Consider the following 72089-nt stretch of genomic DNA (forward strand, 5'->3'; position numbering starts at 1 on the left):
ATAAAGGAGCTGGAGCAGCGTCACTGCTTCCTCCTGTATTATAGAAAATAAAGGAGCTGGAGCAGCGTCACTGCTTCCTCCAGTATTATAGAAAATAAAGGAGCTGGAGCAGCGTCACTGCTTCCTCCTGTATTATACAAAATAAAGGAGCTGGAGAAGTGTCACTGTTTCCTCCTGTATTATAGAAAATAAAGGAGATTGAGCAGCGTCACTGCTTCCTCCTATATTATAGAAAAAAAAGGAGCTGGAGCAGCGTAACTGCTTCCTCCTGTATTATAGAAAATAAAGGAGCTGGAGCAACGTCACTGCTTCCTCCAGTATTATAGAAAATAAAGGAGCTGGAGCAGCGTCACTGCTCCCTCCTGTATTATAGAAAATAAAGGAGCTGGAGCAGCATCTCTGCTTCCTCCGGTATTATAGAAAATAAAGGAGCTGGAGCAGCGTCACTGCTTCCTCCTGTATTACACAAAATAAAGGAGCTGGATCAGTGTCACTGCTTCCTCATGTATTATAGAAAATAAATGAGCTGGAGCAGCGTCACTGCTAACTCCTGTATTATAGAAAATAAAGGAGCTGGAGCAGCGTCACTGCTTCCTCCTGGATGATAGAAAATAAAGGAGCTGGAGCAGCGTCACTGCTTACTCCTGTATTATAGAAAATAAAGGAGCTGGAGCAGCATCTCTGCTTCCTCCTGTATTATAGAAAATAAAGGAGCTGGAGCAGTGTCACTGCTTCCTCCTGTATTACAGAAAATAAAGGAGCTGGAGCAGTGTCACTGCTTCCTCCTGTATTATACAAAATAAAGGAGCTGGAGCAGTGTCACTGCTTCCTCTTGTATTAGAGAAAATAAAGGAGCTGGAGCATTGTCTCTGCTTCCTCCTGTATTATAGAAAATAAAGGAGCTGGAGCAGCGTCACTGCTTCCTCCTGTTTTATAGAAAATAAAGGAGCTGGAGCAGCGTCACTGCTTCCTCCTGTATTATAGAAAATAAAGGAGCTGGAACAGCGTCACTGCTTCCTCCTGTATTATAGAAAATAAAGGACCTGGAGCAGCGTCTCTGCTTCCTCCGGTATTATAGAAAATAAAGGAGCTGGATCAGAGTCACTGCTTCCTCCTGTATTATACAAAATACAGCAGCTGGATCAGTGTAACTGCTTCCTCCTGTATTATAGAAAATAAAGGAGCTGGAGCAGCGTCACTGCTTCCTCCTGTATTATAGAAAATAAAGGAGCTGGATCAGTGTCACTGCTTCCTCCTGTATTATAGAAAATAAAGGAGCTGGAGCAGCGTCACTGCTACCTCCTGTATTATTAAAAATACAGCAGCTGGAGCAGCGTCTCTGCTTCGTCCTGTATTATAGAAAATAAAGGAGCTGGAGCAGTGTCACTGCTTCCTCCTGTATTATACAAAATAAAGGAGCTGGAGCAGTGTCACTGATTCCTCTGGTATTAGAGAAAATAAAGGAGCTGGAGCATTGTCTCTGCTTCCTCCTGTATTAAAGAAAATGAAGGAGTTGGAGAAGCGTCACTGCTTCCTCCTGTATTATACAAAATAAAGGAGATGGAGCCGCATCACTGCTTCCCCCTGAATTATAGAAAATAAAGGAGCTGGAGCAGTGTCTCTGCTTCCTCCTGTATTATACAAAATAAAGGAGCTGGAGCAGCGTCACTGCTTCCTCCTGTATTATAGAAAGTAAAGGAGCTGGAGCAGCATCTCTGCTTCCTCCTGTATTATAGAAAATAAAGGAGCAGGAGCAGCGTCACTGCTTCCTTCTGTATTATAGAAAATAAAGGAGCTGGAGCAGCGTCTCTGCTTCATCCTGTATTATACAAAATAAAGGAGATGGAGCAGCGTCACTGCTTCCTCCTGTATTATAGAAAATAAAAGAGATGGAGCAGCGTCACTGCTTCCTCCTGTATTATAGAAAATAAAGGAGATGGAGCCGCATCACTGCTTCCCCCTGAATTATAGAAAATAAAGGAGCTGGAGCAGCGTCACTGCTTCTACCTGTATTATACAAAATAAAGGAGCAGGAGCAGCGTCACTGCTTCCTCCTGTATTATAGAAAATAAAGGAAATGGAGCAGCGTCACTGCTTCCTTCTGTATTATAGAAAATAAAGGAGCTGGAGCAGTGTCACCGCTTCCTCCTGTATTATACAAAATAAAGGAGCTGGAGCAGCGTCACTGCTTCCTCCTGTATTATAGAAAATAAAGGAGCTGGAGCAGCGTCTCTGCTTCCTCCTGTATTATAGAAAATAAAGGAGCTGGAGCAGCGTCACTGCTTCCTCCTGTATTATAGAAAATAAAGGAGCCGGAGCAGCGTCACTGCTTCCTCCTGTATTATAGAAAATAAAGGAGCTGGAGCAGCGTCTCTGCTTCCTCCTGTATTATAGAAAATACAGCAGCTGGAGCAGCGTCACTGCTTCCCCCTGTATTATAGAAAATAAAGGAGCTGGAGCAGCGTCACTGCTTCCTCCTGTATTATAGAAAATAAAGGAGCTGGAGCAGCGTCACTGCTTCCTCCTGTATTATAGAAAATAAAGGAGCTGGAGCAGCGTAACTGCTTCCTCCTGTATTATACAAAATAAAGGAGCTGGAGCAGCCTCACTGCTTCCTCCTGTATTATAGAAAATAAAGGAGCTGGAGCAGCGTCTCTGCTTCCTCCTGTATTATAGAAAATACAGCAGCTGGAGCAGCGTCACTGCTTCCTCCTGTATTATAGAAAATAAAGGAGCTGGAGCAGCGTCACTGCTTCCTCCAGTATTATAGAAAATAAAGGAGCTGGAGCAGCGTCACTGCTTCCTCCTGTATTATACAAAATAAAGGAGCTGGAGCAGTGTCACTGCTTCCTCCTGTATTATAGAAACTAAATGAGTTCGAGCAGCGTCACTGTTTCCCCCTGTATTATAGAAAATAAAGGAGCTGGAGCAGCGTCACTGCTTCCTCCTGTATTATAGAAAATAAAGGAGCTGGAGCAGCGTCACTGCTTCCTCCTGTATTATAGTAAATAAAGGAGCTGGAGCAGCGTCACTGCTTCCTCCTGTCTTTTACAAAATAAAGGAGCTGGAGCCGCATCACTGCTTCCCCCTGAATTATAGAAAATAAAGGAGCTGGAGCAGCATCTCTGCTTACTCCTGATTTATAGAAAATAAAGGACCTGGAGCAGCGTCACTGCTTCCTCCTGTATTATAGAAAATAAAGGAGCTGGAGCAGCGTCACTGCTTCCTCCTGTATTATAGAAAATAAAGGAGCTGGAGCAGCGTCACTGCTTCCTCCTGTATTATAGAAAATAAAGGAGCTGGAGCAGCGTCACTGCTTCCTCCAGTATTATAGAAAATAAAGGAGCTGGAGCAGCGTCACTGCTTCCTCCTGTATTATAGAAAATAAAGGAGCTGGAGCAGCGTCACTGCTTCCTCCTGTATTATAGAAAATAAAGGAGCTGGAGCAGCGTCACTGCTTCCTCCAGTATTATAGAAAATAAAGGAGCTGGAGCAGCGTCACTGCTTCCTCCTGTATTATACAAAATAAAGGAGCTGGAGAAGTGTCACTGTTTCCTCCTGTATTATAGAAAATAAAGGAGATTGAGCAGCGTCACTGCTTCCTCCTATATTATAGAAAAAAAAGGAGCTGGAGCAGCGTCACTGCTTCCTCCTGTATTATAGAAAATAAAGGAGCTGGAGCAACGTCACTGCTTCCTCCTGTATTATAGAAAATAAAGGAGCTGGAGCAGCGTCACTGCTCCCTCCTGTATTATAGAAAATAAAGGAGCTGGAGCAGCATCTCTGCTTCCTCCGGTATTATAGAAAATAAAGGAGCTGGAGCAGCGTCACTGCTTCCTCCTGTATTATACAAAATAAAGGAGCTGGATCAGTGTCACTGCTTCCTCATGTATTATAGAAAATAAATGAGCTGGAGCAGCGTCACTGCTTCCTCCTGTATTATAGAAAATAAAGGAGCTGGAGCAGCGTCACTGCTTACTCCTGTATTATAGAAAATAAAGGAGCTGGAGCAGCGTCACTGCTTCCTCCTGTATTATAGAAAATAAAGGAGCTGGAGCAGCGTCACTGCTTCCTCCTGTATTATAGAAAATAAAGGAGCTGGAGCAGCGTAATTGCTTCCTCCTGTATTATAGAAAATAAAGGAGCTGGAGCAGCGTCACTGCTTCCTCCTGTATTATAGAAAATAACGGAGCTGGAGCAGCGTCACTGCTTACTCCTGTATTATAGAAAATAAAGGAGCTGGAGCAGCGTCTCTGCTTCCTCCTGTATTATAGAAAATAAAGGAGCTGGAGCAGCGTCTCTGCTTCCTCCTGTCTTATAGAAAATAAAGGAGCTGGAGCAGCGTCTCTGCTTCCTCCTGTATTATAGAATTTAATGAAGCTGGAGCAGCGTCACTGCTTCCTCCTGTATTATAGAAAATAACGGAGCTGGAGCAGTGTCACTGCTTCCTCCTGTATTATACAAAATAAAGGAGCTGGAGCAGTGTCACTGCTTCCTCTTGTATTATAGAAAATAAAGGAGCTGGAGCAGCGTCACTGCTTCCTCTGTATTACAGAAAATAAAGGATCTGAAACAGTGTCACTGCTTCCTCTTGTATTATACAAAATAAAGGAGCTGGAGCAGTGTCACTGCTTCCTCTTGTATGAGAGAAAATAAAGGAGCTGGAGCATTGTCTCTGCTTCCTCCTGTGTTAAAGAAAATGAAGGAGTTGGAGCAGCGTCACTGCTTCCTCCTGTATTATACAAAATAAAGGAGATGGAGCCGCATCACTGCTTCCCCCTGAATTATAGAAAATAAAGGAGCTGGAGCAGCATCTCTGCTTCCTCCTGTATTATAGAAAATAAAGGAGCTGGAGCAGCGTCACTGCTTCCTCCTGTATTACAGAAAATAAAGGAGCTGGAGCAGTGTCACTGCTTCCTCCTGTATTATACAAAATAAAGGAGCTGGAGCAGTGTCACTGCTTCCTCTTGTATTTCAGAAAATAAAGGAGCTGGAGCAGCGTCACTGCTTCCTCCTGTATTATAGAAAATAAAGGAGCTGGAGCAGCGTCACTGCTTCCTCCTGTATTATAGAAAATAAAGGACCTGGAGCAGCGTCTCTGCTTCCTCCGGTATTATAGAAAATAAAGGAGCTGGATCAGAGTCACTGCTTCCTCCTGTGTTATACAAAATACAGCAGCTGGAGCAGCGTCACTGCTTCCTCCAGTATTATAGAAAATAAAGGAGCTGGAGCAGCGTCACTGCTTCCTCCTGTATTATAGAAAATAAAGGAGCTGGATCAGTGTCACTGCTTCCTCCTGTATTATAGAAAATAAAGGAGCTGGAGCAGCGTCACTGCTACCTCCTGTATTATAGAAAATACAGCAGCTGGAGCAGCGTCTCTGCTTCGTCCTGTATTATAGAAAATAAAGGAGCTGGAGCAGTGTCACTGCTTCCTCTTGTATTAGAGAAAATAAAGGAGCTGGAGCATTGTCTCTGCTTCCTCCTGTATTAAAGAAAATGAAGGAGTTGGAGCAGCGTCACTGCTTCCTCCTGTATTATACAAAATAAAGGAGATGGAGCCGCATCACTGCTTCCCCCTGAATTATAGAAAATAAAGGAGCTGGAGCAGTGTCTCTGCTTCCTCCTGTATTATAGAAAATAAAGGAGCTGGAGCAGCGTCACTGCTTCCTCCTGTATTATAGAAAATAAAGGAGCTGGAGCAGCATCTCTGCTTCCTCCTGTATTATAGAAAATAAAGGAGCAGGAGCAGCGTGACTGCTTCCTTCTGTATTATAGAAAATAAAGGACCTGGAGCAGCGTCACTGCTTACTCCTGTATTATAGAATTTAATGAAGCTGGAGCAGCGTCACTGCTTCCTCCTGTATTATAGAAAATAAAGGAGCTGGAGCAGTGTCACTGCTTCCTCCTGTATTATACAAAATAAAGGAGCTGGAGCAGTGTCACTGCTTCCTCTTGTATTATAGAAAATAAAGGAGCTGGAGCAGCGTCACTGCTTCCTCTGTATTACAGAAAATAAAGGATCTGAAACAGTGTCACTGCTTCCTCTTGTATTATACAAAATAAAGGAGCTGGAGCAGTGTCACTGCTTCCTCTTGTATGAGAGAAAATAAAGGAGCTGGAGCATTGTCTCTGCTTCCTCCTGTGTTAAAGAAAATGAAGGAGTTGGAGCAGCGTCACTGCTTCCTCCTGTATTATACAAAATAAAGGAGATGGAGCCGCATCACTGCTTCCCCCTGAATTATAGAAAATAAAGGAGCTGGAGCAGCATCTCTGCTTCCTCCTGTATTATAGAAAATAAAGGAGCTGGAGCAGCGTCACTGCTTCCTCCTGTATTACAGAAAATAAAGGAGCTGGAGCAGTGTCACTGCTTCCTCCTGTATTATACAAAATAAAGGAGCTGGAGCAGTGTCACTGCTTCCTCTTGTATTTCAGAAAATAAAGGAGCTGGAGCAGCGTCACTGCTTCCTCCTGTATTATAGAAAATAAAGGAGCTGGAGCAGCGTCACTGCTTCCTCCTGTATTATAGAAAATAAAGGACCTGGAGCAGCGTCTCTGCTTCCTCCGGTATTATAGAAAATAAAGGAGCTGGATCAGAGTCACTGCTTCCTCCTGTGTTATACAAAATACAGCAGCTGGAGCAGCGTCACTGCTTCCTCCAGTATTATAGAAAATAAAGGAGCTGGAGCAGCGTCACTGCTTCCTCCTGTATTATAGAAAATAAAGGAGCTGGATCAGTGTCACTGCTTCCTCCTGTATTATAGAAAATAAAGGAGCTGGAGCAGCGTCACTGCTACCTCCTGTATTATAGAAAATACAGCAGCTGGAGCAGCGTCTCTGCTTCGTCCTGTATTATAGAAAATAAAGGAGCTGGAGCAGTGTCACTGCTTCCTCTTGTATTAGAGAAAATAAAGGAGCTGGAGCATTGTCTCTGCTTCCTCCTGTATTAAAGAAAATGAAGGAGTTGGAGCAGCGTCACTGCTTCCTCCTGTATTATACAAAATAAAGGAGATGGAGCCGCATCACTGCTTCCCCCTGAATTATAGAAAATAAAGGAGCTGGAGCAGTGTCTCTGCTTCCTCCTGTATTATAGAAAATAAAGGAGCTGGAGCAGCGTCACTGCTTCCTCCTGTATTATAGAAAATAAAGGAGCTGGAGCAGCATCTCTGCTTCCTCCTGTATTATAGAAAATAAAGGAGCAGGAGCAGCGTGACTGCTTCCTTCTGTATTATAGAAAATAAAGGACCTGGAGCAGCGTCACTGCTTCCTCCTGTATTATAGAAAATAAAGGAGCTGGAGCAGCGTCACTGCTTCCTCCTGTATTATAGAAAATAAAGGAGCTGGAGCAGCGTCACTGCTTCCTCCTGTATTATAGAAAATATAGGAGCTGGAGCAGCGTCACCGCTTCCTCCTGTATTATAGAAAAGAAAGGAGCTGGAGCAGCGTCTCTGCTTCCTCCTGTATTGTAGAAAATAAAGGAGCTGGAGCAGCGTCAATGCTTCCTCCTGTATTATAGAAAATAAAGGAGCTGGAGCTGCGTCTCTGCTTCCTCCTGTATTATAGAAAATAAAGGAGCTGGAGCAGCGTCACTGCTTCCTCCTGTATTATAGAAAATAAAGGAGCTGGATCAGCGTCACTGCTTCCTCCTGTATTATAGAAAATAAAGGAGCTGGAGCAGCGTCTCTGCTTCCTCCTGTATTATAGAAAATAATAGAGCTGGAGCAGCGTCACTGCTTCCTCCGGTATTATAGAAAATAAAGGAGCTGGTGCAGCGTCTCTGCTTCCTCCTGTATTATAGAAAATAAAGGAGCTGGAGCAGCGTCACTGCTTCCTCCTGTATTATAGAAAATATAGGAGCTGGAGCAGCGTCACTGCTTCCTCCTGTATTATAGAAAATATTGGAGCTGGAGCAGCGTCACCGCTTCCTCCTGTATTATAGAAAAGAAAGGAGCTGGAGCAGCGTCACTGCTTCCTCCTGTATTGTAGAAAATAAAGGAGCCGGAGCAGCGTCTCTGCTTCCTCCTGTATTATAGAAAATAAAGGACCTGGAGCAGCGTCACTGCTTCCTCAGTATTATACAAAATAAAGGAGCTGGAGCAGCGTCACTGCTTCCTCCTGTATTATAGAAAATAAAGGAGCTGGAGCAGCGTAATTGCTTCCTCCTGTATTATAGAAAATAAAGGAGCTGGAGCAGCGTCACTGCTTCCTCCTGTATTATAGAAAATAAAGGAGCTGGAGCAGCGTCTCTGCTTCCTCCTGTATTACAGAAAATAAAGGAGCTGGAGCAGTGTCTCTGCTTCCTCCTGTATTATTGAAAATAATGAAGCTGGAGCAGCGTCTCTGCTTCCTCCTGTATTATAGAAAATAATGAAGCTGGAGCAGCGTCTCTGCTTCCTCCTGTATTATAGAAAATAAAGGAGCTGGAGCAGTGTCACTGCTTCCTCCTGTATTATAGAAAATAAAGGAGCTGGAGCAGCGTCACTGCTTCCTCCTGTATTATAGAAAATAAAGGAGCTGGAGCAGCGTCACTGCTTCCTCCTGTATTATAGAAAATAAAGGAGCTGGAGCAGCGTCTCTGCTTCCTCCTGTATTATAGAAAATACAGCAGCTGGAGCAGCGTCACTGCTTCCTCCAGTATTATAGAAAATAAAGGAGCTGGAGCAGCGTCACTGCTTCCTCCTGTATTATAGAAAATAAAGGAGCTGGATCAGTGTCACTGCTTCCTCCTGTATTATAGAAAATAAAGGAGCTGGAGCAGCGTCACTGCTACCTCCTGTATTATAGAAAATACAGCAGCTGGAGCAGCGTCTCTGCTTCGTCCTGTATTATAGAAAATAAAGGAGCTGGAGCAGTGTCACTGCTTCCTCCTGTATTATACAAAATAAAGGAGCTGGAGCAGTGTCACTGCTTCCTCTTGTATTAGAGAAAATAAAGGAGCTGGAGCATTGTCTCTGCTTCCTCCTGTATTAAAGAAAACGAAGGAGTTGGAGCAGCGTCACTGCTTCCTCCTGTATTATACAAAATAAAGGAGATGGAGCCGCATCACTGCTTCCCCCTGAATTATAGAAAATAAAGGAGCTGGAGCAGTGTCTCTGCATCCTCCTGTATTATAGAAAATAAAGGAGCTGGAGCAGCGTCACTGCTTCCTCCTGTATTATAGAAAATAAAGGAGCTGGAGCAGCATCTCTGCTTCCTCCTGTATTATAGAAAATAAAGGAGCTGGAGCAGCGTCATTGCTTCCTCCTGTATTATACAAAATAAAGGAGCAGGAGCAGCGTCACTGCTTCCTCCTGTATTATAGAAAATAAAGGAAATGGAGCAGCGTCACTGCTTCCTTCTGTATTATAGAAAATAAAGGAGCTGGAGCAGCGTCACCGCTTCCTCCTGTATTATACAAAATAAAGGAGCTGGAGCAGCGTCACTGCTTCCTCCTGTATTATAGAAAATAAAGGAGCTGGAGCAGAGTCACTGCTTCCTCCTGTATTATAGAAAATAAAGGAGCTGGAGCAGCGTCGCTGCTTCCTCCTGTATTTTAGAAAATAAAGGAGCTGGAGCAGCGTCTCTGCTTCCTCCTGTATTATAGAAAATACAGAAGCTGGAGCAGCGTCACTGCTTCCTCCTGTATTATAGAAAATAAAGGAGCTGGAGCAGCGTCACTGCTTCCTCCTGTATTATAGAAAATAAAGGAGCTGGAGCAGCGTCACTGCTTCCTCCTGTATTATACAAAATAAAGGAGCTGGAGCAGCGTCACTGCTTCCTCCTGTATTATAGAAAATAAAGGAGCTGGAGCAGCGTCTCTGCTTCCTCCTGTATTATAGAAAATACAGCAGCTGGAGCAGCGTCACTGCTTCCTCCTGTATTATAGAAAATAAAGGAGCCGGAGCAGCGTCACTGCTTCCTCCGGTATTATAGAAAATAAAGGAGCTGGAGCAGCGTCACTGCTTACTCCTGATTTATAGAAAATAAAGGAGCTGGAGCAGCGTCACTGCTTCCTCCTGTATTATAGAAAATAAAGGAGCTGGAGCAGTGTCACTGCTTCCTCCTGTATTATCGAAAATAAAGGAGCTGGAGCAGCGTCACTGCTTCCTCCTGTATTATACAAACTAAAAGAGCTGGAGCAGCGTCACTGCTTCCTCCTGTATTATAGAAAATAAAGGAGCCGGAGCAGCGTCACTGCTTACTCCTGATTTATAGAAAATAAAGGAGCTGGAGCAGCGTCACTGCTTCCTCCTGTATTATAGAAAATAAAGGAGCTGGAGCAGTGTCACTGCTTCCTCCTGTATTATACAAAATAAAGGAGCTGGAGCAGCGTCACTGCTTCCTCCTGTATTATACAAACTGAAAGAGCTGGAGCAGTGTCACTGCTTCCTCCTGTATTATACAAAATAAAGGAGCTGGAGCAGCGTCACTGCTTCCTCCTGTAATATACAAAAAAAAGGAGCTGGAGCAGCGTCACTGCTTCCTCCTGTATTATAGAAAATAAAGGAGCTGGAGCAGCGTCACTGCTTCCTCCTGTATTATACAAAATAAAGGAGCTGGAGCAGCGTCACTGCTTCCTCCTGTATAATAGAAAATAAAGGAGATGGAGCAGCGGCACTGCTTCCTCCTGTATTATAGAAAATAAATGAGCTGGAGCAGCGTCACTGCTTCCTCTTGTATTATAGAAAATAAAGGAGCTGGAGCAGCGTCACTGCTTCCTCCTATATTATAGAAAATAAAGGAGCTGGAGCCGCATCACTGCTTCTCCCTGAATTACAGAAAATAAAGGAGCTGGAGCAGCATCTCTGCTTCCTCCTGCATTATAGAAAAGAAAGGACCTGGAGCAGCGTCACTGCTTCCTCCTGTATTATAGAAAATAAAGGAGCTGGAGCAGCGTCACTGCTTCCTCCTGTATTATAGAAAATAAAGGTTTTGGAGCAGCGTCACTGCTTCCTCCTGTATTATAGAAAATATAGGAGCTGGAGCAGCGTCACTGCTTCCTCCTGTATTATCGAAAATAAAGGAGCTGGAGCAGCGTCACTGCTTCCTCCTGTATTATAGAAAATAAAGGAGCTGGAGCAGCGTCACTGCTTCCTACTGTATTATACAAAATAAAGGAGCTGGAGCAGTGTCACTGCATCCTCCTGTATTATAGAAAATAAAGGAGATGGAGCAGCGTCACTGCTTCCTCCTGTATTATAGAAAATACAGCAGCTGGAGCATTGTCACTGCTTCCTCCTGTATTATAGAAAATAAAGGAGCTGGAGCAGCGTCACTGCTTCCTCCTGTATTATAGAAAATAAAGGAGCTGGAGCAGCATCTCTGCTTCCTCCGGTATTATAGAAAATAAAGGAGCTGGAGCAGCGTCACTGCTTCCTCCTGTATTGTACAAAATAAAGGAGTTGGATCAGTGTCACTGCTTCCTCATGTATTATAGAAAATAAATGAGCTGGAGCAGCGTCATGCTTCCTCCTGTATTATAGAAAATAAAGGAGCTGGAGCAGCGTCACTGCTTCCTCATGTATTATAGAAAATAAAGGAGCTGGAGCAGCGTCACTGCTACCTCCTGTATTATAGAAAATAAAGGAGCTGGAGCAGCGTCACTGCTTCCTCCTGTATTATAGAAAATAAAGGAGCCGGAGCAGCGTCACTGCTTCCTCCTGTATTATAGAAAAAAAAGGAGCTGGAGCAGCGTCACTGCTTACACCTGTATTCTAGAAAATAAAGGAGCTGGAGCAGCGTCACTGCTTCCTCCTGTATTATAGAAAATAAAGGAGCTGGAGCAGCGTCACTGCTTCCTCCTGTATTATAGAAAATAAAGGAGCTGGAGCAGCGTCACTGCTTACACCTGTATTCTAGAAAATAAAGGAGCTGGAGCAGCGTCACTGCTTCCTCCTGTATAATAGAAAATAAAGGAGCTGGAGCAGCGTCACTGCTTCCTCCTGTATTATAGAAAAAAAAGGAGCTGGAGCAGCGTCACTGCTTCCTCCTGTATTATAGAAAATAAAGGAGCTGGAGCAGCGTCACTGCTTCCTCCTGTATTATAGAAAATAAAGGACCTGGACCAGCGTCTCTGTTTCCTACGGTATTATAGAAAATAAAGGAGCTGGATCAGAGTCACTGCTTCCTCCTGTATTATACAAAATACAGCAGCTGGAGCAGCGTCACTGTTTCCTCCTGTATTATAGAAAATAAAGGAGCTGGAGCAGCGTCACTGCTTCCTCCGGTATTATAGAAAATAAAGGAGCTGGATCAGTGGAACTGCTTCCTCCTGTATTATAGAAAATAAAGGAGCTGGAGCAGCGTCACTGCTACCTCCTTTATTATAGAAAATACAGCAGCATGAGCAGCGTCTCTGCTTCGTCCTGTATTATAGAAAATAAAGGAGCAGGAGCAGCGTCTCTGCTTCCTCCTGTAATATAGAAAATGAAGGAGCTGGAGCAGCGTCACTGCTTCCTCCTGTATTATAGAAAATAAAGGAGCTGGAGGAGCGTCACTGCTTCCTCCTGTATTATAGAAAATAAAGGAGCTGGAGCAGCGTCACTGCTTCCTCCTGTATTATAGAAAATAAAGGAGCTGGAGCAGCGTCACTGCTTCCTCCTGTATTATAGAAAATAAAGGAGCTGGAGCAGCGTCACTGCTTCCTCCTGTATTATAGAAAATAAAGGAGCTGGAGCAGCGTCTCTGCTTCCTCCTGTATTATAGAAAATACAGCAGCTGGAGCAGCGTCACTGCTTCCTCCTGTATTATAGAAAATAAAGGAGCTGGAGCAGCGTCACTGCTTACTCCTCTATTATAGAAAATAAAGGAGCTGGAACAGCGTCACTGCTTCCTCCTGTATTATAGAAAATAAAGGAGCTAAGCAGCGTCACTGCTTCCTCCTGTATTATAGAAACTAAATGAGTTCGAGCAGCGTCACTGTTTCCCCCTGTATTATAGAAAATAAAGGAGCTGGAGCAGTGTCACTGCTTCCTCCTGTAATATACAAAAAAAAGGAGCTGGAGCAGTGTCACTGCTTCCTCCTGTATTATAGAAAATAAAGGAGCTGGAGCAGCATCTCTGCTTCCTCCTGTATTATAGAAAATAAAGGACCTGGAGCAGCGTCACTGCTTCCTCCTGTAATATAGAAAATAAAGGAGCTGGAGCAGCGTCACTGCTTCCTCCTGTATTATAGAAAATAAAGGAGCTGGAGCAGCGTCACTGCTTCCTCCTGTATTATACAAAATAAAGGAGCTGGAGCAGCGTCACTGCTTACTCCTGTATTATAGAAAATAAAGGAGCTGGAGCAGCGTCACTGCTTCCTCCTGTATTATAGAAAATAAAGGAGCTGGAGCAGCGTCACTGCTTCCTCATGTATTATAGAAAATATAGAAGCTGGAGCAGCGTCACCGCTTCCTCCTGTATTATCGAAAAGAAAGGAGCTGGAGCAGCGTCACTGCTTCCTCCTGTATTGTAGAAAATAAAGGAGCTGGAGCAGCGTCAATGCTTCCTCCTGTATTATAGAAAATAAAGGAGCTGGAGCAGCGTCTGTGCTTCCTCCTGTATTATAGAAAATAAAGGAGCTAGATCAGCGTCACTGCTTCCTCCTGTATTATAGAAAATAAAGGAGCTGGAGCAGCGTCTCTGCTTCCTCCTGTATTATAGAAAATAATAGAGCTGGAGCAGCGTCTCTGCTTCCTCCTGTATTATAGAAAATAAAGGAGCTGGTGCAGCGTCACTCCTTCCTCCTGTATTATAGAATTAAAAGGAGCTGGAGCAGCGTCACTGCTTCCTCCTGTATTATAGAAAATATAGGAGCTGGAGCAGCGTCACTGCTTCTTCCTGTATTATAGAAAATATAGGAGCTGGAGCAGCGTCACCGCTTCCTCCTGTATTATAGAAAAGAAAGGAGCTGGAGCAGCGTCTCTGCTTCCTCCTGTATTGTAGAAAATAAAGGAGCCGGAGCAGCGTCTCTGCTTCCTCCAGTATTAAAGAAAATAAAGGACCTGGAGCAGCGTCACTGCTTCCTCAGTATTATACAAAATAAAGGAGCTGGAGCAGCGTCACTGCTTCCTCCTGTATTATAGAAAATAAAAAGCTGGAGCAGCGTCTCTGCTTCCTCCTGTCTTATAGAAAATAAAGGAGCTGGAGCAGCGTCTCTGCTTCCTCCTGTATTATAGAAAATAAAGAAGCTGGAGCAGCGTCACTGCTTCCTCCTGTATTATAGAAAATAAAGGAGCTGGAGCAGTGTCACTGCTTCCTCCTGTATTATACAAAATAAAGGAGCTGGAGCAGTGTCACTGCTTCCTCTTGTATTAGAGAAAATAAAGGAGCTGGAGCAGCGTCACTGCTTCCTCCTGTATTACAGAAAATAAAGGATCTGGAGCAGTGTCACTGCTTCCTCTTGTATTATACAAAATAAAGGAGCTGGAGCAGTGTCACTGCTTCCTCTTGTATTAGAGAAAATAAAGGAGCTGGAGCATTGTCTCTGCTTCCTCATGTATTAAAGAAAATGAAGGAGTTGGAGCAGCGTCACTGCTTCCTCCTGTATTATACAAAATAAAGGAGATGGAGCCGCATCACTGCTTCCCCCTGAATTATAGAAAATAAAGGAGCTGGAGCAGCATCTCTGCTTCCTCCTGTATTATAGAAAATAAAGGAGCTGGAGCAGCGTCACTGCTTCCTCCTGTATTACAGAAAATAAAGGAGCTGGAGCAGTGTCACTGCTTCCTCCTGTATTATACAAAATAAAGGAGCTGGAGCAGTGTCACTGCTTCCTCTTGTATTAGAGAAAATAAAGGAGCTGGAGCATTGTCTCTGCTTCCTCCTGTATTATAGAAAATAAAGGAGCTGGAGCAGCGTCACTGCTTCCTCCTGTATTATAGAAAATAAAGGAGCTGGAGCAGCGTCACTGCTTCCTCCTGTATTATAGAAAATAAAGGAGCTGGAACAGCGTCACTGCTTCCTCCTGTATTATAGAAAATAAAGGACCTGGAGCAGCGTCTCTGCTTCCTCCGGTATTATAGAAAATAAAGGAGCTGGATCAGAGTCACTGCTTCCTCCTGTATTATACAAAATACAGCAGCTGGATCAGTGTAACTGCTTCCTCCTGTATTATAGAAAATAAAGGACCTGGAGCAGCGTCTCTGCTTCCTCCGGTATTATAGAAAATAAAGGAGCTGGAGCAGCGTCACTGCTTCCTCCTGTATTATAGAAAATAAAGGAGCTGGAGCAGCGTCACTGCTTCCTCCTGTATTATAGAAAATAAAGGAGCTGGATCAGTGTCACTGCTTCCTCCTGTATTATAGAAAATAAAGGAGCTGGAGCAGCGTCACTGCTACCTCCTGTATTATAGAAAATACAGCAGCTGGAGCAGCGTCTTTGCTTCGTCCTGTATTATAGAAAATAAAGGAGCTGGAGCAGTGTCACTGCTTCCTCCTGTATTATACAAAATAAAGGAGCTGGAGCAGTGTCACTGCTTCCTCTTGTATTAGAGAAAATAAAGGAGCTGGAGCAGCGTCTCTGCTTCATCCTGTATTATACAAAATAAAGGAGCTGGAGCAGCGTCACTGCTTCCTCCTGTATTATAGAAAATAAAAGAGATGGAGCAGCGTCACTGCTCCCTCCTGTATTATAGAAAATAAAGGAGATGGAGCCGCATCACTGCTTCCCCCTGAATTATAGAAAATAAAGGAGCTGGACAGCGTCACTGCTTCTACCTGTATTATACAAAATAAAGGAGCAGGAGCAGCGTCACTGCTTCCTCCTGTATTGTAGAAAATAAAGGAAATGGAGCAGCGTCACTGCTTCCTTCTGTATTATAGAAAATAAAGGAGCTGGAGCAGCGTCACTGCTTCCTCCTGTATTATAGAAAATAAAGGAGCTGGAGCAGCGTAACTGCTTCCTCCTGTATTATAAAAAATAAAGGAGCTGGAGCAGCGTCACTGCTTCCTCCTGTATTATAGAAAATAAAGGAGCTGGAGCAGCGTCTCTGCTTCCTCCTGTATTATAGAAAATACAGCAGCTGGAGCAGCGTCACTGCTTCCTCCTGTATTATAGACAATAAAGGAGCCGGAGCAGCGTCACTGCTTCCTCCTGTATTATAGAAAATAAAGGAGCTGGAGCAGCGTCACTGCTTACTCCTGTATTATAGAAAATAAAGGAGCTGGAGCAGCGTCACTGCTTCCTCCTGTATTATAGAAAATAAAGGAGCTGGAGCAGCGTCACTGCTTCCTTCTGTATTATAGAAACTAAATGAGTTCGAGCAGCGTCACTGTTTCCCCCTGTATTATAGAAAATAAAGGAGCTGGAGCAGCGTCACTGCTTCCTCCTGTAATATACAAAAAAAAGGAGCTGGAGCAGCGTCACTGCTTCCTCCTGTCTTTTACAAAATAAAGGAGCTGGAGCAGCGTCACTGCTTCCTCCTGTATAATAGAAAATAAAGGAGCTAAGCAGCGTCACTGCTTCCTCCTGTATTATAGAAAATAAAGGAGCTGGAGCCGCATCACTGCTTCCACCTGAATTATAGAAAATAAAGGAGCTGGAGCAGCATCTCTGCTTTCTCCTGCATTATAGAAAATAAAGGACCTGGAGCAGCGTCACTGCTTCCTCCTGTATTATAGAAAATAAAGGAGCTGGAGCAGCGTCACTGCTTCCTCCTGTATTATAGAAAATAAAGGTTCTGGAGCAGCGTCACTGCTTCCTCCAGTATTATAGAAAATAAAGGAGCTGGAGCAGCGTCACTGCTTCCTCCTGTATTATACAAAATAAAGGAGCTGGAGAAGTGTCACTGTTTCCTCCTGCATTATAGAAAATAAAGGAGATGGAGCAGCGTCACTGCTTCCTCCTGTATTATAGAAAAAAAAGGAGCTGGAGCAGCGTCACTGCTTCCTCCTGTATTATAGAAAATAAAGGAGCTGGAGCAACGTCACTGCTTCCTCCTGTATTATAGAAAATAAAGGAGCTGGAGCAGCGTCACTGCTTCCTCCTGTATTATAGAAAATAAAGGAGCTGGAGCAGCATCTCTGCTTCCTCCGGTATTATAGAAAATAAAGGAGCTGGAGCAGCGTCACTGCTTCCTCCTGTATTATACAAAATAAAGGAGCTGGAGCAGTGTCACTGCTTCCTCATGTATTATAGAAAATAAATGAGCTGGAGCAGCGTCACTGCTAACTCCTGTATTATAGAAAATAAAGGAGCTGGAGCAGCGTCACTGCTTCTTCCTGTATTATAGAAAATAAAGGAGCTGGAGCAGCGTCACTGCTTACTCCTGTATTATAGAAAATAAAGGAGCTGGAGCAGCGTCACTGCTTCCTCCTGTATAATAGAAAATAAAGGAGCTGGAGCAGCGTCAACGCTTCCTCCTGTATTATAGAAAAAAAAGGAGCTGGAGCAGCGTCACTGCTTCCTCCTGTATTATACAAAATAAAGGAGCTGGAGCAGCGTCACTGCTTCCTCCTGTATTATAGAAAATAAAGGACCTGGACCAGCGTCTCTGCTTCCTACGGTATTATAGAAAATAAAGGAGCTGGATCAGAGTCACTGCTTCCTCCTGTATTATACAAAATACAGCAGCTGGAGCAGCGTCACTGCTTCCTCCTGTATTATAGAAAATAAAGGAGCTGGAGCAGCGTCACTGCTTCCTCCGGTATTATAGAAAATAAAGGAGCTGGATCAGTGTAACTGCTTCCTCCTGTATTATAGAAAATAAAGGAGCTGGAGCAGCGTCACTGCTTCCTCCTGTATTATACAAAATAAAGGAGCTGGAGCAGTGTCACTGCTTCCTCCTGTATTATAGAAACTAAATGAGTTCGAGCAGCGTCACTGCTTCCTCCTGTATTATAGAAAATAAAGGAGCTGGAGCAGCGTCACTGCTTCCTCCGGTATTATAGAAAATAAAGGAGCTGGATCAGTGTAACTGCTTCCTCCTGTATTATAGAAAATAAAGGAGCTGGAGCAGCGTCACTGCTTCCTCCTGTATTATACAAAATAAAGGAGCTGGAGCAGTGTCACTGCTTCCTCCTGTATTATAGAAAATAAAGGAGCTGGAGCAGTGTCACTGCTTCCTCCTGTATTATAGAAACTAAATGAGTTCGAGCAGCGTCACTGCTTCCTCCTGTAATATACAAAAAAAAGGAGCTGGAGCAGTGTCACTGCTTCCTCCTGCATTATAGAAAATAAAGGACCTGGAGCAGCGTCACTGCTTCCTCCTGTATTATAGAAAATAAAGGAGCTGGAGCAGCGTCACTGCTTCGTCCTGTATTATAGAAAATAAAGGAGCTGGAGCAGCGTCACTGCTTCCTCCTGTATAATAGAAAATAAAGGAGCTGGAGCAGCGTCACTGCTTCCTCCTGTATTATAGAAAATAAAGGAGCTGGAGCAGCGTAACTGCTTCCTCCTGTATTATAGAAAATAAAGGAGCTGGAGCAGCGTCACTGCTTCCTCCTGTATTATAGAAAATATAGGAGCTGGAGCAGCGTCACCGCTTCCTCCTGTATTATAGAAAAGAAAGGAGCTGGAGCAGCGCCTCTGCTTCCTCCTGTATTGTAGAAAATAAAGGAGCTGGAGCAGCGTCAATGCTTCCTCCTGTATTATAGAAAATAAAGGAGCTGGAGCAGCGTCTCCGCTTCCTCCTGTATTATAGAAAATAAAGGAGCTGGAGCAGCGTCTCTGCTTCCTCCTGTATTATAGAAAATAAAGGAGCTGGATCAGCGTCACTGCTTCCTCCTGTATTATAGAAAATAAAGGAGCTGGATCAGCGTCACTGCTTCCTCCTGTATTATAGAAAATAAAGGAGCTGGAGCAGCGTCACTGCTTCGTCCTGTATTATAGAAAATATAGGAGCTGGAGCAGCGTCACTGCTTCGTCCTGTATTATAGAAAATATAGGAGCTGGAGCAGCGTCACTGCTTCATCCTGTATTATAGAAAATATAGGAGCTGGAGCAGCGTCACTGCTTCATCCTGTATTATAGAAAATAAAGGAGCTGGTGCAGCGTCACTCCTTCCTCCTGTATTATAGAAAATAAAGGAGCTGGAGCAGCGTCACTGCTTCGTCCTGTATTATAGAAAATATAGGAGCTGGAGCAGCGTCACTGCTTCCTCCTGTATTATAGAAAATATAGGAGCTGGAGCAGCGTCACCGCTTCCTCCTGTATTATAGAAAAGAAAGGAGCTGGAGCAGCGTCTCTGCTTCCTCCTGTATTGTAGAAAATAAAGGAGCCGGAGCAGCGTCTCTGCTTCCTCCAGTATTAAAGAAAATAAAGGACCTGGAGCAGCGTCACTGCTTCCTCAGTATTATACAAAATAAAGGAGCTGGAGCAGCGTCACTGCTTCCTCCTGTATTATAGAAAATAAAGGAGCTGGAGCAGCGTCACTGCTTCCTCCTGTATTATAGAAAATAAAGGAGCTGGAGCAGCGTCACTGCTTACACCTGTATTCTAGAAAATAAAGGAGCTGGAGCAGCGTCACTGCTTCCTCCTGTATAATAGAAAATAAAGGAGCTGGAGCAGCGTCACTGCTTCCTCCTGTATTATAGAAAAAAAAGGAGCTGGAGCAGCGTCACTGCTTCCTCCTGTATTATAGAAAATAAAGGAGCTGGAGCAGCGTTACTGCTTCCTCCTGTATTATAGAAAATAAAGGACCTGGACCAGCGTCTCTGTTTCCTACGGTATTATAGAAAATAAAGGAGCTGGATCAGAGTCACTGCTTCCTCCTGTATTATACAAAATACAGCAGCTGGAGCAGCGTCACTGTTTCCTCCTGTATTATAGAAAATAAAGGAGCTGGAGCAGCGTCACTGCTTCCTCCGGTATTATAGAAAATAAAGGAGCTGGATCAGTGGAACTGCTTCCTCCTGTATTATAGAAAATAAAGGAGCTGGAGCAGCGTCACTGCTACCTCCTTTATTATAGAAAATACAGCAGCATGAGCAGCGTCTCTGCTTCGTCCTGTATTATAGAAAATAAAGGAGCAGGAGCAGCGTCTCTGCTTCCTCCTGTAATATAGAAAATGAAGGAGCTGGAGCAGCGTCACTGCTTCCTCCTGTATTATAGAAAATAAAGGAGCTGGAGGAGCGTCACTGCTTCCTCCTGTATTATAGAAAATAAAGGAGCTGGAGCAGCGTCACTGCTTCCTCCTGTATTATAGAAAATAAAGGAGCTGGAGCAGCGTCACTGCTTCCTCCTGTATTATAGAAAATAAAGGAGCTGGAGCAGCGTCACTGCTTCCTCCTGTATTATAGAAAATAAAGGAGCTGGAGCAGCGTCTCTGCTTCCTCCTGTATTATAGAAAATACAGCAGCTGGAGCAGCGTCACTGCTTCCTCCTGTATTATAGAAAATAAAGGAGCTGGAGCAGCGTCACTGCTTACTCCTCTATTATAGAAAATAAAGGAGCTGGAACAGCGTCACTGCTTCCTCCTGTATTATAGAAAATAAAGGAGCTAAGCAGCGTCACTGCTTCCTCCTGTATTATAGAAACTAAATGAGTTCGAGCAGCGTCACTGTTTCCCCCTGTATTATAGAAAATAAAGGAGCTGGAGCAGTGTCACTGCTTCCTCCTGTAATATACAAAAAAAAGGAGCTGGAGCAGTGTCACTGCTTCCTCCTGTATTATAGAAAATAAAGGAGCTGGAGCAGCATCTCTGCTTCCTCCTGTATTATAGAAAATAAAGGACCTGGAGCAGCGTCACTGCTTCCTCCTGTAATATAGAAAATAAAGGAGCTGGAGCAGCGTCACTGCTTCCTCCTGTATTATAGAAAATAAAGGAGCTGGAGCAGCGTCACTGCTTCCTCCTGTATTATACAAAATAAAGGAGCTGGAGCAGCGTCACTGCTTCCTCCTGTATTATAGAAAATAAAGGAGCTGGAGCAGCGTCACTGCTTCCTCCTGTATTATAGAAAATAAAGGAGCTGGAGCAGCGTCACTGCTTCCTCATGTATTATAGAAAATATAGAAGCTGGAGCAGCGTCACCGCTTCCTCCTGTATTATCGAAAAGAAAGGAGCTGGAGCAGCGTCACTGCTTCCTCCTGTATTGTAGAAAATAAAGGAGCTGGAGCAGCGTCAATGCTTCCTCCTGTATTATAGAAAATAAAGGAGCTGGAGCAGCGTCTGTGCTTCCTCCTGTATTATAGAAAATAAAGGAGCTAGATCAGCGTCACTGCTTCCTCCTGTATTATAGAAAATAAAGGAGCTGGAGCAGCGTCTCTGCTTCCTCCTGTATTATAGAAAATAATAGAGCTGGAGCAGCGTCTCTGCTTCCTCCTGTATTATAGAAAATAAAGGAGCTGGTGCAGCGTCACTCCTTCCTCCTGTATTATAGAATTAAAAGGAGCTGGAGCAGCGTCACTGCTTCCTCCTGTATTATAGAAAATATAGGAGCTGGAGCAGCGTCACTGCTTCTTCCTGTATTATAGAAAATATAGGAGCTGGAGCAGCGTCACCGCTTCCTCCTGTATTATAGAAAAGAAAGGAGCTGGAGCAGCGTCTCTGCTTCCTCCTGTATTGTAGAAAATAAAGGAGCCGGAGCAGCGTCTCTGCTTCCTCCAGTATTAAAGAAAATAAAGGACCTGGAGCAGCGTCACTGCTTCCTCAGTATTATACAAAATAAAGGAGCTGGAGCAGCGTCACTGCTTCCTCCTGTATTATAGAAAATAAAAAGCTGGAGCAGCGTCTCTGCTTCCTCCTGTCTTATAGAAAATAAAGGAGCTGGAGCAGCGTCTCTGCTTCCTCCTGTATTATAGAAAATAAAGAAGCTGGAGCAGCGTCACTGCTTCCTCCTGTATTATAGAAAATAAAGGAGCTGGAGCAGTGTCACTGCTTCCTCCTGTATTATACAAAATAAAGGAGCTGGAGCAGTGTCACTGCTTCCTCTTGTATTAGAGAAAATAAAGGAGCTGGAGCAGCGTCACTGCTTCCTCCTGTATTACAGAAAATAAAGGATCTGGAGCAGTGTCACTGCTTCCTCTTGTATTATACAAAATAAAGGAGCTGGAGCAGTGTCACTGCTTCCTCTTGTATTAGAGAAAATAAAGGAGCTGGAGCATTGTCTCTGCTTCCTCATGTATTAAAGAAAATGAAGGAGTTGGAGCAGCGTCACTGCTTCCTCCTGTATTATACAAAATAAAGGAGATGGAGCCGCATCACTGCTTCCCCCTGAATTATAGAAAATAAAGGAGCTGGAGCAGCATCTCTGCTTCCTCCTGTATTATAGAAAATAAAGGAGCTGGAGCAGCGTCACTGCTTCCTCCTGTATTACAGAAAATAAAGGAGCTGGAGCAGTGTCACTGCTTCCTCCTGTATTATACAAAATAAAGGAGCTGGAGCAGTGTCACTGCTTCCTCTTGTATTAGAGAAAATAAAGGAGCTGGAGCATTGTCTCTGCTTCCTCCTGTATTATAGAAAATAAAGGAGCTGGAGCAGCGTCACTGCTTCCTCCTGTATTATAGAAAATAAAGGAGCTGGAGCAGCGTCACTGCTTCCTCCTGTATTATAGAAAATAAAGGAGCTGGAACAGCGTCACTGCTTCCTCCTGTATTATAGAAAATAAAGGACCTGGAGCAGCGTCTCTGCTTCCTCCGGTATTATAGAAAATAAAGGAGCTGGAGCAGCGTCACTGCTTCCTCCTGTATTATAGAAAATAAAGGAGCTGGAGCAGCGTCACTGCTTCCTCCTGTATTATAGAAAATAAAGGAGCTGGATCAGTGTCACTGCTTCCTCCTGTATTATAGAAAATAAAGGAGCTGGAGCAGCGTCACTGCTACCTCCTGTATTATAGAAAATACAGCAGCTGGAGCAGCGTCTTTGCTTCGTCCTGTATTATAGAAAATAAAGGAGCTGGAGCAGTGTCACTGCTTCCTCCTGTATTATACAAAATAAAGGAGCTGGAGCAGTGTCACTGCTTCCTCTTGTATTAGAGAAAATAAAGGAGCTGGAGCAGCGTCTCTGCTTCATCCTGTATTATACAAAATAAAGGAGCTGGAGCAGCGTCACTGCTTCCTCCTGTATTATAGAAAATAAAAGAGATGGAGCAGCGTCACTGCTCCCTCCTGTATTATAGAAAATAAAGGAGATGGAGCCGCATCACTGCTTCCCCCTGAATTATAGAAAATAAAGGAGCTGGACAGCGTCACTGCTTCTACCTGTATTATACAAAATAAAGGAGCAGGAGCAGCGTCACTGCTTCCTCCGGTATTATAGAAAATAAAGGAGCTGGAGCAGCGTCACTGCTTCCTCCTGTATTATAGAAAATAAAAAGCTGGAGCAGCGTCTCTGCTTCCTCCTGTCTTATAGAAAATAAAGGAGCTGGAGCAGCGTCTCTGCTTCCTCCTGTATTATAGAAAATAAAGAAGCTGGAGCAGCGTCACTGCTTCCTCCTGTATTATAGAAAATAAAGGAGCTGGAGCAGTGTCACTGCTTCCTCCTGTATTATACAAAATAAAGGAGCTGGAGCAGTGTCACTGCTTCCTCTTGTATTAGAGAAAATAAAGGAGCTGGAGCAGCGTCACTGCTTCCTCCTGTATTACAGAAAATAAAGGATCTGGAGCAGTGTCACTGCTTCCTCTTGTATTATACAAAATAAAGGAGCTGGAGCAGTGTCACTGCTTCCTCTTGTATTAGAGAAAATAAAGGAGCTGGAGCATTGTCTCTGCTTCCTCATGTATTAAAGAAAATGAAGGAGTTGGAGCAGCGTCACTGCTTCCTCCTGTATTATACAAAATAAAGGAGATGGAGCCGCATCACTGCTTCCCCCTGAATTATAGAAAATAAAGGAGCTGGAGCAGCATCTCTGCTTCCTCCTGTATTATAGAAAATAAAGGAGCTGGAGCAGCGTCACTGCTTCCTCCTGTATTACAGAAAATAAAGGAGCTGGAGCAGTGTCACTGCTTCCTCCTGTATTATACAAAATAAAGGAGCTGGAGCAGTGTCACTGCTTCCTCTTGTATTAGAGAAAATAAAGGAGCTGGAGCATTGTCTCTGCTTCCTCCTGTATTATAGAAAATAAAGGAGCTGGAGCAGCGTCACTGCTTCCTCCTGTATTATAGAAAATAAAGGAGCTGGAGCAGCGTCACTGCTTCCTCCTGTATTATAGAAAATAAAGGAGCTGGAACAGCGTCACTGCTTCCTCCTGTATTATAGAAAATAAAGGACCTGGAGCAGCGTCTCTGCTTCCTCCGGTATTATAGAAAATAAAGGAGCTGGATCAGAGTCACTGCTTCCTCCTGTATTATACAAAATACAGCAGCTGGATCAGTGTAACTGCTTCCTCCTGTATTATAGAAAATAAAGGACCTGGAGCAGCGTCTCTGCTTCCTCCGGTATTATAGAAAATAAAGGAGCTGGAGCAGCGTCACTGCTTCCTCCTGTATTATAGAAAATAAAGGAGCTGGAGCAGCGTCACTGCTTCCTCCTGTATTATAGAAAATAAAGGAGCTGGATCAGTGTCACTGCTTCCTCCTGTATTATAGAAAATAAAGGAGCTGGAGCAGCGTCACTGCTACCTCCTGTATTATAGAAAATACAGCAGCTGGAGCAGCGTCTTTGCTTCGTCCTGTATTATAGAAAATAAAGGAGCTGGAGCAGTGTCACTGCTTCCTCCTGTATTATACAAAATAAAGGAGCTGGAGCAGTGTCACTGCTTCCTCTTGTATTAGAGAAAATAAAGGAGCTGGAGCAGCGTCTCTGCTTCATCCTGTATTATACAAAATAAAGGAGCTGGAGCAGCGTCACTGCTTCCTCCTGTATTATAGAAAATAAAAGAGATGGAGCAGCGTCACTGCTCCCTCCTGTATTATAGAAAATAAAGGAGATGGAGCCGCATCACTGCTTCCCCCTGAATTATAGAAAATAAAGGAGCTGGACAGCGTCACTGCTTCTACCTGTATTATACAAAATAAAGGAGCAGGAGCAGCGTCACTGCTTCCTCCTGTATTGTAGAAAATAAAGGAAATGGAGCAGCGTCACTGCTTCCTTCTGTATTATAGAAAATAAAGGAGCTGGAGCAGCGTTACTGCTTCCTCCTGTATTATAGAAAATAAAGGAGCTGGAGCAGCGTAACTGCTTCCTCCTGTATTATAAAAAATAAAGGAGCTGGAGCAGCGTCACTGCTTCCTCCTGTATTATAGAAAATAAAGGAGCTGGAGCAGCGTCTCTGCTTCCTCCTGTATTATAGAAAATACAGCAGCTGGAGCAGCGTCACTGCTTCCTCCTGTATTATAGACAATAAAGGAGCCGGAGCAGCGTCACTGCTTCCTCCTGTATTATAGAAAATAAAGGAGCTGGAGCAGCGTCACTGCTTACTCCTGTATTATAGAAAATAAAGGAGCTGGAGCAGCGTCACTGCTTCCTCCTGTATTATAGAAAATAAAGGAGCTGGAGCAGCGTCACTGCTTCCTTCTGTATTATAGAAACTAAATGAGTTCGAGCAGCGTCACTGTTTCCCCCTGTATTATAGAAAATAAAGGAGCTGGAGCAGCGTCACTGCTTCCTCCTGTAATATACAAAAAAAAGGAGCTGGAGCAGCGTCACTGCTTCCTCCTGTCTTTTACAAAATAAAGGAGCTGGAGCAGCGTCACTGCTTCCTCCTGTATAATAGAAAATAAAGGAGCTAAGCAGCGTCACTGCTTCCTCCTGTATTATAGAAAATAAAGGAGCTGGAGCAGCATCACTGCTTCCACCTGAATTATAGAAAATAAAGGAGCTGGAGCAGCATCTCTGCTTTCTCCTGCATTATAGAAAATAAAGGACCTGGAGCAGCGTCACTGCTTCCTCCTGTATTATAGAAAATAAAGGAGCTGGAGCAGCGTCACTGCTTCCTCCTGTATTATAGAAAATAAAGGTTCTGGAGCAGCGTCACTGCTTCCTCCAGTATTATAGAAAATAAAGGAGCTGGAGCAGCGTCACTGCTTCCTCCTGTATTATACAAAATAAAGGAGCTGGAGAAGTGTCACTGTTTCCTCCTGCATTATAGAAAATAAAGGAGATGGAGCAGCGTCACTGCTTCCTCCTGTATTATAGAAAAAAAAGGAGCTGGAGCAGCGTCACTGCTTCCTCCTGTATTATAGAAAATAAAGGAGCTGGAGCAACGTCACTGCTTCCTCCTGTATTATAGAAAATAAAGGAGCTGGAGCAGCGTCACTGCTTCCTCCTGTATTATAGAAAATAAAGGAGCTGGAGCAGCATCTCTGCTTCCTCCGGTATTATAGAAAATAAAGGAGCTGGAGCAGCGTCACTGCTTCCTCCTGTATTATACAAAATAAAGGAGCTGGAGCAGTGTCACTGCTTCCTCATGTATTATAGAAAATAAATGAGCTGGAGCAGCGTCACTGCTAACTCCTGTATTATAGAAAATAAAGGAGCTGGAGCAGCGTCACTGCTTCTTCCTGTATTATAGAAAATAAAGGAGCTGGAGCAGCGTCACTGCTTACTCCTGTATTATAGAAAATAAAGGAGCTGGAGCAGCGTCACTGCTTCCTCCTGTATAATAGAAAATAAAGGAGCTGGAGCAGCGTCAACGCTTCCTCCTGTATTATAGAAAAAAAAGGAGCTGGAGCAGCGTCACTGCTTCCTCCTGTATTATACAAAATAAAGGAGCTGGAGCAGCGTCACTGCTTCCTCCTGTATTATAGAAAATAAAGGACCTGGACCAGCGTCTCTGCTTCCTACGGTATTATAGAAAATAAAGGAGCTGGATCAGAGTCACTGCTTCCTCCTGTATTATACAAAATACAGCAGCTGGAGCAGCGTCACTGCTTCCTCCTGTATTATAGAAAATAAAGGAGCTGGAGCAGCGTCACTGCTTCCTCCGGTATTATAGAAAATAAAGGAGCTGGATCAGTGTAACTGCTTCCTCCTGTATTATAGAAAATAAAGGAGCTGGAGCAGCGTCACTGCTTCCTCCTGTATTATACAAAATAAAGGAGCTGGAGCAGTGTCACTGCTTCCTCCTGTATTATAGAAACTAAATGAGTTCGAGCAGCGTCACTGCTTCCTCCTGTATTATAGAAAATAAAGGAGCTGGAGCAGCGTCACTGCTTCCTCCGGTATTATAGAAAATAAAGGAGCTGGATCAGTGTAACTGCTTCCTCCTGTATTATAGAAAATAAAGGAGCTGGAGCAGCGTCACTGCTTCCTCCTGTATTATACAAAATAAAGGAGCTGGAGCAGTGTCACTGCTTCCTCCTGTATTATAGAAAATAAAGGAGCTGGAGCAGTGTCACTGCTTCCTCCTGTATTATAGAAACTAAATGAGTTCGAGCAGCGTCACTGCTTCCTCCTGTAATATACAAAAAAAAGGAGCTGGAGCAGTGTCACTGCTTCCTCCTGCATTATAGAAAATAAAGGACCTGGAGCAGCGTCACTGCTTCCTCCTGTATTATAGAAAATAAAGGAGCTGGAGCAGCGTCACTGCTTCGTCCTGTATTATAGAAAATAAAGGAGCTGGAGCAGCGTCACTGCTTCCTCCTGTATAATAGAAAATAAAGGAGCTGGAGCAGCGTCACTGCTTCCTCCTGTATTATAGAAAATAAAGGAGCTGGAGCAGCGTAACTGCTTCCTCCTGTATTATAGAAAATAAAGGAGCTGGAGCAGCGTCACTGCTTCCTCCTGTATTATAGAAAATATAGGAGCTGGAGCAGCGTCACCGCTTCCTCCTGTATTATAGAAAAGAAAGGAGCTGGAGCAGCGCCTCTGCTTCCTCCTGTATTGTAGAAAATAAAGGAGCTGGAGCAGCGTCAATGCTTCCTCCTGTATTATAGAAAATAAAGGAGCTGGAGCAGCGTCTCCGCTTCCTCCTGTATTATAGAAAATAAAGGAGCTGGAGCAGCGTCTCTGCTTCCTCCTGTATTATAGAAAATAAAGGAGCTGGATCAGCGTCACTGCTTCCTCCTGTATTATAGAAAATAAAGGAGCTGGATCAGCGTCACTGCTTCCTCCTGTATTATAGAAAATAAAGGAGCTGGAGCAGCGTCACTGCTTCGTCCTGTATTATAGAAAATATAGGAGCTGGAGCAGCGTCACTGCTTCGTCCTGTATTATAGAAAATATAGGAGCTGGAGCAGCGTCACTGCTTCATCCTGTATTATAGAAAATATAGGAGCTGGAGCAGCGTCACTGCTTCATCCTGTATTATAGAAAATAAAGGAGCTGGTGCAGCGTCACTCCTTCCTCCTGTATTATAGAAAATAAAGGAGCTGGAGCAGCGTCACTGCTTCGTCCTGTATTATAGAAAATATAGGAGCTGGAGCAGCGTCACTGCTTCCTCCTGTATTATAGAAAATATAGGAGCTGGAGCAGCGTCACCGCTTCCTCCTGTATTATAGAAAAGAAAGGAGCTGGAGCAGCGTCTCTGCTTCCTCCTGTATTGTAGAAAATAAAGGAGCCGGAGCAGCGTCTCTGCTTCCTCCAGTATTAAAGAAAATAAAGGACCTGGAGCAGCGTCACTGCTTCCTCAGTATTATACAAAATAAAGGAGCTGGAGCAGCGTCACTGCTTCCTCCTGTATTATAGAAAATAAAGGAGCTGGAGCAGCGTAATTGCTTCCTCCTGTATTATAGAAAATAAAGGAGCTGGAGCAGCGTCTCTGCTTCCTCCTGTCTTATAGAAAATAAAGGAGCTGGAGCAGCGTCTCTGCTTCCTCCTGTATTATAGAAAATAAAGAAGCTGGAGCAGTGTCACTGCTTCCTCCTGCATTATACAAAATAAAGGAGCTGGAGCAGTGTCACTGCTTCCTCTTGTATTAGAGAAAATAAAGGAGCTGGAGCAGCGTCACTGCTTCCTCCTGTATTACAGAAAATAAAGGATCTGGAGCAGTGTCACTGCTTCCTCTTGTATTATACAAAATAAAGGAGCTGGAGCAGTATCACTGCTTCCTCTTTTGTATTAGAGAAAATAAAGGAGCTGGAGCATTGTCTCTGCTTCCTCCTGTATTAAAGAAAATGAAGGAGTTGGAGCAGCGTCACTGCTTCCTCCTGTATTATACAAAATAAAGGAGATGGAGCCGCATCACTGCTTCCCCCTGAATTATAGAAAATAAAGGAGCTGGAGCAGCATCTCTGCTTCCTCCTTTATTATAGAAAATAAAGGAGCTGGAGCAGCGTCACTGCTTCCTCCTGTATTACAGAAAATAAAGGAGCTGGAGCAGTGTCACTGCTTCCTCCTGTATTATACAAAATAAAGGAGCTGGAGCAGTGTCACTGCTTCCTCTTGTATTAGAGAAAATAAAGGAGCTGGAGCATTGTCTCTGCTTCCTCCTGTATTATAGAAAATAAAGGAGCTGGAGCAGCGTCACTGTTTCCTCCTGTATTATAGAAAATAAAGGAGCTGGAGCAGCGTCACTGCTTCCTCCTGTATTATAGAAAATAAAGGACCTGGAGCAGCGTCTCTGCTTCCTCCGGTATTATAGAAAATAAAGGAGCTGGATCAGAGTCACTGCTTCCTCCTGTATTATACAAAATACAGCAGCTGGATCAGTGTCACTGCTTCCTCCTGTATTATAGAAAATAAAGGAGCTGGAGCAGCGTCACTGCTTCCTCCTGTATTATACAAAATAAAGGAGCTGGAGCAGTGTCACTGCTTCCTCTTGTATTAGAGAAAATAAAGGAGCTGGAGCATTGTCTCTGCTTCCTCCTGTATTAAAGAAAATGAAGGAGTTGGAGCAGCGTCACTGCTTCCTCCTGTATTATACAAAATAAAGGAGCTGGAGCAGTGTCACTGCTTCCTCTTGTATTAGAGAAAATAAAGGAGCTGGAGCATTGTCTCTGCTTCCTCCTGTATTAAAGAAAATGAAGGAGTTGGAGCAGTGTCACTGCTTCCTCTTGTATTAGAGAAAATAAAGGAGCTGGAGCATTGTCTCTGCTTCGTCCTGTATTAAAGAAAATGAAGGAGCTGGAGCAGCGTCACTGCTACCTCCAGTATTATAGAAAATACAGCAGCTGGAGCAGCGTCTCTGCTTCGTCCTGTATTATAGAAAATAAAGGAGCTGGAGCAGTGTCACTGCTTCCTCCTGTATTATACAAAATAAAGGAGCTGGAGCAGTGTCACTGCTTCCTCTTGTATTAGAGAAAATAAAGGAGCTGGAGCATTGTCTCTGCTTCCTCCTGTATTAAAGAAAATGAAGGAGTTGGAGCAGCGTCTCTGCTTCCTCCTGTATTATAGAAAATACAGCAGCTGGAGCAGCGTCACTGCTTCGTCCTGTATTATAGAAAATAAAGGAGCTGGAGCAGTGTCACTGCTTCCTCCTGTATTATAGAAAATAAAGGAGCTGGAGCAGTGTCACTGCTTCCTCTTGTATTAGAGAAAATAAAGGAGCTGGAGCATTGTCTCTGCTTCCTCCTGTATTAAAGAAAATGAAGGAGTTGGAGCAGCGTCACTGTTTCCTCCTGTATTATACAAAATAAAGGAGATGGAGCCGCATCACTGCTTCCCCCTGAATTATAGAAAATAAAGGAGCTGGAGCAGTGTCTCTGCTTCCTCCTGTATTATAGAAAATAAAGGAACTGGAGCAGCGTCACTGCTTCCTGCTGTATTATAGAAAATAAAGGAACTGGAGCAGCATCTCTGCTTCCTCCTGTATTATAGAAAATAAAGGAGCAGGAGCAGCGTCACTGCTTCCTTCTGTATTATAGAAAATAAAGGAGCTGGAGCAGCGTCTCTGCTTCATCCTGTATTTTCCAAAATAAAGGAGCTGGAGCAGCGTCACTGCTTCCTCCTGTATTATAGAAAATAAAAGAGATGGAGCAGCGTCACTGCTCCCCCCTGTATTATAGAAAATAAAGGAGATGGAGCCGCATCACTGCTTCCCCCTGAATTATAGAAAATAAAGGAGCTGGAGCAGCGTCACTGCTTCCTTCTGTATTATAGAAAATAAAGGAGCTGGAGCAGCGTCACTGCTTCCTCCTGTATTATAGAAAATAAAGGAGCTGGAGCAGCGTTACTGCTTCCTCCTGTATTATAGAAAATAAAGGAGCTGGAGCAGCGTCACTGCTTCCTCCTGTATTATAGAAAATAAAGGAGCTGGAGCTGCGTCACTGCTTCCTCCTGTATTATAGAAAATAAAGGAGCTGGAGCAGCGTCACTGCTTCCTCCTGTATTATAGAAAATAAAGGAGCCGGAGCAGCGTCACTGCTTCCTCCTGTATTATAGAAAATAAAGGAGCTGGAGCAGCGTCTCTGCTTCCTCCTGTATTATAGAAAATACAGCAGCTGGAGCAGCGTCACTGCTTCCTCCTGTATTATAGAAAATAAAGGAGCTGGAGCAGCGTCACTGCTTCCTCCTGTATTATAGAAAATAAAGGAGCTGGAGCAGCGTCACTGCTTCCTCCTGTATTATAGAAAATAAAGGAGCTGGAGCAGCGTCACTGCTTCCTCCTGTATTATAGAAAATAAAGGAGCTGGAGCAGTGTCACTGCTTCCTCCTGTATTATAGAAAATAAAGGAGCTGGAGCAGCGTCTCTGCTTCCTCCTGTATTATAGAAAATACAGCAGCTGGAGCAGCGTCACTGCTTCCTCCTGTATTATAGAAAATAAAGGAGATGGAGCCGCATCACTGCTTCCTCCTGAATTATAGAAAATAAAGGAGCTGGAGCAGCGTCACTGCTTCTACCAGTATTATAGAAAATAAAGGAAATGGAGCAGTGTCACTGCTTCCTTCTGTATTATAGAAAATAAAGGAGCTGGAGCAGCGTCACTGCTTCCTCCTGTATTATAGAAAATAAAGGAAATGGAGCAGTGTCACTGCTTCCTTCTGTATTATAGAAAATAAAGGAGCTGGAGCAGCGTCACTGCTTCCTCCTGTATTATACAAAATAAAGGAGCTGGAGCAGCGTCACTGCTTCCTCCTGTATTATAGAAAATAAAGGAGCTGGAGCAGCGTCACTGCTTCCTCCTGTATTATAGAAAATAAAGGAGCTGGAGCTGCGTCACTGCTTCCTCCTGTATTATAGAAAATAAAGGAGCTGGAGCCGGATCACTGCTTCCCCCTGAATTATAGAAAATAAAGGAGCTGGAGCAGCATCTCTGCTTCCTCCTGCATTATAGAAAATAAAGGACCTGGAGCAGCGTCACTGCTTCCTCCTGTATTATAGAAAATAAAGGAGCTGGAGCAGCGTCACTGCTTCCTCCTGTATTATAGAAAATAAAGGAGCTGGAGCAGCGTCACTGCTTCCTCCTGTATAATAGAAAATAAAGGAGCTGGAGCAGCGTCACTGCTTCCTCCTGTATTATAGAAAATAAAGGAGCTGGAGCAGCGTCACTGCTTCCTCCTGTATTATAGAAAATAAAGGAGCTGGAGCAGCGTCACTGCTTCCTCCTGTTTATACAAAATAAAGGAGCTGGAGCAGTGTCACTGCTTCCTCCTGTATTATAGAAAATAAAGGAGATGGAGCAGCGTCACCGCTTCCTCCTGTATTATAGAAAATAAAGGAGCTGGAGAAGCGTCACTGCTTCCTCCTGTATTATAGAAAATAAAGGAGCTGGAGCAGCGTCACTGCTTCCTCCTGTATAATAGAAAATAAAGGAGCTGGAGCAGCGTCACTGCTTCCTCCTGTATTATAGAAAATAAAGGAGCTGGAGCAGCATCTCTGCTTCCTCCGGTATTATAGAAAATAAAGGAGCTGGAGCAGCGTCACTGCTTCCTCCTGTATTATACAAAATAAAGGAGCTGGATCAGTGTCACTGCTTCCTCATGTATTATAGAAAATAAATGAGCTGGAGCAGCGTCACTGCTACCTCCTGTATTATAGAAAATAAAGGAGCTGGAGCAGCGTCACTGCTTCCTCCGGTATTATAGAAAATAAAGGAGCTGGAGCAGCGTTACTGCTTCCTCCTGTATTATAGAAAATAAAGGAGCTGGAGCAGCGTCACTGCTTCCTCCTGTATTATAGAAAATAAAGGAGCTGGAGCTGCGTCACTGCTTCCTCCTGTATTATAGAAAATAAAGGAGCTGGAGCAGCGTCACTGCTTCCTCCTGTATTATAGAAAATAAAGGAGCCGGAGCAGCGTCACTGCTTCCTCCTGTATTATAGAAAATAAAGGAGCTGGAGCAGCGTCTCTGCTTCCTCCTGTATTATAGAAAATACAGCAGCTGGAGCAGCGTCACTGCTTCCTCCTGTATTATAGAAAATAAAGGAGCTGGAGCAGCGTCACTGCTTCCTCCTGTATTATAGAAAATAAAGGAGCTGGAGCAGCGTCACTGCTTCCTCCTGTATTATAGAAAATAAAGGAGCTGGAGCAGCGTCACTGCTTCCTCCTGTATTATAGAAAATACAGCAGCTGGAGCAGCGTCACTGCTTCCTCCTGTATTATAGAAAATAAAGGAGCTGGAGCAGCGTCACTGCTTCCTCCTGTATTATAGAAAATAAAGGAGCTGGAGCAGCGTCACTGTTTCCTCCTGTATTATAGAAAATAAAGGAGCTGGAGCAGCGTCACTGCTTCCTCCTGTATTATAGAAAATAAAGGAGCTGGAGCAGCGTCACTGCTTCCTCCTGTATTATAGAAAATAAAGGAGATGGAGCCGCATCACTGCTTCCTCCTGAATTATAGAAAATAAAGGAGCTGGAGCAGAGTCACTGCTTCTACCTGTAATATAGAAAATAAAGGAGCTGGAGCAGCGTCACTGCTTCCTCCTGTATTATAGAAAATAAAGGAAATGGAGCAGCGTCACTGCTTCCTTCTGTATTATAGAAAATGAAGGAGCTGGAGCAGCGTCACTGCTACCTCCAGTATTATAGAAAATACAGCAGCTGGAGCAGCGTCTCTGCTTCGTATATATTATAGAAAATAAAGGAGCTGGAGCAGTGTCACTGCTTCCTCCTGTATTATACAAAATAAAGGAGCTGGAGCAGTGTCACTGCTTCCTCTTGTATTAGAGAAAATAAAGGAGCTGGAGCATTGTCTCTGCTTCCTCCTGTATTAAAGAAAATGAAGGAGTTGGAGCAGCGTCTCTGCTTCCTCCTGTATTATAGAAAATACAGCAGCTGGAGCAGCGTCACTGCTTCGTCCTGTATTATAGAAAATAAAGGAGCTGGAGCAGTGTCACTGCTTCCTCCTGTATTATAGAAAATAAAGGAGCTGGAGCAGTGTCACTGCTTCCTCTTGTATTAGAGAAAATAAAGGAGCTGGAGCATTGTCTCTGCTTCCTCCTGTATTAAAGAAAATGAAGGAGTTGGAGCAGCGTCACTGTTTCCTCCTGTATTATACAAAATAAAGGAGATGGAGCCGCATCACTGCTTCCCCCTGAATTATAGAAAATAAAGGAGCTGGAGCAGTGTCTCTGCTTCCTCCTGTATTATAGAAAATAAAGGAACTGGAGCAGCGTCACTGCTTCCTGCTGTATTATAGAAAATAAAGGAACTGGAGCAGCATCTCTGCTTCCTCCTGTATTATAGAAAATAAAGGAGCAGGAGCAGCGTCACTGCTTCCTTCTGTATTATAGAAAATAAAGGAGCTGGAGCAGCGTCTCTGCTTCATCCTGTATTTTCCAAAATAAAGGAGCTGGAGCAGCGTCACTGCTTCCTCCTGTATTATAGAAAATAAAAGAGATGGAGCAGCGTCACTGCTCCCCCCTGTATTATAGAAAATAAAGGAGATGGAGCCGCATCACTGCTTCCCCCTGAATTATAGAAAATAAAGGAGCTGGAGCAGCGTCACTGCTTCCTTCTGTATTATAGAAAATAAAGGAGCTGGAGCAGCGTCACTGCTTCCTCCTGTATTATAGAAAATAAAGGAGCTGGAGCAGCGTTACTGCTTCCTCCTGTATTATAGAAAATAAAGGAGCTGGAGCAGCGTCACTGCTTCCTCCTGTATTATAGAAAATAAAGGAGCTGGAGCTGCGTCACTGCTTCCTCCTGTATTATAGAAAATAAAGGAGCTGGAGCAGCGTCACTGCTTCCTCCTGTATTATAGAAAATAAAGGAGCCGGAGCAGCGTCACTGCTTCCTCCTGTATTATAGAAAATAAAGGAGCTGGAGCAGCGTCTCTGCTTCCTCCTGTATTATAGAAAATACAGCAGCTGGAGCAGCGTCACTGCTTCCTCCTGTATTATAGAAAATAAAGGAGCTGGAGCAGCGTCACTGCTTCCTCCTGTATTATAGAAAATAAAGGAGCTGGAGCAGCGTCACTGCTTCCTCCTGTATTATAGAAAATAAAGGAGCTGGAGCAGCGTCACTGCTTCCTCCTGTATTATAGAAAATAAAGGAGCTGGAGCAGTGTCACTGCTTCCTCCTGTATTATAGAAAATAAAGGAGCTGGAGCAGCGTCTCTGCTTCCTCCTGTATTATAGAAAATACAGCAGCTGGAGCAGCGTCACTGCTTCCTCCTGTATTATAGAAAATAAAGGAGATGGAGCCGCATCACTGCTTCCTCCTGAATTATAGAAAATAAAGGAGCTGGAGCAGCGTCACTACTTCTACCAGTATTATAGAAAATAAAGGAAATGGAGCAGTGTCACTGCTTCCTTCTGTATTATAGAAAATAAAGGAGCTGGAGCAGCGTCACTGCTTCCTCCTGTATTATAGAAAATAAAGGAAATGGAGCAGTGTCACTGCTTCCTTCTGTATTATAGAAAATAAAGGAGCTGGAGCAGCGTCACTGCTTCCTCCTGTATTATACAAAATAAAGGAGCTGGAGCAGCGTCACTGCTTCCTCCTGTATTATAGAAAATAAAGGAGCTGGAGCAGCGTCACTGCTTCCTCCTGTATTATAGAAAATAAAGGAGCTGGAGCTGCGTCACTGCTTCCTCCTGTATTATAGAAAATAAAGGAGCTGGAGCCGGATCACTGCTTCCCCCTGAATTATAGAAAATAAAGGAGCTGGAGCAGCATCTCTGCTTCCTCCTGCATTATAGAAAATAAAGGACCTGGAGCAGCGTCACTGCTTCCTCCTGTATTATAGAAAATAAAGGAGCTGGAGCAGCGTCACTGCTTCATTCTGTATTATAGAAAATAAAGGAGCTGGAGCAGCGTCACTGCTTCCTCCTGTATAATAGAAAATAAAGGAGCTGGAGCAGCGTCACTGCTTCCTCCTGTATTATAGAAAATAAAGGAGCTGGAGCAGCGTCACTGCTTCCTCCTGTATTATAGAATATAAAGGAGCTGGAGCAGCGTCACTGCTTCCTCCTGTTTATACAAAATAAAGGAGCTGGAGCAGTGTCACTGCTTCCTCCTGTATTATAGAAAATAAAGGAGATGGAGCAGCGTCACTGCTTCCTCCTGTATTATAGAAAATAAAGGAGCTGGAGAAGCGTCACTGCTTCCTCCTGTATTATAGAAAATAAAGGAGCTGGAGCAGCGTCACTGCTTCCTCCTGTATAATAGAAAATAAAGGAGCTGGAGCAGCGTCACTGCTTCCTCCTGTATTATAGAAAATAAAGGAGCTGGAGCAGCATCTCTGCTTCCTCCGGTATTATAGAAAATAAAGGAGCTGGAGCAGCGTCACTGCTTCCTCCTGTATTATACAAAATAAAGGAGCTGGATCAGTGTCACTGCTTCCTCATGTATTATAGAAAATAAATGAGCTGGAGCAGCGTCACTGCTACCTCCTGTATTATAGAAAATAAAGGAGCTGGAGCAGCGTCACTGCTTCCTCCGGTATTATAGAAAATAAAGGAGCTGGAGCAGCGTTACTGCTTCCTCCTGTATTATAGAAAATAAAGGAGCTGGAGCAGCGTCACTGCTTCCTCCTGTATTATAGAAAATAAAGGAGCTGGAGCTGCGTCACTGCTTCCTCCTGTATTATAGAAAATAAAGGAGCTGGAGCAGCGTCACTGCTTCCTCCTGTATTATAGAAAATAAAGGGGCCGGAGCAGCGTCACTGCTTCCTCCTGTATTATAGAAAATAAAGGAGCTGGAGCAGCGTCTCTGCTTCCTCCTGTATTATAGAAAATACAGCAGCTGGAGCAGCGTCACTGCTTCCTCCTGTATTATAGAAAATAAAGGAGCTGGAGCAGCGTCACTGCTTCCTCCTGTATTATAGAAAATAAAGGAGCTGGAGCAGCGTCACTGCTTCCTCCTGTATTATAGAAAATAAAGGAGCTGGAGCAGCGTCACTGCTTCCTCCTGTATTATAGAAAATACAGCAGCTGGAGCAGCGTCACTGCTTCCTCCTGTATTATAGAAAATAAAGGAGCTGGAGCAGCGTCACTGCTTCCTCCTGTATTATAGAAAATAAAGGAGCTGGAGCAGCGTCACTGTTTCCTCCTGTATTATAGAAAATAAAGGAGCTGGAGCAGCGTCACTGCTTCCTCCTGTATTATAGAAAATAAAGGAGCTGGAGCAGCGTCACTGCTTCCTCCTGTATTATAGAAAATAAAGGAGATGGAGCCGCATCACTGCTTCCTCCTGAATTATAGAAAATAAAGGAGCTGGAGCAGCGTCACTGCTTCCTCCTGTATTATAGAAAATAAAGGAGCTGGAGCAGCGTCACTGCTTCCTCCTGTATAATAGAAAATAAAGGAGCTGGAGCAGCGTCACTGCTTCCTCCTGTATTATAGAAAATAAAGGAGCTGGAGCAGCGTCACTGCTTCCTCCTGTATTATAGAAAATAAAGGAGCTGGAGCAGCGTCACTGCTTCCTCCTGTTTATACAAAATAAAGGAGCTGGAGCAGTGTCACTGCTTCCTCCTGTATTATAGAAAATAAAGGAGATGGAGCAGCGTCACTGCTTCCTCCTGTATTATAGAAAATAAAGGAGCTGGAGAAGCGTCACTGCTTCCTCCTGTATTATAGAAAATAAAGGAGCTGGAGCAGCGTCACTGCTTCCTCCTGTATAATAGAAAATAAAGGAGCTGGAGCAGCGTCACTGCTTCCTCCTGTATTATAGAAAATAAAGGAGCTGGAGCAGCATCTCTGCTTCCTCCGGTATTATAGAAAATAAAGGAGCTGGAGCAGCGTCACTGCTTCCTCCTGTATTATACAAAATAAAGGAGCTGGATCAGTGTCACTGCTTCCTCATGTATTATAGAAAATAAATGAGCTGGAGCAGCGTCACTGCTACCTCCTGTATTATAGAAAATAAAGGAGCTGGAGCAGCGTCACTGCTTCCTCCGGTATTATAGAAAATAAAGGAGCTGGAGCAGCGTTACTGCTTCCTCCTGTATTATAGAAAATAAAGGAGCTGGAGCAGCGTCACTGCTTCCTCCTGTATTATAGAAAATAAAGGAGCTGGAGCTGCGTCACTGCTTCCTCCTGTATTATAGAAAATAAAGGAGCTGGAGCAGCGTCACTGCTTCCTCCTGTATTATAGAAAATAAAGGAGCCGGAGCAGCGTCACTGCTTCCTCCTGTATTATAGAAAATAAAGGAGCTGGAGCAGCGTCTCTGCTTCCTCCTGTATTATAGAAAATACAGCAGCTGGAGCAGCGTCACTGCTTCCTCCTGTATTATAGAAAATAAAGGAGCTGGAGCAGCGTCACTGCTTCCTCCTGTATTATAGAAAATAAAGGAGCTGGAGCAGCGTCACTGCTTCCTCCTGTATTATAGAAAATAAAGGAGCTGGAGCAGCGTCACTGCTTCCTCCTGTATTATAGAAAATACAGCAGCTGGAGCAGCGTCACTGCTTCCTCCTGTATTATAGAAAATAAAGGAGCTGGAGCAGCGTCACTGCTTCCTCCTGTATTATAGAAAATAAAGGAGCTGGAGCAGCGTCACTGTTTCCTCCTGTATTATAGAAAATAAAGGAGCTGGAGCAGCGTCACTGCTTCCTCCTGTATTATAGAAAATAAAGGAGCTGGAGCAGCGTCACTGCATCCTCCTGTATTATAGAAAATAAAGGAGATGGAGCCGCATCACTGCTTCCTCCTGAATTATAGAAAATAAAGGAGCTGGAGCAGCGTCACTGCTTCTACCTGTATTATAGAAAATAAAGGAGCTGGAGCAGCGTCACTGCTTCCTCCTGTATTATAGAAAATAAAGGAAATGGAGCAGCGTCACTGCTTCCTTCTGTATTATAGTAAATAAAGGAGCTGGAGCAGCGTCACTGCTTCCTCCTGTATTATAGAAAATAAAGGAGCTGGAGCTGCGTCACTGCTTCCTCCTGTATTATAGAAAATAAAGGAGCTGGAGCCGGATCACTGCTTCCTCCTGTATTATAGAAAATAAAGGAGCTGGAGCAGCATCTCTGCTTCCTCCTGCATTATAGAAAATAAAGGACCTGGAGCAGCGTCACTGCTTCCTCCTGTATTATAGAAAATAAAGGAGCTGGAGCAGCGTCACTGCTTCCTCCTGTATTATAGAAAATAAAGGAGCTGGAGCAGCGTCACTGCTTCCTCCTGTATAATAGAAAATAAAGGAGCTGGAGCAGCGTCACTGCTTCCTCCTGTATTATAGAAAATTAACGAGCTGGAGCAGCGTCACTGCTTCCTCCTGTATTATAGAAAATAAAGGAGCTGGAGCAGCGTCACTGCTTCCTCCTGTTTATACAAAATAAAGGAGCTGGAGCAGTGTCACTGCTTCCTCCTGTATTATAGAAAATAAAGGAGATGGAGCAGCGTCACTGCTTCCTCCTGTATTATAGAAAATAAAGGAGATGGAGCAGCGTCACTGCTTCCTCCTGTATTATAGAAAATAAAGGAGCTGGAGAAGCGTCACTGCTTCCTCCTGTATTATAGAAAATAAAGGAGCTGGAGCAGCGTCACTGCTTCCTCCTGTATAATAGAAAATAAAGGAGCTGGAGCAGCGTCACTGCTTCCTCCTGTATTATAGAAAATAAAGGAGCTGGAGCAGCATCTCTGCTTCCTCCGGTATTATAGAAAATAAAGGAGCTGGAGCAGCGTCACTGCTTCCTCCTGTATTATACAAAATAAAGGAGCTGGATCAGTGTCACTGCTTCCTCATGTATTATAGAAAATAAATGAGCTGGAGCAGCGTCACTGCTACCTCCTGTATTATAGAAAATAAAGGAGCTGGAGCAGCGTCACTGCTTCCTCCTGTATTATAGAAAATAAAGGACCTGGAGCAGCGTCACTGCTTCCTCCTGTATAATAGAAAATAAAGGAGCTGGAGCAGCGTCACTGCTTACTCCTGTATTATAGAAAATAAAGGACCTGGAGCAGCGTCACTGCTTCCTCCTGTATTATAGAAAATAAAGGAGCTGGAGCAGCGTCACTGCTTACTCCTGTATTATAGAAAATAAAGGACCTGGAGCAGCGTCACTGCTTCCTCCTGTATAATAGAAAATAAAGGAGCTGGAGCAGCGTCACTGCTTCCTCCTGTATTATAGAAAAAAAAGGAGCTGGAACAGCGTCACTGCTTCCTCCTGTATTATAGAAAATAAACGAGCTGGAGCAGCGTCACTGCTTCCTCCTGTATTATAGAAAATAAAGGACCTGGACCAGCGTCTCTGCTTCCTCCTGTATTATAGAAAATAAAGGAGCTGGATCAGAGTCACTGCTTCCTCCTGTATTATACAAAATACTGCAGCTGGAGCAGCGTCACTGCTTCCTCCTGTATTATAGAAAATAAAGGAGCTGGAGCAGCGTCACTGCTTCCTCCGGTATTATAGAAAATAAAGGAGCTGGATCAGTGTAACTGCTTCCTCCTGTATTATAGAAAATAAATGAGCTGGAGCAGCGTCACTGCTACCTCCTGTATTATAGAAAATACAGCAGCAGGAGCAGCGTCTCTGCTTCCTCCTGTATTATAGAAAATAAAGGAGCAGGAGCAGCGTCTCTGCTTCCTCCTGTAATATAGAAAATGAAGGAGCTGGAGCAGCGTCACTGCTTCCTCCTGTATTATAGAAAATAAAGGAGCTGGAGGAGCGTCACTGCTTCCTCCTGTATTATAGAAAATAAAGGAGCTGGAGCAGCGTCACTGCTTCCTCCTGTATTATACAAAATAAAGGAGCTGGGGCAGCGTCACTGCTTCCTCCTGTATTATAGAAAATAAAGGAGCTGGAGCAGCGTCTCTGCTTCCTCCTGTATTATAGAAAATACAGCAGCTGGAGCAGCGTCACTGCTTCCTCCTGTATTATAGAAAATAAAGGAGCCGGAGCAGCGTCACTGCTTCCTCCTGTATTATAGAAAATAAAGGAGCTGGAGCAGCGTCACTGCTTACTCCTGTTTTATAGAAAATAAAGGAGCTGGAACAGCGTCACTGCTTCCTCCTGTATTATAGAAAATAAAGGAGCTGGAGCAGCGTCACTGCTTCCTCCTGTATTATACAAAATAAAGGAGCTGGAGCAGTGTCACTGCTTCCTCCTGTATTATAGAAACTAAATGAGTTCGAGCAGCGTCACTGTTTCCCCCTGTATTATAGAAAATAAAGGAGCTGGAGCAGCGTCACTGCTTCCTCCTGTAATATACAAAAAAAAAAGGAGCTGGAGCAGTGTCACTGCTTCCTCCTGTATTATAGAAAATAAAGGAGCTGGAGCAGCATCTCTGCTTCCTCCTGCATTATAGAAAATAAAGGACCTGGAGCAGCGTCACTGCTTCCTCCTGTATTATAGAAAATAAAGGAGCTGGAGCAGCGTCCCTGCTTCCTCCTGTATTATAGAAAATAAAGGAGCTGGAGCAGCGTCACTGCTTCCTCCTGTATAATAGAAAATAAAGGAGCTGGAGCAGCGTCACTGCTTCCTCCTGAATTAAAGAAAATAAAGGAGCTGGAGCAGCGTCACTGCTTCCTCCTGTATTATAGAAAATAAAGGAGCTGGAGCAGCGTCACTGCTTCCTCCTGTATTATACAAAATAAAGGAGCTGGAACAGTGTCACTGCTTCCTCCTGTATAATAGAAAATAAAGGAGATGGAGCAGCGTCACTGCTTCCTCCTGTATTATAGAAAATACAGCAGCTGGAGCAGCGTCACTGCTTCCTCCTGTATTATAGAAAATAAAGGAGCTGGAGCAGCGTCACTGCTACCTCCTGTATTATAGAAAAGAAAGGAGCTGGAGCAGCGTCTCTGCTTCCTCCTGTATTGTAGAAAATAAAGGAGCTGGAGCAGCGTCAATGCTTCCTCCTGTATTATAGAAAATAAAGGAGCTGGAGCAGCGTCTCTGCTTCCTCCTGTATTATAGAAAATAAAGGAGCTGGAGCAGCGTCACTGCTTCCTCCTGTATTATAGAAAATAAAGGAGCTGGATCAGCGTCACTGATTCCTCCTGTCTTATAGAAAATAAAGGAGCTGGAGCAGCCTCACTGCTTCCTCCTGTATTATAGAAAATAATAGAGCTGGAGCAGCGTCACTGCTTCCTCCGGTGTTACAGAAAATAAAGGAGCTGGAGCAGCGTCACTGCTTACTCCTGTATTATAGAAAATAAAGGAGCTGGAGCAGCGTCACTGCTTCCTCCTGTATAATAGAAAATAAAGGAGCTGGAGCAGCGTCACTGCTTCCTCCTGTATTATAGAAAATAAAGGAGCTGGAGCAGCGTCACTGCTTCCTCCTGTATTATAGAAAATAAAGGAGCTGGAGCAGCGTCACTGCTTCCTCCTGTATTATAGAAAATAAACGAGCTGGAGCAGCGTCACTGCTTCCTCCTGTATTATAGAAAATAAAGGAGCTGGAGCAGCGTCACTGCTTCCTCCTGTATTATAGAAAATAAAGGACTTGGAGCAGCGTCTCTGCTTCCTCCGGTATTATAGAAAATAAAGGAGCTGGATCAGAGTCACTGCTTCCTCCTGTATTATACAAAATACAGCAGCTGGAGCAGCGTCACTGCTTCCTCCTGTATTATAGAAAATAAAGGAGCTGGAGCAGCGTCACTGCTTTCTCCGGTATTATAGAAAATAAAGGAGCTGGATCAGTGTCACCGCTTCCTCCTGTATTATAGAAAATAAAGGAGCTGGAGCAGCGTCACTGCTACCTCCTGTATTATAGAAAATACAGCAGCTGGAGCAGCCTCTCTGCTTCGTCCTGTATTATAGAAAATAAAGGAGCACGAGCAGCGTCTCTGCTTCCTCCTGTAATATAGAAAATGAAGGAGCTGGAACAGCGTCACTGCTTCCTCCTGTATTATAGAAAATAAAGGAGCTGGAGCAGCGTCACTGCTTCCTCCTGTATTATAGAAAATAAAGGAGCAGGAGCAGCGTTACTGCTTCCTCCTGTATTATAGAAAATAAAGGAGCTGGAGCAGCGTCACTGCTTCCTCCTGGATTATAGAAAATAAAGGAGCTGGAGCAGCGTCACTGCTTCCTCCTGTATCATAGAAAATAAAGGAGCTGGAGCAGCGTCTCTGCTTCCTCCTGTATTATAGAAAATAAAGGAGCTGGAGCAGTGTCACTGCTTCCTCCTGTGTTATAGAAAATATAGGAGCTGGAGCAGCGTCACTGCTTCCTCCTGTATTATAGAAAATAAAGGAGCTGGAGCAGCGTCACTGCTTCCTCCTGTATTATAGAAAATATAGGAGCTGGAGCAGCGTCACTGCTTCCTCCTGTATAATAGAAAATAAAGGAGCTGGAGCAGCGTCACTGATTCCTCCTGTATTATAGAAAATAAAGGAGCTGGAGCAGCGTCACTGCTTCCTCCTGTATTATAGAAAACAAAGGAGCTGGAGCAGCGTCACTGATTCCTCATGAATTGTAGAAAATAAAGGAGCTGGAAAAATGTCACTGCCTCCTCCTGTATTAAAGAAAATAAAGGAGCTGGAGCAGCACCTCTGCTTCCTCCTGTGTTATAGAAAATAACGGAGCTGGAGCAGCGTCACTGCTTCCTCCTGTATTATAGAAAATAAAGGAGCTGGAGCAGCGTCACCGCTTCCTCCTGTATTATAGAAAATAAAGGAGCTGGAGCAGCGTCACTGCTTCCTTCTGTATTATAGAAAATAAAGGAGCTGGAGCAGCATCTCTGCTTCCTCCTGTGTTATAGAAAATCACGGAGCTGGAGCAGCGTCACTGCTTCCTCCTGTATTACAGAAAATGAAGCAGCTGGAGCAGCGTCTCTGCTTCCTCCTGTATTATAGAAAATAAAGGAGCTGGAGCAGCGTCACTGCTTCTTCCTGTATTATAGAGAATAAAGGAGCTGGAGCAGCGTCACTGCTTCCTCCTGTATAATAGAAAATAAAGGAGCTGTAGCAGCGTCACTGCTTCCTCCTGTATTATAGAAAATAAAGGAGCTGGAGCAGCGTCACCGCTTCCTCCTGTATTATAGAAAATAAAGGAGCTGGAGCAGCGTCACTGCTTCCTCCTGCATTATAGAAAATAAAGGAGCTGGAGCAGCGTCACTGCTTCCTCCTGCATTATAGAAAGTAAAGGAGCTGGAGCAGCGTCACTGCTTCCTCCTGTATTATAGAAAATAAAGGATCTGGAGCAGCGTCACTGCTTCCTCCTGTATTATAGAAAATAAAGGAGCTGGAGCAGCGTCACTGCTTCCTCCTGTATTATAGAATTAAAAGGAGCTGGAGCAGCGTCACTGCTTCCTCCTGTATTATAGAAAATAAAGGATCTGGAGCAGCGTCACTGCTTCCTCCTGCATTATAGAAAATAAAGGAGCTGGAGCAGCGTCACTGCTTCCTCCTGTATTACAGAAAATAAAGGAGCTGGAGCAGCGTCACTGCTTCCTCCTGTATTACAGAAAGTAAAGGAGCTGGAGAAGCGTCTCTGCTTCCTCCTGTATTACAGGAAATAAAGGAGCTGGAGCAGCGTCTCTGCTTCCTCCTGTATTACAGAAAATAAAGGAGCTGGAGCAGCGTCACTGCTTCCTCCTGTATTATAGAAAATAAAGGAGCTGGAGCAGCGTCACTGCTTCCTCCTGTGTTATAGAAAATATGCTGGCACTCCCACCAATTTTCCAATGTAATGGCACTCTGCACTGAGTCTCCCATTTATTGATTCCCACCAAATCTCCCAGTTACTCATACCCCTGTACTAATTCTTCTACTAACTGATGCCCGAGCCCGATTCGACTATTAAAGGGTGTGCTACCCTAATTCTCCATTTCCTGGTGCCATACACCCATTCTGTCATTTAGCTCCACTGTGCACCAGTTCATCCATTCAGTATTTCCCTGCAACAATTCTCCCATTTAGTAGTTCGCTGCCAGAATTCTCTGATCTTGCGATCCCTGCATCAAATCTCCAAATTACCAACCTGACACATATCTTCCCTTTAGTGGTGAACTGCACCAACTCCCCCATTTCGTGGTACACTGTATTGAATCTCGACCACTAATCCTTTGCAACATTTGTCCTATTTACTGATTCACTGCCCGTGTTCTCCCATTTGCTCCAATTCCCGAAGTTATCAGCACCCTGCACCAGGTCTCTCATTTACTGATACCCCACACCAATTCTCCAATTCAGTGTTGCTTAGCACCATTTTCCCCAATTCCTGAAGTCCTGAACAAGTTCTCCACTCTGTGTTGCCTTACACCAATCCTCATACTGACTGATGCTCTCGCCCAATTTAGGGGTGCGCTACTCTAAATCTCCCAAAAGGTAATGTCCTGTCCCAATTCTACCATTTAGTGCAACGCAGCATAACTCACCCAATTAGCACTGAACTACACTAATTCACCCATTATCTGATGGTCTGTTGAAACTTCTCATATTTCGATAAGCCCTTTTGAAATTTATCCATTTCGTATTTTATTGCAATGACTCTTCAATTTAGTGTACAGCTTCCAGAATTATTAAATTTAGGCGGAGACAGGTTGGACTGAGGGGTCTGTTTCCGTGCTGTACATCTCTAAGGCTGTAATTAGTGCTTTCCTTCCCTTCATCAGGAAGGGCTTTTGCCCGAAACGTTGATTTCGCTGCTCGTTGGATGCTGCCTGAACTGCTGTGCTCTTCCAGCACCACTAATCCAGTATTTAATTTTCAGCATCTGCAGTCATTGTTTTTACCTTGTTAATTTCACCAACTCACCCATTGAGGTTATCCTGCCCCAGTCCTCCCACTTAGAATTTAACGGCACCTGCATGAATTCTCCAATTATTGTTGTTCTGCAACAATTCCTTCCATTTAGTTGTTCCCTGATACACATTTCCAACGTACGGATGCCCTGCTGATTATATTTGTTCATTTAGTGATGTACTGACCTGACTCTCCAATTTACCGATGCTTCCAACATTTCTTTTTATTGATTCCCTGGCCCCTATTCCCCAATTTAGACATGCTCTGCTCCAATTTTCTAATATACAGACACTCCCACCAATTTTCCAATGTCAGGGCACTGTGGACCAAATCTCCCATTTATTGAAACCCACCAAATCTCGAATTGACTCATACCCCTTTACTAATCCTTCCATTTCCTGATGCCCAACCCCGATTCTACCATTTAAGGGTGCACTACTCTAATTCTCCCATTTACTGTCGCCATACACCCACTCTGTAATTTAGCTCCACTGTGCACCAGGTCTTCCATTCAGTCTTTCTCTGTAACAATTCTCCCATTTAGTAGACCACTGAGAGAATTCTCTAATCTTGGCAATCTCTGCATCATATATCCAAATTCCCCAAACTGCAAATATCTCCCCTTTCGTGGTGAACTGCACCAACTCCCCCATTTTGTGGTGCACTGTATTGAATCTGGACCGCAAATCCTTTGCAACATTTGTCCTATTTTCTGATTCACTCTCCATGTTCTCCCATTTGCTCCAACTCTCGAAGTTATCAGCACCCTGCACCAGGTCTCTCATTTGCTGATACCCCACATCAATTCTCCAATTCAGTGCTGCTTCGCGCCATTTCCTCCAATTACTGATGTCCTGAACAGGTTCAGTGTTGCCTTACCCCAATCCCCATACTGACTGATTCCCTCACCCAATTTAGGGGCGCCCTACTCTAAATCTCCCAAAAGGTAAAGTCCTGCTCCAATTCGACCATTTAGTTGCAACACAGCATAACTCACCCATTTAGTGCTGAACTGCACTAATTCACCCATTATCTGATGCCCTGTTGCAAATTCTCACATTTCGATAAACCCTTTCAAAATTTATCCATCTGGTATTTTCTTGCAATGATTCTCCAATTTACTGTAGAGCTGACAGAATTCTTAAATTTAGGCGTGGAGAGTTGGACTGAAGGGTCTGTTTCCGTGCTGTGCATCTCTCAGGCTGTAATTAGTGACCCGCTTCCCTACACCAATTCTCCCATTTCCCATTGAGGTTATCCTGCCCCAGTCCTCCCACTGAGAATTTCATGGCACCTGCATAAACTGTCAAATTATTGTTACCCTGCATCAATTCCTTCCAGTTAGTTGTTCCCTGATACACACCTTCCACGGACGGGTGCCCTGCTGAATTGTTTTCATTTAGTGATGCTCTGAACTGAATCTCAATTTAACAATGCTTGCAATATTTCTTCTTTTTATTGATTCCCTGGCCCCTAATCCCCAATTTAGACAGGCTCTGCTCCAACTTTTTAATATATTGACACTCCCACCATTTTTTTAAAGTAACGGCACTGTGCACCAGATCTCCCATTTATTGATTCCCACCAAATCTCCCATTTACCCATATCCCTGTACTAATTCTTCTATTTACTGATGCCTGAGCCTGATTCTACCATTTAAGGGTGCGCTACTCTAATTCTCCCATTTACTGATGGCCCACAGCAATTCTCCAATTCAGTGTTGCTAGCACCATTTCCATCAATTACTGATGTCCTGAACAAGTTCTCCACTCAGTGTTGCCTTACACCAATCCTCATACTGATGCCCTCGCCCAATTTAGGGGCACCCTACGCGAAATCTCTCAAAAGGTAATGTCCTGCTCCCATTCTCCTATTTCGTGCAACACAGAATAATTCACCTATTTAGTGGTGAATTGCAATAATTCACACAGCATTTGATGCCCTGTTGCAAACTCTCACACATATCGATAAGCCTTTTCCCAATTTTTCTATAGTTTCTTGAAATGATTCTCCAATTTAGTGGAGAGCTGCTGGAATTCTTAAATTGAGATGTGGACAGGTTGGACTGAAGGGTCTGTTTCCATGCTGTACATCTCTAAGGCTGTCATTAGTGCTCCGCTTCCCTGCACCAATTCTCCCATTTACCAATCCTGCACTATGTCGGGAATTTCGCCAACTCACTTATTGAGATTATTCTGTCTCTGTCCTGCATGGCACCTTTAATGGCACCTGCATGAATTCTCCAATTATTGTGGCACTGTATCAATTCCTTCCATTTAGTTGTTCCCTGACACACACACACACCTTCCACGCACAGATGACATGCTGATTTTTTTTTTTCATTTAGTGATGCATTGAACTGAATCTCCAATTTACCAATGCTTGCAACATTTCTTCTCTTTATCTATTCCCTGGCCCGTATTCCCCAATTTAGACAGGCTTTGCTCCACTTTTCTAATGTAATGGCACTGTGCAGCAGATCTCCCAATTATTGATTCCCACCAAATCTCCCATTTCCTCATATCCCTGTACTAATTCTTCCATTTACTGATGCCCAAGCCCGATTCTACCATTTAAGGGTGCGCTACTCTAATTCTCCCATTCCCTGTTGCCATGCAGCAATTCTCTAATTTAGCTCCACTGTGCACCAGTACCATTCACTGATACCCCACATCAATTCTCCAATTCAGTGTTGCTTAGCACCATTTCGCCCAATTGCTGATGTCCTGAACAAGTTCTACATTCAGTGGTGCCTTACACCAATACTCATACTGACTGATACCCTCGCCCAATTTAGGGGGGTCCGACTCTCATTCCCACATTAAGTAATTTCCTGTCCCAATTCTCCCATTTACTGCGAAACTGAAACTCTCCCATTTGGTTCTCACTGCATCAATTTGCCATTATTGGATGCTCTGTTCCAAATTCTCTTATTTCGATAAGCCCTTGCCCAATTCTTCCATTTAGTATTTCCTTGGAATGTTTCTCCAATTTCGTGGAGCGCTGTCAGAATTCTAAGATTGAGTCATACACAAGTTGGATTGAAGGGTCTCTTTCTATGTTGTACATCTCTATGATTGTATGACTCTATTTATGACTCCGCTGCTCTGCAACATTTCTCCCATTTACCAATCCTGCACAAATCCTGAAACTGTACCAACTCTCCCATTAAGTATTATCCTGCCCTATTTAATGGCACCTGCAAGAATTCTCCATTTATTGTTGCCCTGCATCAATTCCTTCCTTTTAATTGTTCCCTAATACACATCTTCCACGTACGGGTGCCCTGCTGAATTGTTTTTATTTAGTGATGCACTGAACTGAATCCCCAATTTCCCGATGCTTGCAACATTTCTTCTTTTTATTGATCCCCTGGCCCCTATTCCCCAATTTAGACAAGCTGTGCTCCAATTTTCCAATATATGAACACTCCTACCAGTTTTCCAAAGTAATGGCACTGTACACCAAATCTCCCATTTATTGATTCTCGCCAAATCACCCATTTACTCATGCCCCTGTACTAACTCTTCCATTTACAGGTGCCTGAGCCCGATTTACCATTTAAAGGTGCGCTACTCTAATTCTCCCATTTACTGGTGCCATGCACTTATTTTGTATTTTAGCTCCACTGTGCACCAGGTCTTCCATTTTTTATTCCTCTCCAACACTTCTCCAATTTTCTCGTCTGCTGCCAGAATTCTCTAAGCTTTGCCATCTCTGCATCATATCTACAAATTATCGATCCTACATATTTCCTCCCTTTTATGGTGTTCTGCACCAATGCTCCCATGTCGTGGTACACTGTATTGAAACTGGACCAATAATCCTTTGCAACATTTGTCCTATTTACTGATTCACTGCCCGTGTCCTCCCATTTGCTCCAATTCTCGAAGTTATCAGCACACTGCACCAGGTCTATCATTTACTGATGCCCCACACCAATTCTTCAATATTCTCCATTTTGTGGTGAACTGCACCAACTCCCCCATTTAGTGTTACACTGTATTGAATCTGGAACACTAATCCTTTGCAACATTTGTCCTATTTACTGTTTCACTGCCCGTGTTCTCCCATTTGCTCTAATTCTCGAAGTTATCAGCATCATGATGCTTTTCATTTGCTGATGCCCAACACCAATTCTCCAATTCAGTGTTGCTGAGCACCACTTTCCTCAATTACTGATGTCCAGAACCAGTTCTCCTCACAGTGTTGCCTTACACCAATCCTCATACTGACTGATGTCCTCGAACAATTTAGGGTGTCCAACTCTAAACCTCCCATCAAGTATTGTCCTGCCCGAATTCTCCCATTTAGTGTTACACTGCACCAATTCTCCCATTAACTGATGCCCTGTTACATTTCTCACATTTCGATAAGCCCTTCCCCAATTCTCCCAGTAAGTAGTTCCTTGCAATGATTCTCCAATTTAGTGGAGCGCTGCCAGAATTCTTTAATTGTGGCATGGATAATTTGGACTGAAGAATCTGTTTGTGTGTTATAAATCTCTGTGATTGAATGACTCCATTAATGGCTATTTCCCCCATTTCCCCATCCTGCACACATCCTGGAACTGCACCAACTCTCCCACTGAGTGTTATCCTGCTCCAGTGCTCCCACTTCTAATTTAAATGGCACCTGCATGAATTCTCCAATTAATGATGCCCTGCATTTTTTTTCATTTAGTGACGCACTGATCTGAATCTCCAGTTAACTGATACTTGCAACACTTCTTTTATTGAAGGTAGAAGACAGAGGGTGTTGGGGAGGGGTGCTTTTCAGACTGGAGGCCTGTGACCAGCAGTGTGTCACAAGGATCGGTGCTGGGTCCACTGTTGTTTTGTCATTTATATAAATGATTTGGATGTGACCATAGGACGAATGGTTAGGAAGTTTGCAGATGACAGTAAAATTGGAGGTGTGGAGGACAGTGAAGATGATTATCTCAGATTACAATGGGATCTTGATCAGATGGGCCTCTGGGCTGAGGAGTGGAAGATGGAGATTTATTTAGTCAAGTCTGAGGTGCTGCATTTTGGAGAAGCAAAAGAGAGCAGGACTTACACACTTAATGGCAAGGTACTAGGGATGTTGCTAAACAAATAGACCTGGAGTGCAGTTTCATAGATCGTTGAAATTGGACAAACATTTTGATAAGATAGTGAAGAAGGTGTTTGTCATTTTTGTCATTATTGGTCAGTTCATTGTGTAAAGGAGTTGGGAGGTCATGTTGAAGTATTGGTTCGGCCACTTTTGGAATATAATGTGCAATTCTGGACTCCCTCCTGTAAGAAGGGTATTGTGAAACTTTAAAGGGTGTAGAAAAGATTTACACGGATGTTGCCAAGGTTGGAGGGTTTGTGCTGGAGGGTAAGACTGTATAGATTGAGATTATTATCCCTGGAGCGTCAGTGGCTGAGGGGGATCCTTATAGAGGTTCACAAAATCATGAAGGACCTCAAAAGGGTATAAAGGCAAGGTGATTTCCCTGTGGTGTGGGAGTCCAGAAGCAGATGGCATATGTTAAAATTGAGAGGGAAATATAAAAGGGACCTAAGGGGAACATTTTTCACGCAGAGGGCACTGTGTGCATGAGCTGCCAGAGGAAGTAGTGGAGGCTGGTACAATTACAACATTTAAAAGGTATCTGGGTGGGTGTAGGAATTAAAAAGGGTTCAGAAGAACATGGGCCAAATTCTGACAAATAGGATGAGATGTACATCGGATATCAGTTCAGTATGGATGTGTTGGACTGAATGATTTGTTTCTGAGCTTATATTGCTCTGAGTGGGTTGAGCTCCGGATTGTAGATTTATGAAGCAGAAAATAAAGTATGGTACAGAGTTAGACCGAGAAATCCTGCTGATTTCATCAGCTTTGTCCTGTTTCCCTGATCCTCCTCCTTCAATCAAATGCATTTTTCCGATCCTCATTCAGAATTCCTGGAGCTCTGTAACTGGCCTGGAACAATGTGTTGAAAGTCCTATTGCAGTCCACACGAGGTACCTTTCCCACTGCTCTGCTCCCACGGCCTGCAATGCTGCAGACTGAGCAGACAACCCGAAGCACAATGATGAGCTCCTTCTGGCCCACGGCCCTCCTTCTCACTGAATGAAGACAATCACCAGAAGCAGAATCCAGGTCTTGTTTGAGCCTTGAATACCGGACTCTGTCTCACTGAGTGAAGATTGGACTCAGAAACAGAAATGAAATCAACTTCCTATCTGCATTGTGTCACTCTTTAAGATCTCTGTGTGTCTGAGTTCAGGTCATTTGATTGGAGACTGTGGATAGTGGGTCCCCAGTGAAATGGAAAGAATGGTGGAGGAGCTCACTGAGGGACATCTCTCAAAGTGAGGGTCAGAAAGATGGTATTCAGCATTGGAAGGGTTTAAGGGGAATTGATGGCTCAGATGTTTGTAAAACTTAGGAACTCTGACTGTTTTGAGACTGGAGTTTATTTTATCCTTGTGTAGATTTGACACATTAACCCTCCCTCCCCACCACTACAGAAGCTGTTGGAACTGTTCAGTGTTTCCAGCGGCTTCTGTAATTATTTCAGGTTCCTGACGGGAGCAGTCTCTCACTTTTCGAACAAAACAAACCCATCCTTGTGCTGTACCCAATATTTCAATAAGAAATGGGAAGCAGCAGAGGGGAAAGCTTCCGAGATGCCGAGCAATGCTGCCCGGTTCCACACTGCAATTCACAGGATCCATCACCAGGAAAAGCTCTTTTCTCTGTGAACAAACGGAATATCAAGGAGTCGGATTGGAGAATGTATCCTCTCACAGAAACAGGAACAGGGAGATGTCATTCCCTCTGCAATAAACACAGGCCATGCTGAGAAATCTGATAAGGTCAGGCAGCATCTATAGGGAAAAGGGAAAGGTTACCCCGTGTGTTATGAGGGTGGGGGGATTCAGCAGAGCGGAAGGAAGTTAGAAAAGTAATGATTTCTGAGCAATTGGAATGGGGGTAACGCTGAAGAAAGAATGAGATGGTTTGTAATAGGGTGGAGGCTGCAGAGATTTAATGATAAACGGTTTCATGGAAAAAAATCCAAAAGGGATTGGGAATAAGTTCATTAAACATCTAAGAGCTCAGGAAATGTGAGCAGGAGGACTCTATACAGCCTGTTTAAACTGTTCAGTCTGTTCTGGCAGTCAATCCAATCAGAGCTGGTTTCAGATTTCAAATCCGGTTTCCTATCCACTCCCCATATCCCGTGACTCCCTGAGACACCGGCAATCTGTCTCTTCCAATCTTAAATGTACTCAGTGAGGGAGCATCCACAACCCTCAGGGAGAGAGAATATTAAAGACTCAGAGGCCTTAGAGTGAAGGGCTGTCTCCCCATCTCAGTCCCAAATAACCTGCCCCTTACCCTGAGAGGGTGGCAATCAAACCCGAATGAACTGCGGATGCTGTAACATTAACGCTGATTTCTCTGCACAGATGCTGCCTGACCTGCTGAGCTTTTCCAGTAACTCCTGAGACTGTGTTATTGTGTTTCAGATTCCCAGACCCACAGGATTAATTTCTAAGCATCTCCCCTCTCAAGTCACTTCACGATCTGAGACACTGAAATAAAATCGCCTTTCAATTTTCTCGAATACCGACCCAATTTATTCAGAAGCTCAGCCCTGGAGCACACGGGTCCCAAATACTGAGCTTTATTTTGTGGTTCTGTTCGCCGACCTGGGAATTTGTGTTGCAGATGTTCCGTCCCCTGTCTAGGTGACATCCTCAGTGCTTGGGAGCCTCCTGTGAAGCGCTTCGGTGATCTTTCCTCCGGCATTTATAGTGGTTTGAATCTGCCGCTTCCGGTTGTCAGTTCCAGCTGTTTGCTGCAATGGTCGGTATATTGGGTCCAGGTCGATGTGCTTATTGATTGAATCTGTGGCCCTTTTGAATAGTGTCTTGATGCAACTTATTTTGTGTGTGTTGGGTTGGTTGCTTACATAGTTTAGGACTTGGTCTGTGTGTGTGTCTTTCCTGTAAACCTTTGTGGTGAATTCTCCGTTCGGTGTTCCCTGTACCATCACATCTCGGAATGGGAGTTGGTTGTCCTTTTCTTCCTCTCTAGTGAATCGGATTCCTGTGAGTGTGGCGTTGATGATCCGGTGTGTGTTCTCTATTTCTGTGTTTTTAATGATTACAAAGGTCTCATCCACATATCTGACCCAGAGTTTGGGTTGAATTTGCGGGTAGACTGTTTGTTCTAATCTTTGCATTACCGCTTCTGCTATGAGTCCAGAGATGTGTGAGCCCATGGGGGTGCCGTTGATTTGTTCATATATTTGGTTGTTGAATGTGAAGTGTGTTGTGAGACACAGGTCCAGTCGTTTGAGTATGCCGTCTTTGTTGATAGGTTCCCCGTCCTGTTGTCTGTTCTGTATTTCCAGCAGGTTGGCTATTGTTTCTCTGGCTAGGGTTTTGTCGATAGAGGTGAACAGTGCCGTTACATCGAATGAGACCATAGTTTCTTCCTTGTCAATGTGTATATTTCAAAAGGGCCACAACACACTGCAGCACACCAGAACTGCAAAAAGAGGAAGAGGAACACCTATACAAGGTATTTGCCAAAAACGGATACTCCCGCAATTTTATCAAAAGATGCCTAAGGGAAAGACGATGGAATGAGGACATGCCACAACCCAAAGGACTCGCCACACTACCATATATCAAGAACATTTCCGAACTGACAGCCAGACTACTGCGACCACTAGGACTCATAACAGCACACAAACCAACAGCCACTCTCAGACAGCAACTCACCAGGATGAAGGACCCGATACCCAACATGAGCAAAACCAATGTAGTGTACATAATCCCATGCAAGGACTGCACAAAACACTACATAGGACAAACAGGAAGACAGCTAACGATCTGCATCCAAGAACACCAACTAGCCACGAAACGACACGACCAGCTATCCTTAGTAGCCACACACACAGATGACAAGCAACATGAATTCGACTGGGACAACACTACTATTATAGGACAAGCCAAACAGAGAACAGCCAGGGAATTCGGAGAGGCATGGTACTCATCCACAGATTCAATCAATAAGCACATCGACCGAGACCCAATATACCAGCCACTGCAGTGGACAGCTGGAACTTACAACCGGAAGCGGCAGATTCAAACCACTATAAATGCCGGAGGAAAGATCACAGAAGCACTTCACAGGAGGCTCCCAAGCACTGAGGATGTCACCTAGACAGGGGACGGAACGTCTGCAACACAAATTCCCAGCTCGGCGAACAGAACCACAACAACGAGCATTTATTTATTTATAAACATTATTTATTTATAAACATAAATAATATTACATATAATAAATAACAAATATTTATGATAATAAATATAATAATGATCTGTAATTCAGTGTGGAAACCCAACAAGTGACTAAAAAATTTTAAAACTGTACTCTGCTGTTTTATCCTTCTTATTACATCATTCTCTTCCCTTTTGTAGTTGATCTCCTTGCCTCTATTTTCATTTTAACCTCATTTAACCAATTTACAAATTTATGCTTGTCTAACTTTAAAGCCTGTTCCTAACTATACATTTTGGAATCTTAATTTTCATAATCTGAAAGCTAGTTTTAAGATTTGAATTTTCAGCTAATCAAAAATTGCAAGAGGAGAATAACTAAATCGGTGATTTGTCTCATTCACTTGTCCTGGTCACTGTATCACATGGTTGTGACATTATGGAGCTTGCCAGCTCCATGGCAACGTGGCAGTGATGCTACAAAAGAAAGTAGTTGGTATACCATCCTATTCCTCGATATGTTTGCCTGTCCCTATTTTCCCAAAGGTTGGAATGCTGGGTGACAGCAATACCTGTTTAAGTCAGGCAGTAGTTCTTTTTCATCCGTTAGGGACACCTAATGATATGGATAGAATTCAGTTTGAATTTCTGAAGAGAGCACTGATTGGAGTGGTACCAAGCAGACTTTATGTATTACTGAGTGGGGATCCAGCTGAAGAAGATGATGGAAAATAAGTTTTCAGTTATTTTTGTGGATATTGGAGGATCAACAGAGCTTAGTTCTCATTGTCTTGTTTTGAGAGCAGATCTTCTCTGTTTAACATATCAATGAATATTATTTTTACAATATATATACCTAAGTATTATACAATATTTTATTTTCTTATTTAATTTATATATATGAAATTCATTTATTCAGTATTTCATATTTAAAATGTAAAATACATACAGTTCCCAACTTTGAAATCCACGATAACTACCCAGTTTTAGTCCCTTAGTTTAAATCCAAAATTAAATTCCTTAAGTACTCGTGACTAGTCATTGCTCCATTATAATGCTATGGGTCGTGAAATAACTGGAGCAGCCTTGAAAGGATTTGTTTCTTCAAGTTAAAAAAACTTCGAATGTATGTATAATGTTCACATCCAAGGACACAGATATTAACCATGGGATTTTCTTTTGATGATTTATTACAATCTAATGTTGAACCGAAACTGCAACTGCAACTGTATTGAGGGAGTGGACTTCCTGAATAAAACTATGGCTGGCACATCATAATCACCAATGAAACACATCAGTCTTAACATTAAGTGGAAACAAATGAGTCTGAAACAATAAAAAAAAAATGTTATAATGTTGTTTTCCTCCGTATTAAGCTGATTTGAAATCTAATAAGGCTGGCTTTCATGTAATGATAACAGAGATTAGTTAGAAACTGACAGTAAGACAGGCATGACCTGTAAAAAGAACAGGAGCTAATATTTTATTTCATAATCACTGAAAAATCCTTAACCTTAAAAGAAATCATGTTAAATTTCCATAATAGAAATTAGATTCAAAACAGTCCCGGTTCTCAAGCTCCAGGGAACAAAGTACAAACATTTAATCACCAAGTGTGCATTCAAACCGAATCACAAAGGGTTAAATTTTCTCCCAGCTGTGCAGCTCTTTTTCCTCTCTCTCACACACACACCATATCACAGTTTTTAGCTTGGGAGATTAGTCTGATAAATCCTGGCTGTGGCATCATTGCTTAACCAAGTGTGGAAGAATTGTTACTGCTGGCCAGCCTTATCTTTTAACACATCAAGAAAGAACAGCCACCTTCCATATTCCATAAACAAAGAATAATCACCTAAACAAACAAACAAAATCAACAAACCAAGACAGGCCGAGCTGGACAGATGTAACAGGTACAACAAACAACAAAACTAATGAGTGTCCAACCATCGAACCTTTGAGTGGGGAAAGGGGATTATTTTGTGAAAAACTGGTGATTCATCCTCTGCCTCTTCCACAAGGCCCTAATAGAACGATGGAGTTGATTTGGGGGGGGGGTCTCCAACCCAGCCTTGATGGTTTGTTTAGACTGCTGTAACTACAGAGAGAGACAGGCAGTTTAATAGCATAGAATTATACTGAGCATTAATAGCATTTAAATTCCAAGCCCGATCGCCGGAATAGGACTCAGAAAATTATCTAAAACGTTCCAAAAAAATCCTCAGCATACTCCTTATTTTGGGGGTGAAGTTCAAGGATACGTGTAAAGCCAATAGGCTTTGTGAATATAACAGATGCAGCAGTGGGAATATTATATTGTCGTTGTTGTTCCTGGTCTACAGCATTATCAAAAGCAGTAAAGTTATTGAGAATTAAGTAAAACAGCTATACATTCCAAAGACTGAGCAGTCTGTAAGGAAGAATTTAAAACGGGAGCCACAAAAAAAGGAACACTACTCATCTAAATCCGAATTATCATTGTCTTCCTCGTTAAAACTACAGCCAACCATCGAACTGCACAGTGCTGTTTTTTTAACCAGTCACTTGTGACTTCTCCTTTTGATTCAGTCATTGTTTTATTTGAGCACCTTCACTTTTAAGAACCCCAACAGACTTCACTGCACCATTTGCAGTTAATTCAATCCCCAATTTGATGGCAGTATCCTGCCACGGGCGCAAACTGATTCTGTATGCCTCTCATCACAAAACTGTTGCCATTGTCCAATTAACTCTTTCGTTCCCGCTCCCATGTTATGTTGCCAAATCAATTGCTGAGCTGATTGAACCAATTGGACAAGTTTAAGGACACCTCATGGCCATTCTCCATCACCCAATGTTTTGTTTAGACATCCAGACAGTTTTCTAAAGGCCCCAGACTTTTCGGGAAATTTTTCAAATAATTTCACTAACTGAAGATGGATCATTTGTTCTGTCTATGTACACGGTTACATTACATTACATTCCTTACAGTGTGGAAACAGACCCTTCGGCCCAACAAGTCTACACTGACCCGCCGACGCGCAACCCACCCAGACCCATTCCCCTACTTTTACCCCTGCACCTAACACTAAAGGCAATTTAGCATGGCCAATTCACCTAACCTGCACATTTTTGGACTGTGGGAGGAAACCGGAGCATCTGGAGGAAACCCACGCAGACACGGGGAGAATGTACAAACTCCACACAGTCAGTCGCCTGAGGCGGGAATTGAACCTGGGTCTCTATAGCACTGTGAGGTCGCAGTGCTAACCAAAATTATTTCAGTTTTATAGCAACTAGTTTTTTAAAAATTACTCACTAATCACACTTCTACAAAGACTAAGTATTTCACAAAACCTTTTTTTAAAATTAACTTTTATTATAAAATATTGCGATATAACTACATTTAAAAAATCAACTTAATAATTTAATAAATAAAAACTCAATACTTAATTGTGAGAAACAAAACTCACGTATTCATAAATTTCAGTCGGAGTCAGATTCTGAAGCAGTGAATTTTATTGATATGTCCTTGCAAGAACGGGTGCCTAATGAGTGAGCACCCCGATCGGAGGGTTCCATTCGGATTTGTGCTGCTCAGCTGCATCTCTCGGTCCTCCCCTTTAACCCCATTGGTTACTTTTGCTGTAGCACGTAGCCTATCACAAGCTCTAGCTTCTCTCCGCCTCTGTTTACTTCTCCCATTACTCTAAGCCTGCTGCCCCTTACTCCTATTTATCTCATCCCTTATATGGGACTATCCTGGCATAGTTTGCTGTCTTCGTGCGATCATCCTGCCAAACTAAATTCCATCTGTTGGCCACATCCCTCCTGAGACTGGCACACTATTCTCCTGTTACTGGTCCATCCCGCGACACAGTCGCTCTGCCCTATTAGTCAGAGATAATTCCACCTGTTTTCGCTTCTCATTGTCGAGAATTTGGATGCGCAGCCCAATTTTATAATGTAAGCTTTTGCAGAAGCAACACCTGTTCTCTTATTGTGCACAATTTTAACCCGATACCTTACATTATGTATTATATTTTATTATATTAATAATAACCTATCATTAAAAACTGGGGGCCTCTTGCCTCCCTAAACACTTTAAATATCATACTTCTTTAATACCTGCCTATATTGGAACTGTTGAGGGCAACAGCTTCCGAAAATACTGCTGAAAATACAAACATCCAATTTCTGTACAACCTGGAAATGTAAAAAGCTTGGGGGAGATCGAATTTTTTTTCAAAAACTCGGAAATTAATGAAGTTCAAACGATCGAAGTTTTATTTTAAAACTGCAAAGAAACGAAGTTCAAACGATCCGAACCCCGAAAATAAAAGAAAAAAGTTTACGCAATCAAAGTTATTTTTTAAAACCCAAAAATTAACAAGGCTTGGGAATTCAGATTTCAACCCTCCCCTCAGAGTTGAGCAATTTTCGAAGCCCACTGCCCAGAACCAAAGCAGCTTCAACTTCAATTAATCTCTCCCCACTTTGTTTTAACATTTAAGAAGTCCCCCAGACCCAACCCTTGCTCAGGCCGATCCTTTCGGGCTGGACTGGAAAACAAACAGGGAGGGTTCATGTCAGACACCACTTGAATGAGAGGAAAACCAAACGCTTTTAAAATACTCAACAGTGAAGGACATTTAACTCTTACACTGTTCTCAATCTGTCTGAGCCGAAAATGTGTCGTAGCACCAAAATGAAGAACTTACACCCCTCAAGAGGGGCTTCTTGGTTCGAGATTGTTCAAAAGAATCGACACATGTGGTCTGTTCAAAAAGCAAGGGCCATGAGTTTATTGAATTGAAGTACCTTGATGCGATTCTGTCCAGCAACACAGAGATTGAAGCTTCTGTGTTCCGTGGTGAAGTTGGGCAATTCCATTTGAAAATTACACATTATTTATATGTTCTTTAAGAAATAGTACAGCCTTAATTACAAGAAAGACCAATCACATATAGTAAGGTGACATGATTTCCAATGTGGTGATATAATTGAGAACAGGCTAATCCTGTGGTATTCCTTGAAAAAGAAATCTTAATTACATAAATTGTCATCTTATGTGTCAGTTCAGTGTTAGTTCAAATGGGAAATTAGTGCGTCAGGATTCAATTTATGACAACTCTATTGTGCCCTTATCTTTGAATTTCAGCTTAATTCTGCAAATCAGGCCATTTTAAATCAGGAAACCATTTTGGAGTAAATAAAAATCTGCACAAACTTGTTGCCTAATTCAAATTTTAGGTCCTCATAATGGGGAGATTTTGAGTCTCCTCGGTTTAGGGCACTGACTCTGTACTGGCTGGTTAAACGAATATAACCAGGGGATTTAGAGTCTCCTTAGTCAAGGAACTGACTCTGTCCTGGCTGGTTAAAAATATATAACCAGGAGATTTACAGTCTCCTCAGTCAAGGCACTGACTCTGTACTGGCTGGTTAAATATATGTAACCAGGAGATTTTGGCGGCACGGTGGCACAGTGGTTAGCACTGCTGCCTCACAGCGCCAGGGACCTGGGTTCAATTCCAGCCTCAGGCGACTGAATGTGTGGAGTTTGCACATTCTCCCCATGTCTGCGTGGGTTTTCTCCGGGTGCTCCGGTTTCCTCCCACAGTCCAAAGATGTGCAGGTCAGGTGAATTGGCCATGCTAAATTGCCCGTAGTCTTAGGTAAGAGGTAGATGTAGGGGTATGGGTGCGTTGCGCTTCGGCGGGGCGGTGTGGACTTGTTGGGCCGAAGGGCCTGTTTCCACACTGTAAGTAATCTAATCTAATTTACAGTCTCCTCAGTCAAGGAACTGACTCTGTACTGGCTGGTTAAATATATATAACCAGGAGATTTAGAGTCTCCTCAGTTTGGGGCACTGACTGTGTTTTGGCTGGTTAATTATATATAACCAGGATATTTAGAATCTCCTCAGTTTAGGGAACTGCATCTGTGCTGTCTGTTTAAATATATATAATCAGAAGATTTACACTCTCCTCAGTTAGGGCACTGATTCTGGGCTATCTGATTAAATAAATATATATAACCAGGAGATTTAGAGTCTCCTCAGTTTGGGCACTAACTCTGTGCTGTATGTTTAAATATATATATAAAACCAGGAGATTTAGAGTCTCCTCAGTTTGGGCACTGATTCTGGGCTGATTAAATAAATGTATATAACCAGGTGATTTTGAGTCTCCTCAGTTTAGGGCACTGACTCTGTGTTAGCTGGTTAAATAAATATATAAAACCAGGAGATTTAGTGTCTGCTCACTTTAGGACACTGATTCTATGCTGGCTGATTAAATAAATATACATAACTAGGGGAGTTAGAGTCTGCTAATTCTAGGGCACAGACAATGTGCTGGATGGATAAATATATATAAAACCAGGATATTTCGTGTCTCCTCAGTTAAAGGCACTGACTGTGTGGTGGCTGGATATAACTTTTATAACCAGGACGTTTTGAGTCTTCTTGGTTTGGGGCGCTGATTCTGGGCTGGCTGGTTAAATAAGTAGATATATCCAGGAGATTTAGACTCTGTTCAGTTTAGGGCTCAGACATTGTGCTGGATGGATAAATGCATACATATAAACAGGAGATTTAGAGTCTCCTCAGTTTAGGGTACTGACTCTGTGCTAGCTGGTTAAATAAATATATATAACCAGTAGATTCAAATTCTTCTCTGAGTTTAGAGCACTCATGCTGTGCTGAATGATTTAAATATATATATAAGAAGATTTCAGGTCTCATCAATTTAGGGCACTGACGCTGTGCTGGCTGGTTAAATAAATATAGATAACCAGGAGATTTAGAGTCTCCTCAGTTTAGGACAATGACTGTGTAGTGGATGGCTAAAATTTTTATAACCAGGATATTTAGAATCTTCTCAGTTTAGGGCACTGACGTTCTGCTGGCTGGTTAAATAATTATATATAACCAGGAGATTCAGATTCTCCTGAGTTTAGATCACTCACTCTGTGCTGGATGGTTAAAAATTATACATAACCAGGAGATTTACAGTCTCCTCAGGTTAGGGCACTGACTCTGTGCTCTGTGTTAAAATATATATAACCAGGAGATTTAAACTCTCCTCATTTTAGGGCACTGACTCTGGGCTGGGCTGGTTAAATAAATATATATAACCAGGAGATTTAGAGTCTCCGCAGCTCAGGGCATTGACTCTGGGCTGGGCTGGTTAAATATATATATATCACCAGGAGAATTAAAGTGTATTCAGTTAAGGGCACTGACTCCTGGCTGGCTAATTAAGTACATACATTCAAGAGATTTAGAGTCTTCTCAGCTGTGGGCCCCAGATTCTGAGCTGGCTGGTTAAATAAATATATATATCCAGGAGATTCAGAATCTCCTCAATTTTGGATCCTGCCACTGGGCTTGTTGGTTAATTATCTATGAACTGAAGATTTTGAGTCTCCTCAGTTTAGGGAACTGATTCTCTTCTAGCTGGTTCAATAAATACTTTTGTCCAGGAGATTGAGAGTCTCCTCAGTTTCAGAAACTGACTTTTTGCTGGCTAGTTAAATAAATATATATAACCAGGAGATTCAGAGTTTCCTCAGTCTAAGGCATTGACTTTGTGCTGAATGGTTCAATAAATACATGTAAAACCATGGGATTTAGAGTCTGTTCAGTTTAGGGCACAGACTCTATGATGGATGGTTAAATATATATCACCAAAGATTTAGAGTCTGCACATTATGGGGCACTGACACTGTGCTGGCTGGTTAAATAAATACATATAAACAGGAGATTTAGAGTCTCCTCAGGTTAGGGCATTGACATTCTGCTGGCTGGTTCAATAAGTATATATAACCATTAGATTCAGATTCTCCTCAGCTAAGGGCATTAACTCTGTGCTGTCTGTTTAAATATATATAACCAGGAGATTTAGTGTCTCCTCAGTTTGGGGCACTGACTCTTGGCTGGCTGATGAAATAAATAGATATATCCAGGAGATTTAGTGTCTCCTCAGTTTAGAGCACTGTCTCTGTGCCTGCTGTTTTAATTTATATATAACCAGGATATTTAGGGTTTCCCCAGTTTTGGGCACTGACTCTCAACTCTACATTTTAATAGATATATATATAACGAGAAAATTTAGAGTCTCCTCAGTTTAGGGCATTGACTCCGTTGACTGGTTAAATATATATGACCTGGAGATTCAGAGTCTCGTCATTGAAGGGGACTGAGTTTCTGCTGGCTGGTGGAATAAATATATATATATATAAAACCAGGTGAATCAGATTCTCCTCTGTTTAGGGCATTGACTCTGTGCTGGGTGGTTAAATAAATATATATATATACCCAGAGATTTAGGGTGTCCTCATGTTTTGGTCACTGACTCTGTGCTGGCTGATTAACTGAATATATGTAACCAGGAGATGTAGAATCAGCTCATTACAGGGCACTATCTCTGTGCTGGCTGGTTAAATACATCTTTACAATCAGGGGATTTAGTGTCTCCTGAGGTTAGGGCATTGACATTCTGCTGGCTGGTAAAATAAATATATATAACCATTAGATTCAGATTCTCCTCAGTTTAGGGCACTGACTTGGTGTTGGCTGGTTAAATAAATATATAAACAGACGATTTTGGGTCTCCTCAGTTTAGTGCACTGACTCCGTGCTTGCTGATTAAATACAGAAATATAACGAGGAGATTTAGAGTCTCCTCAGTCTCGGGAACTGACATTTTGCTGGCTAGTAAAATAAATATATATAACCAGGAGATTCAGAATCTCCTCTGTCTAGGGCATTGACTTTTTGCTGGATGGTTAATTAAATATATGTAAAACCAGGAGATTTAGAGTCTGTTCAGTTTAGGGTACAGACTCTGTGCTGGCTGGCTAAATATATATCACCAAAGATTTAGAGTGTGCTCATTATGGGGCACTGACACTGTGCTGGCTGGTTAAATAAATACATATAAACAGGAGATTTAGAGTCTCCTCAGGTTAGGGCATTGACATTCTGCTGGCTGATTAAATAAATATATATAACCCGACGATTTAGGGTCTCCTCGGTTTAGGGCACTGACTCTGTGCGAGATGATTAATTAAATATAACCTGGAGATGTAGAGACTCCTCATTTTAGAGTCTGCTCATTATAGAGCATTGACCCTGTGCTGGCTGGTTAAATACAGAAATATAACCAGGAGATTTAGAGTCTCCTCATTTTAGGGCACTGACTCTGTGCTGGTTGATTAAATATATAAATGTAATGAGGAGATTTAGAATCTTCTCAGTTAATGCACTGACTCTGCACTATCTGGTTGAATATATATAACCAGGGGATTTAGATTCTCCTCATTTTAGGGCACTGACCGTGAGCTGGCGGGTTAAATAGATATAACTAGGAGATTTAGAGTCGCCACAAAACCAGGAGATTTAGAATCTCCTCAATGTGGGTGGCACGGTGGCACAGTGGTTAGCACTGCTGCCTCACAGTGCCAGAGACCCAGGTTTGTTTCCCGTCTCAGGTGACTGACTGTGTGGAGTTTGCACATATCCAGGAGATTTAGAGTCTCCTCAGTTTCGGAACTGACTTTTTGCTGGCTAGTTAAATAAATATATATAACTAGGAAATTCAGAATCTCCTGAGTATAGGGAATTGACTTTGTCCTGAATGGTTCAATAAATATATGTAAAACCAGGAGATTTAGAGTCTGTTCAGTTTAGGGCACCGACTCTATGCTGGATGGTTGAATATATATCACCAAAGATTTAGAGTCTGCACATTATGGGGCACTGACACTGTGCTGGCTGGTTAAATAAATATATATATATAAACAGGAGATTTAGAGTCTCCTCAGGTTAGGGCATTGACATTCTTCTAGCTGGTTAAATAAGTATATATAACCACTAGTTTCACATTCTCCTCATTTTTGGGCAGTGACGCGGTATTGGCTGGTTAAGTGTATAGAACAGTATTTAGAGTCTCCTCAGCTAAGGGCATTAACTCTGTCCTGTCTGTTTAAATATATATAACCAGGAGATTTAGAGTCTCCTCAGTTTGGGGCACTGACTCTGGGCTGGCTGGTTAAATAAATAGATATATCCAGGAGATTTTGTGTCTCCTCAGTTAAGGGCACTGACTCTGTGCTGTCTGTTTTAATATATAAATATGTAACCAGGATATTTAGGATTTCCCCAGTTTTTGGCACTGACTCTCAACTCTACATTTTAATAAATATAGAAAACAAGGAAAATTAGAGTCTCCTCAGTTTAGGGCACTGATTCTGTTGGCTGGTTAAATATATATGACCTGGAAATTCAGAGCCTCGTCATTGAAGGGGACTGAGTTTCTGCTGGCTGGTGGAATAAAAATATATATAAATCCAGCTGATTCGGATTCTCCTCAGTTTAGGGCATTGACTCTGTGCTGGGTGATTAAATAATCATATATACACAGAAGATTGAGGGTCTGCTCATGTTTAGGTGACTGACCCTGTGCTAGCTGATTAAATGAATATATGTAACCAGGAGATGTAGAGTCAGCTCATTAAAGGGCACTATCTCTGTGCTGGCTGGTTAAATACATCTTTACAACCAGGGGATTTAGTGTCTCCTCAGTTTACTGCACTGACTCAATGCTGTTCATTTAAATATATATAACCAGGGTATTTAGAGTCTCCTCAGTCTAGGGACTGACTCTGTGCTGGATGGTTTAATAAATAAATATAAGCAGCACATTTAGACTCTGCTCATTATCGGGCATTGACCCTGTGCTGGCTGGTTAAATGCTGAAACAGTACCAAGATATTTAGAGTCTCCTCAGTTTGGGGCACAGACTCTGTGCACGCAGGTTAAATATATATAACCAGGAGATTTAGAGTCTACACATTTTAAGGCCCCGACTCTGTGCGAGATGGTTAATTAAATATAACCTGGAGATGTAGAGACTCCTCATTTTAAGGCACTGACTGTGAGGTGGCTGGTTAAAACTTTTATAACCAGGATATTGAGAGTCTCCACAGTTTGGGGCACTGACTCTGGGCTGGCTGGTTAAATGAATAGATATAACCAGGAGATTTAGAACCTGTTCAGTTTAGGGCACTGACTCTGTGCCTTCTGGTTAAATATATAAAACCTGTATATTTAGCGTCTCCTCAGTTTTGGGCACTCTCTCAGTTCTGGCTGATTAAATAAATATATATATATATATCCAGGAGATATAGAGTCTCCTCAGTTTAGGGCACAGACTCGGAGCTGGCTGTTTAAATATATATAACCAGGAGACTGAGAGTCTCCTCAGTTTATAGCACTGACTGTGGGCTGGTGCCTTAAATAAATATATATAACTAGGAGATTTGCAGTCTCCTCAGTTTAGGGCTCAGAGTATGTGCTGGATGGATTAATACATATATATAGCTAGGAGATTTCGAGTCTCGTCAGTTTAGGGCACTGCCTCTTTGCTGTCTGTTTAAATACATACATCCAGGATATTTAGAGTCTCCTCAGTTTGGAGCACTGACTCTGGGCTGGCTGGGTCAATATACATAACCAGGAGATGTAGACAATCCTCACTTTAGGTTACTGAATCTGTGCTGGCTGGTTAAATATATGCATGTAACCAGCAGATTTAAATTCTGTTTGATTTAGTACACTGACTCTGTGCTGGCTGGTTAAATAAATATTTATAACCAGGAGATTTAGCATCTCCTCAGTCAGGGCACTGACTCTGCGCTGTCTCTTTCAATGTATATAGCCAGCGGGTTAGAGTCTCCTTAGTTTGGGATACTGATTCTGGGCTGGCTGGCTGGTTAAACAAATATATATTATCAGGAGATTTAGAATCTACTCAGTTAAGCGCACTGAGTCTGTGCTGTCTGTTTAAATATATATAACCAGGAAATTTAGAAACTCCTCAGTTTAGGGCACTGGTTGTGGGCTGGCTGTTTAAATTAACAGATGTAACCAGGACATTTCGAGTCTGCTCATTTTGGGGCATTGTTTCTATGCTAGCTGATTAAATAAATATATAACCAGGAGATTTAGACTCCTTATTTTTAGGGCAATGACTGTGTGGTGGCTGGTTATTTTTTTGTAAACAGAGTATTTAGAGTCTCCACAGTTTGGGACACTGACTCTGGGTTGACTGATTAAATAAATAGATACAACCAGAATATATAGAATCTTCTCAGTTTAGGAGCCTGACTCGGTGTTGGCTGGTTAAATATATATAACCAGGATAATTACAGTCTCCTCAGTTTAGGTCACTGACTTGCTGCTGGCTGGTTAAATAAATATATATAACTAGGATATTTAGCATCTCTTCAGTTTAGGGCACTGTCTTTGTGTTAGCTGGTTAAACAAATATATACTACCAGGAGCTTTAGAGTCTACTAAGTTAAGAGCACTGAGTCTGGGCTGGCTGATTAAATATATATATAACCAGGAAATTTAGAAACTCCTCAGTTTAGGGCACTGATTGTAAGCTGGCTGTTTAAATAAATATATGCAAACAGGACATTTAGAGTCTGATCATTATAGGGCACAGACTCGGTGCTGGCTGGTTAAATATATATAACCAGGAGACTGAGAGTCTCCTCAGTTTATGGCACTGACTGTTGGCTGGCAGCTTAAATAAATATATATATAACTAGGAGACTTACAGTCTCCCCAGTTTAGGGTTCAGACTATGTGTTGAATGGATTAATACATATATATAGCCAGGAGATTTCAAGTCTCCTCAGTTTGGAGCACTGACTCTGGGCTGGCTGGGTCAATATACATAATCAGGAGATGTAGAGAATCCTCACTTTAGGTCACTGACTCTGTGCTGGCTGCTTAAATATATGCATGTAACCAGGAGATTTAAATTCTGTTCAATTTAGGGCACTGACTCTGTGCTAGCTGGTTAAATGTATTTTGCCAGGAGGGTTAGAGTCTCCTCAGTTTGGGATACTGACTCTGGGCTGGCTGCTTAAACAAATAGATATAACCAGGAGATTTAGTGTCTGTCAATTTAGTGTAATGGCTCTGTGCCTGCTGTTTATATAAAAATAACCAGGATATTTAGGGTTTCCCCAGTTTTGGGCACTGACTCTCAACTCTACGATTAAATATACATATATAACGACGAGATTCGAATCTCTTCAGTTAATGCACTGACTCTGCGCTATCTGGTTAAATGTATATAACCAGGAGATTTACATTCTCCTCATTTTGGGGCACTGATTGTGGGCTGGCGGATTAAATAAATAGATATAACCAGGAAATTTAGAGTTGCCTCAGTTTAGGGCTCAGACTATGTGCTGAATTTATAAATACATATAAATTACCAGGAGATTTAAATTCTCCTCAGTTTGGGCACTGACTCTGTGTAAGCTGGTTAAACAAATATGTATAACCTGGAGATTTAGAGTCTCCTCAGGTGAGGGCACTGACTCTGTGCTGTCTGTTAAAATATATATAACCACGAGATTCAGATTCTCCTCAGTCAAGGCAGAGACTCTGTGCAGGATGGTTAAATAAATATCCATATCCAGGAGATTTAAATTCTCCACACATTAGGGCACTGACATTGTGCTGGCTGGTTACATAAATATATATATAATCAGGAGATTTAGAGTCTCCTCAGTTTAGGGCACTCTCTCTGTGCTGGCTGGTTTAATATATATAACCAGGAGATTTAGAGTCTGCACAGTTATGGGCACAGCCAGCACATTCTCTGGATCCTAAAATGAGCAGACTCTATATCTCCTGGTTATATATTGATTTACCCAGCCATTCCAGAATCAGTGCCCCAAACTGAGGAGACTCTAAATGTCCTGGTTACATATATTTATTTAACCAACCAACACAGAGTCAGCATTGACTTTATGCTGGCTGACTAATTTCTAAACAACAGGAGATTTAGAGTGGTCTCTGTAAAGGGCACTGTCTCTGTGCTGTCTGTTTAAATATATACAACCAGAAATTTAGAGTCTCCTCAGTTTAGGGCACTGTCTCTGTGCTGGTGGGTTAATTAAATATATTTATAACTAAAAGATTTCGAATCTCCTCAGTTTAGGGCTCAGACTACGTGCTGGATGGATAAATACACATAAATAACCAAGAGTTTGAGTCTCCTCAGTTTAGGGCACTGACTCTGTGCTGTCTGGTTAATTATATGTAACCAGGAGATTTAGATTCTCCTCAGTTTTGGGCACTGACTTTCTCCTGGTTTTATATCTATGTATTTATTCATCCATCACATAGTCTGAGCCCTAAACTGAGGTGACTCTAAATCTCCTGGTTATATATTTATTTAACCCGCCAGCTTCAGTCAGTGCCCGAAACTAAGGAGACTCTAAATATCCTGGTTATATGTTTTTCCTTAACTATCCAGCTCAGTGTCAGTGCCCTACAATGAGCAGGTTCTAAATCTCCTGGTGATGTATATTTATTTAGTCAGCCAGCACAGATTCAGTGCCCCAAAATGAGGAGACTCTAAATCTCCTGGTTGTGTATATTTAACCAGCCAACACAGTCAGTGCCCTAACCTGAGGAGACACTAAATCTCCTGATTATGCTGCCTGGTTAAATAAATATATAGAGTCAGTGCTCTAAACTGAGGAGACTCTGAATCTCCTGGTTTTATATATTTAAACATCAGCACAGAGTCAATGCCCTAAACTCAGGAGATTCTAAATCTGCTGGTTATATATCTATATAGCACATAGTCTGAGCCCTAAACTGAGGAAACTGTAAATCTCCTAGTTGTATAAATGTATGTAACCCGCCAGTCCACAGTCAGTGGCCTAAGCTGAGGAGACTCTATATCTCCTGGTTATATATATGGACAGCGCAGAGTCAGTGCCCTTTAATGAAGAGAATCTAAATCTCTTGGTTTTAGATATTTATTTAACCAACCAGCACAAAGTCGGTGCCCTATAATGGGCAGAATCTAAATCTCGTGGTTGTACATATTTATTTAATCAACCAGCATAGAATCAGTGCCTTAAAATGAGGAGACTCTAAATCTCCTGGTTATAAAAAATTATTGAACAAGCCAGCACAGCGTCAGTGCCCTAAACTGAGAAGACATTAAATCTCCTGATTATATGTATTTATTTAACCAGCCAGCACAATGTCAGTGCCCTAATCTGAGGAGTCTATAAATATTCTGGTTATACATATTTAACCAGACATCACAGATTCAGTGCCCTGAAGTGAGGAGACTCTAAATCTCCTGGTTACATGTATTTATTTAACTCACCAGCAGAAAGTCAGTGCCCTAAACTGAGAAGACTCTAAATCTCCTGGTTATATATATTAAACTAGCCAACACACAGTCAGTGCCCTAAACTAGAGACTCTAAATCACCTGCTTGTATATGTTTATTTAACCAGCCAGCCCAGAGTCAATGCCCCAAACTGAGGAGACTCTAAATATTCACGTTTTAAAAAGTTTAACCAGCCTCCATACAATCAGTGCCCGAAACTGAGGAGATTCTAAATCTCCGGGAAATATCTTTTTAAACAGCCAGCACAGAGACAGTCCACTAAACTGAGGAGAGGGAAAATCTCCGGGTTATATATATATATTAAACAGGCCAGCGCAGAGACAGTGCCCGAAACTAAGGAGAGTGTAAATCTCCTGGTAATATATATTTAACCAGCCAGTGCAGATTGAGTGCCCTAAACTGAGGAGAGTGTAAACCTCCTGGTTATATATATTTTACAAGACAGTGCAGAATCATTGCCCTAAACTGAGGAGAGTGTAAATCTGCTGGATATATATGTTTTACCAGCCAGCACAGAGTCAGTGCACAAAACTGAGGAGAGTGTAAATCTCCTGGTTACATATATTTAACCAGCTAGCACAGAGTCATTGCACTAAACTGAGGAGCGTATAAATCTCCTGGTAATATATATTTAACCAGCCAGCACAAAGTCAGTGCCATAAACTGAGGAGAGGGTAAATCTCCTGGTTTCAAGTATATATATTTAACCAGCCACCACAGAGTCATTGCCTTAAACTGAGGAGAGTGTAAACTCCTGCTTATAGATATCTAAATAGCCAGCACAGACTCAGTGCCCTAAATTGAGTCGAGTGTAAATCTCCTGGTTATGTATACTGAACCAGCCAACATTGAGTCATTGCCCTAAACTTAGAAGAGGGGAAATCTCCCGGATATCAATTTAAACAACCAGCACAGAGTCTGTGTCCTAAACTGAGGAGAGGGTAAATCTCCAGGTTATATATATTTAACCAGCCAGCAAAAAGTCAGTGCCCGAAACTGAGGAGAGGGTAAATCTCCTGGCTATATATATTCAACCACCCAGCAGAGTCAGTGCTCTGCACTGAGGAGAGTGTAAATCTCCTGGTTATATATATTTAACCAGACAGTACAGATTCAGTGATCTAAACTGAGGAGAGGGTAAATCCCCTGGTTATAAATATTGAACCAATCAGCACAGAGTCAGTGCCCTAAACTGAGGAGAGGGCAAATCTCCTGGTTATATGTATTGAACCAGCCAGTACAGTCATTGCCCTAAACGGTGGTGAGTGTAAATCTCCTGGCTATATATATTTAAACAGCCAGCACAGAGTCATTGCCCGAAACTGAGGAGAGGGTAAATCTCCTGGCTATATATATTCAACCACCCAGCAGAGTCAGTGCTCTGCACTGAGGAGAGTGTAAATCTCCTGGTTATATATATTTAACAAGCCAGTACAGATTCAGTGATCTAAACTGAGGAGAGGGTAAATCCCCTGGTTATAAATATTGAACCAATCAGCACAGTATCATTGCCCTAAACGGAGGAGAGTGTAAATCTCCTGGTTAGATACATTTAACCAGCCAGCACAGATTCAGTGCCATAAACTGAGGACAGCTTAAATCTCCTGGTAATATATGTTGAAACATCGAGCGCAGAGACAGTGCCCTGAACTGAGGAGAGGGTAAAACTCCCGGTTATATACATTTAACCAGCCAGCACAGACTCATTGCCCTAAACTGAGGACAGCGAAAAGCTCCTAGATATATAAATTTAAACAGTCAGCGCAGAGTCAGTGGCCTAAACTGAGGAGAGTGTCAATCTTCTGGTTATATCTATTTAACCAGCCAGCACAGAGTCAATGCCTTAAACTGAGGAGAGTGTAAAA

The sequence above is a fragment of the Chiloscyllium punctatum genome, chromosome 23, assembly GCF_047496795.1.
Source record: "Chiloscyllium punctatum isolate Juve2018m chromosome 23, sChiPun1.3, whole genome shotgun sequence".
Classification (NCBI taxonomy): domain Eukaryota; kingdom Metazoa; phylum Chordata; class Chondrichthyes; order Orectolobiformes; family Hemiscylliidae; genus Chiloscyllium; species Chiloscyllium punctatum.